Source organism: Esox lucius, chromosome 17, assembly GCF_011004845.1.
Source record: "Esox lucius isolate fEsoLuc1 chromosome 17, fEsoLuc1.pri, whole genome shotgun sequence".
Classification (NCBI taxonomy): domain Eukaryota; kingdom Metazoa; phylum Chordata; class Actinopteri; order Esociformes; family Esocidae; genus Esox; species Esox lucius.
In genome coordinates, this window is record NC_047585.1 from 45,325,648 (window position 1) to 45,397,736 (window position 72,089).

General features: G+C 42.6%; 3 protein-coding genes across 4 annotated transcripts; 1 reads left to right on the forward strand and 2 right to left on the reverse strand.

Moving 5' to 3' along the window:
• Nucleotides 1-7,793: 7,793 nt before the first annotated feature.
• cebpa (CCAAT enhancer binding protein alpha) lies at nucleotides 7,794-10,029 on the reverse strand. The gene has a single exon (XM_010904599.5). The coding sequence runs from the start codon at nucleotides 9,777-9,779 to the stop codon at nucleotides 8,847-8,849; it is 933 nt and encodes a 310-aa protein (XP_010902901.1). The 5' UTR covers nucleotides 9,780-10,029; the 3' UTR covers nucleotides 7,794-8,846.
• A 1,938-nt stretch (nucleotides 10,030-11,967) lies between these two features.
• Nucleotides 11,968-28,126, reverse strand: LOC105030625 (titin). The gene is made up of 6 exons (XM_013138024.4): nucleotides 27,688-28,126; nucleotides 17,383-25,436; nucleotides 16,991-17,287; nucleotides 14,932-15,519; nucleotides 13,694-13,996; nucleotides 11,968-12,738 (listed from the first exon to the last, which is right to left on the reverse strand). Exons 1-6 carry the CDS (start codon nucleotides 27,738-27,740, stop codon nucleotides 12,425-12,427), a joined length of 9,609 nt encoding a protein of 3,202 aa, XP_012993478.3. The 5' UTR covers nucleotides 27,741-28,126; the 3' UTR covers nucleotides 11,968-12,424.
• Nucleotides 27,057-32,281, forward strand: cebpg (CCAAT enhancer binding protein gamma). Of its 2 annotated transcripts, none has more exons than XM_010904600.3 (2): nucleotides 27,057-27,237; nucleotides 29,398-32,281. In XM_010904600.3, the coding sequence occupies exon 2, from the start codon at nucleotides 29,529-29,531 to the stop codon at nucleotides 30,081-30,083; it is 555 nt and encodes a 184-aa protein (XP_010902902.1). In that variant the 5' UTR covers nucleotides 27,057-27,237; nucleotides 29,398-29,528; the 3' UTR covers nucleotides 30,084-32,281. The 2 variants fall into 2 exon arrangements, with proteins under 2 accessions (XP_010902902.1, XP_010902903.1); XM_010904601.2 differs by having other exon boundaries at nucleotides 27,057-27,164.
• The last annotated feature ends 39,808 nt before the right edge of the window (nucleotides 32,282-72,089 follow it).

Below are 72,089 nucleotides of genomic sequence, written 5' to 3' on the forward strand. Positions count from 1 at the left end.
GTGGTGTGGGTTGTAAGGGGGGAGGGCAGGGTGGTGCTGGTTATAAGGGGGGAGGGCAGGGTGGTGTTGGTTATAAGGGGGGAGGGCAGGGTGGTGTTGGTTATAAGGGGGGAGGGCAGGGTGGTGTTGGTTATAAGGGGGGAGGGCAGGGTGGTGTTGGTTATAAGGGGGGAGGGCAGGGTGGTGTTGGTTATAAGGGGGGAGGGCAGGGTGGTGTTGGTTATAAGGGGGGAGGGCAGGGTGGTGTTGGTTATAAGGGGGGAGGGCAGGGTGGTGTTGGTTATAAGGGGGGAGGGCAGGGTGGTGTTGGTTATAAGGGGGGAGGGCAGGGTGGTGTTGGTTATAAGGGGGGAGGGCAGGGTGGTGTTGGTTATAAGGGGGGAGGGCAGGGTGTTGTGGTCAGACGATTGTCATTTGCTTTGGCATCATGTGGGTTGCCAGGTATGTGTGCACCTTTTACCTGGGGAAGCGATGGCACCAGGATGCACTGAGAGAAGACAACAAGCTGGTGGAGGGAGTGTGATGCCCTGGGCAGTGTTCTGCTGGGAAACCCTGGGTCCGGGAATTCATGTGAACGCCAATATGACATGCCACCCACCGAAATGTTGTTGCAGACCAGGTACACCCTTTCATGGTAATGGTATTCTCTGATGTCAGTGGCCTCTTTCAGCAGGATAATCTGCCCTGCCACACCGCACACATTGTTGGGGAATGGTGTGGGGAACATGATGAAGAGTTCAAGGTGTTGCCCTGGCCTCTGAATTCCCCAGATCTCAATCCGATTGAGCATCTGTGGGATCTGCTGGACCAACAAATCCGATCCATGGTGAATCCACCTCACATCTTACAGGACTTGAAGGATCTGCTGCTAATGTCTTGGTGCCGGATACCACAGCACACCTTCAGAGGTCTTGTAGAGTCCATGCCTTGACGGGTCAGGGCTGTTTTGGCAGCACAATGAGGACCCACAGCATCGTAGGCAGGTGGTAATAGTTTTTGGGCTTATCAGTGTTTTTACGCAAATATGCATAGATTTAGGGGAGGGGAGGCAGGGAGGAGAGACAGAAGAAAGACAGAGAGGAGAGACGGAGAGGAGAAACAGGGAGGAGAGACAGAAGAAGGAAAGGGTGGTGCTGAACCTTTTTAAGTGGTAAAAAAAACAGTTAAATAAGAAGGAAATAAATGACGCAGAGAAAAGAAAGGAAAATAACCACAGCTTAATAATTCATAGTGCTGAACTGCAGTTAAAGTTAGGACAAATCAATAAAAGAACAACCATACTGGTCATCAAGACACCAAAACAAACAGTTGTTTTGCTTTAAAAATCCCTTAGTCTCATGTCATGCCAACAACTGCCACCACACTAAAGACTTCAAGAACCAAGTGGAATACATACCCTGTATATTTTCAATAGATCTTTCAGTGGATTAGTTTAGTAAGGCCATTCACATGGGCTGTGTTTCAGGGCCAGCTTAGATGGACCGGTGTGTGTGTGTGTGTGTTTGTGCCTGTTTGCATGCCTGTAAAGTTCGGACTGAATTGTGAATTCTAAATAACTGTGCTTATTGCGAGGATGAGGCTGTACTGATCTGCAGTGGGGAGAACAAGTATTTGATACACTGCCGATTTTGCAGGTTTTCCCACTTACAAAGCATGTCATTTTTATCATAGGTACTCTTCAACTGTGAGTGACGGAATCTAAAACAAAAATCCAGGAAATCACGTTGTATGATTTTTAACTAATTAATTAGTATTTTATTGCATGACATATATTTGATACATCAGAAAAGCAGAATTTAATACTTGGTACAGAAACCTTTGTTTGCAATTACAGAGATCATACGTTTCCTGTAGTTCTTGACCAGGTTTGCACACACTGCAGCAGGCATTTTGGCCCACTCCTCCATACAGACCTTCTCCAGATCCTTCAGGTTTCAGGGCTGTCACTGGGCAATACGGACTTTCAGCTCCCGCCAAAGATTTTCTATTGGGTTCAGGTCTGGAGACTGGCTAGGCCACTCCAGGACCTTGAGATGCTTCTTACGGAGCCACTCCTTAGATGCCTTGGCTGTGTGTTTCGGGTCGTTGTCATGCTGGAAGACCCAGCCACGAACCATCTTCAATGCTCTTACTGAGGGAAGGAGGTTGTTGGCCAAGATCTCGCGATACATGGCCCCATCCATCCTCCCCTCAATACGGTGCAGTCGTCCTTTCCCCTTTGCAGAAAAGCATCCCCAAAGAATGATGTTTCCACCTCCATGCTTCACGTTTGGGATGGTGTTCTTGGAGTTGTACCCATCCTTCTTCTTCCTCCAAACACGGCGAGTGGAGTTTAGACCAAAAAGCTCTATTTCTGTCTCATCAGACCACATGACCTTCTCCCATTCCTCCTCTGGATCATCCAGATGGTCATTGGCAAACTTCAGACAGGCCTGGACATGCGCTGGTTTGAGCAGGGGGACCTTACGTGCGCTGCAGATTCAATCCATGACGGCGTAGCGTGTTACAAATGGTTTTCTTTGAGACTGTGGTCCCAGCTCTCTTCAGGTCATTGACCAGGTCCTGCCATGTAATTCTGGGCTGATCCCTCACCTTCCTTATCATCATTGACGCCCCACGAGGTGAGATCTTGCATGGAGCCCCAGACCGAGGGAGATTGACCGTCATCTTGAACTTCTTCCATTTTCTAATAATTGCACCAACAGTTGTTGCCTTTTCACCAAGCTGCTTGCCTATTGTCCTGTAGCCCATCTCAGCCTTGTGCTGGTCTACAATTTTATCCCTGATGTCCTTACACAGCTCTCTGGGCTTGGCCATTGTGGAGAGGTTGGAGTCTGTTTGATTGAGTGTGTGGACAGGTGTCTTTTATACAGGTAACGAGTTCAAACAGGTGAAGTTAATACAGGTAATGAGTGGAGAACAGGAGGGCTTCTTAAAGAAAAACTAACAAGTCTGTGAGAGCCAGAATTCTTACTGGTTGGTAGGTGATCAAATACTTATGTCATGCCATAAAATGCTAATTAATTATTTTAAAATCATACAATGTGATTTTCTGGATTTTTGTTTTAGATTCCATCTCTCACAGTTGACGAGTACCTACATGCTTTGTAAGTAGGAAAACCTGCAAAATCGGCAGATCAAATACTTGTTCTCCCCACTGTACATCCTGATGTAAGACTGTAATAATTGTCCACCAGACTAACAGAGAGGAAACCTGAGAAGAAGCACTGGAAACAAGCGTAGGCCCTTCTGTCTTTATAGAGCAACATACTGACAAGGGCCCATCAAGTCCAAAGCAATGAAAAGGCCTGGTCAATGTTTTATCGGAAAAGTAAATACAACAAGTAGATTGTCAAATAGAACATAGACCCGGGACACACACTTATGCATGCACACATACGTATGGGTATATACACACCTATTCACACACACTTATACACACACACACTTATACACACTTATACACACACACTTAAACCCGCACACATACGTATGGGCATATACACACCTATTTACATGCACACTCATACACACATACTCATACACACACAAACATACACACACACACACACACACTTGTACACACATGCACCTTGTGATAACACTCCCTGATCCCTGGACGATGATGGCCATGTAAAGTAATCAAGCCTCCAGCACAGTCAAGCCTCCAGTACAGTCAAGCCTCCAGTACAGTCAAGCCTCCAGGACAGTCAAGCATCCAGTACAGTCAAGCCTCCAGTACAGTCAAGCCTCCAGGACAGTCAAGCATCCAGTACAGTCAAGCATCCAGTACAGTCAAGCCTCCAGTACAGTCAAGCATCCAGTACAGTCAAGCATCCAGTACAGTCAAGCATCCAGTACAGTCAAGTATCCAGTACAGTCAAGCATCCAGTACAGTCAAGCATCCAGTACAGTCAAGCATCCAGTACAGTCAAGTATCCAGTACAGTCAAGCATCCAGTACAGTCAAGCATCCAGTACAGTCAAGCATCCAGTATAGTCAAGCCTCCAGTACAGTCAAGCCTCCAGTACAGTCAAGCATCCAGTACAGTCAAGCATCCAGTACAGTCAAGCCTCCAGTACAGTCAAGCATCCAGTATAGTCAAGCCTCCAGTACAGTCAAGCATCCAGTACAGTCAAGCCTCCAGTACAGTCAAGCATCCAGTACAGTCAAGCATCCAGTACAGTCAAGCATCCAGTACAGTCAAGTATCCAGTACAGTCAAGTATCCAGTACAGTCAAGCCTGCAGTACAGTCAAGTACTGTCTTTGCTCACCTAGATTTCAGCAGTTTTCGCCAAGATAGGCTCCTAAACATGAATGTACTGCCTATTACCTGCTCTGGTTCACGGATTAAAGTTGGAGAGTCCGTCAGTGTTGGTGACTTCGGCTCTGGAAGTTGAATGTACCCGGAGGGAATCACTCCACTACAAACAGTGCTTAAGGGTTGTGGTGTGGTTAAGGTTAGATAATGATTCCACTGTGGTTAAAATTCGGATTAAGGTTAGGATTAGGGTTAGGGGTAAGGTCAGGGGCAAGGTTTGAAGAAAGAATATTGTGCAACACTTGATGTGATTGGAACTCGCGAGCATTGGGGTCTGAATCAGTTGCATTCATGTCCAGCCACCATCCCCGACCACGCCTCCCTAAGCAAACTGAATTGAATTCAAAGCTACATGCATGTACTACTTTCAAAATGAGCATGTGTGCACTTAATACAGGGAATTGTAGGATCTTTGTACCATAAACGTTCAAGGCTCAACAGCACATATCCTATATGCATCTTCCTTGGTTTTCCCCAATTCTTTTATTAAGATCCTCTGAAGATTTCAATGAACTCCAATATTCAAAACTCCCCACAGATTTCCAGTGGTGTTCAAGTCTACTCTTTGGCTGGGCCACTGAAAGACATTCACAGAGGTGTCCGAAAGCCACTTCAGAATTGTCTTGGCTTTCTACTTCAGGTTTTAATCGTGCTGAAATATATATCTTCACCTGACTCTGAGGTCAATGGGGCTCTGGATTAAGTTTTGTTCAAGGACCTTTCTGTATTTTGCTCCCTTCATCCTTACCTCAAATCTGACCAGTCTCCCAGTCCCTGCCGCTGAGAAGCATCCCCATTGCATGAAGCTTCCACCACTATGTTTAGTTGTAGGGATGCTGTTTCCAGATAATGAGTTGTATCTCATTTTCACTAGACATACCACTTTACAATTGGGCCTAATAGTTTAATTTTGGTCTCATCAGACCAGATAATTATTTATCCCACGCTCTCAGACTCCTTCAGATGGCATGCCATTTGACTTTTACTGATCTTGAACAGCTACTTAATTTGGATGGATGGCCAGCTCTAAAAAAAATCTTGGTGGTTCTAATCTTCTTTCATGTCACAATGATGGAACCCACTGTGCCCCTGGAAACGTTCAATGTTTTAGTTTTCTTTTTTTTATCTCAAGGATGATCAAAGGACGGGATTCATCAGAGCAAAACACAAGATGTCATGGCAATTTTTATATCACTTATATCATAAATGAAGTATATAAAATAATGTTGGAAAAAGTTGGGGGTAAGATGGGAGTAAACACCTGTATGTTTGAACCAGATGGGAGCAAACACCTGTATGTTTGAACCAGTTGGGAGTAGACACCTGTATTGTTAGCTTCTGCATTATAGACAAACAATTATTATTTTTGATTAAAACATTTTTTTACTGTAATTAAGTGAGTTCTAGTATGGCTGTAATGGGTTGTAAAGGGTTTATGTCCTTGGGATGAAGCTCAGACTTGCTCTATCATGCTCTCTATGAGTGAAGGAGGTCTTTTACTGACAGTCCAACACTAAGTCAGGGAGGTTTAGGCACACAAACACATATTCTAACTTTGCCCTTGTTACCCTTTAAGGAGCCTTCATCCCCCGAGAACTCTCCGCATGAATTACAGGACAAGTGAACAGCGAAGAATATTGGCATTGCATAGACCATTGGCAGGCTTCAGATCTAGATAACTCCCAGGGCTACATGGGCCAGGTCAGGGCAGATTCCACAAGCACACACACGCACACACAAATAAAAATATGCACACACTCACACACATATACAAACACAAATACACAAAACACATACACACATTTATACAAAGACACACTCAGACACGTAAACAAAAAACCCTCCATTTAAGTAATGTACAAAGAAATGCTAGCTCTTTAGGCAAGGTTAATACAGGCAGGCCAATTCTGTAAGAAATATTTAAATCAAATAACTTTCAGAGGTTTCTGACTAGTTATGCAACCAGTTACTTTTTTTGGCTTTATTTGCCAGTGATTTATAATGACTGACAATGATGTGGGATCTTAAAAAGTTTATTTTACTTCCAAAGGTCCTCAACAAAGGTCCAACTTGGGTAGAAACTGTTGTTTCTTTGAATTAATAAAGCTTTTGTGAGTACTGTAAATACTTGCTTTTTTCAGTGTCTAAGTTATCACATATCATTCCCTTGAATAAAGATTTGGTGGAGGTGTTAAGCTATGAATCAGTTTGGGAGGAGCTAAATAATTACTGATTTCATTAGCAGATTGAAGTGCACTAAAATGAGAGGAATGTAGGTTCATGACTATGGAGAGATTAACAGGTCAATTCAGAGGCCCTTCACAGAGATGTGGGACAAAAGCATCATCACTCCCACCTCGATCTTATCTCAGTGAGTCACTGATTCTATTGGTTTCTACAACTCTCTTTTAATCAAAGTTGGGATTTAAAGACCAAATTGATTACTTTTGACTGATTGATTCATGTGATTGTGACCTGATTAATTACAGGATTCTCCCTCTCTCACACACTCTTCCATCCAAGTTAAGAGCTTAATGTAATACATTATATATTTTAGTAGTCATTTTTAGTAGACCGGCCATAGTTAGAATTGGTATGCATAATACAACGGGTGGTATATACTCACAAAAAGTTTGAGTTAACATGCAATACAACTGATTAGTCTAAAATGTTAATGATTTGACAGAACAGTCAGAATATAGAACGCTCCCGCATGCCTGATAAGCGCCATCTACCGACTATATCAAATATACAGATTAGCCTGCTGTTAAACGTAATCTTTGCAACGCAATCTTTCATAAAACCAAATTGTGTGTTGAAGGGGTAAAGTGGCAGACAGAAAAATGTGTCTGCAAACTAGTGGTATGCTAGTTTCTTATCATATCCAATCGTTTACGCAACGTGATAACCTATTTTCAATCATTAATGACAAGGTCCAAGGTGCACTGAGTGTCCCCAATGAATCGAACACGCAATGCTGTGGTCTGTGGAATGCAGTGATATGCCATAAACTATAGCCTATTCTCAGTGTGAATATGTATACATGCATATAGTTAGTGATAAACCCTTCATTATTAAACACATCAAACAAAGACAAAAATGTAATATAAGACGATGATCTTTTATTATAATTCATTTTCTTCTTTTTTTTGGCATTTGTAAGTTCATTTTACAATTGAAACATTTTTTTCTTTTAAAATAATTGTATAACATTGGCAATAGGAGTTCGTAAAAAAGAAGAAAAAAAGAAAGAAAAGAAAAAAGTGCTTTCTTTTCCTTGTAAAGTCTCTGTCTTAGCATTTGTTTATAGAATCTCACGAGTCTACAACATTCTGCAATGCTAGAGGTTTCAGTCAGAGGTGAAGTTCACTTCAAAAGGCACTGAATTATGGCATCGGCTTGTATGAAGTTTGCACAAGAACGGCCGAACAGTGACAGTCGAGTGCAGAAGCGAGCTTCAGTTTTTTCATATTTTTTTTTTTTTTTTTTTTTACAGCAGACCCAGTGAGAAAGAGGGACAAAACGATCTGCTTTGTGTGAAATGATACAGAAGGCGATGGCTGGCAACAGACACTGCATAGCTAGAGAAACCCTTTTCACATTTGTATGAATTACACATAAATACAAAGCTGTACCTTTAGTTAATAAAGCGTTGTATTTACACCGAGATGTATGTTGAGATCAGTACCCGAACCTATACGTCATTTTTTTCAAAAGACAATGTGCTTCATTTGGTCGCATTTTAACGACATACAATAGTGCATACAACTATCTGCTTGTGAAGCAGGTACCACAGTATAAGAAATTCCAGTCCTCTGCTTTGGCATGAAACTTAGTCCACTGATTTCCTACCAACCCGTGAAAGATTTCACAGCAGACAGGAGAAAGCTATATACGTTTTACTATGTACCTTGTGATATAGCCTATTCTTTCAGTCTGAATGATAATAATTGGCATTATATTCTGATCCGTGTACATATTATTGCCTTTTCAAAACAAAACAAAAAAACATATTTGGAAAGCTGTGTGCACTTTGCAGTTGTATAATATAGCTCTATAAGTAAATGCGCATTTTTTTCTTCTTTTTTAGTTTTGCAAAACAGGAAAACAAATATATCTAGATGGTAACGTTAAAACATGAAAAAACGAGCAGGCTAGTGATTATTGTGGAAATCATACCCTACTATCTTAGCTGCACTGATGTCTTTTTAAATGTATTTGTTTTGTTTTTTTGCCTTGCTAAACACACAATATTATATAATAATAATAATAATAATAATAATAATAACAACAATAATAATAATAATAAAGGCACAAAACAACTACAAGTCTGTCCACTGTTCAAACGTGGAGAAATGAGCTTATCGTTTTGTACAAAAGGCACATTTATACCTCTGATGCCCGGGCCTCTCCTTAAGAAAGTCAGAAGAATTGGTCACATGATCTGTGGCGTTTATGTGTGTATCCAGGAACAGACACCATTGTACAAGTTTTTAAAAGTCCACTGTGATCGCTTGTCCGTTTTCACTGGCAGGTAGACATAGCTTTGAAAGATCCATCGGGGAGCTGTCTGAAGATACCCCTTAATGTGTCCAGTTCTCGGGTGAGATGTTCCACTCTCTTACGTAGTCTCTCGTTGTCCGACGCCAGCTCTATCACTTTCTGCTGCGTCTCCACATTGCGCATTTTCGCCTTGTCCCTACTCTTCCTCACCGCGACGTTGTTCCGCTCACGCCTCAAACGGTACTCCGTGCTGTTCTTGTCGACGTGCTTTTTGGATTTCCCCCGGTCGCGGTCGTCTCGCCCCATCATCTTCATAGATCCAACGGAGGACAGGCTCCCTTCCCGGTGGTGCGGGCTCGGGACGGGTGTTGGTGGAGGCGTCGGGTGTCCCGGTTGAAGATGCATGGTGGTCTGCGCGCAGTGCGCAATCTGGTACTGGAGATGAGATAGGTGCTGAGGGTGGTGCTGGTGGTAGGTAGGGGGCATGTTATGGGTCATGTCCTCCTCCTCTTCTCGGGGCTCTTGCTTTATTGCAACAGGTCTGATTCTCGCGGACTGATTGTCGAAAATGGGTTCGAGTTTAGAAGAGTCCATGTAGCCAGGCATACAGCCATAGCCCTGCGGCTGGTGCGGGTGGTGCTGGTGGTGCTGGTGCGCCCCAGGGCCTGAGCTCACCCCGTGGGGATATGAGTCGTACTCACTGTTCGCCAGCTTGAGCTTGTCTTGCTTGGAGCTGTTGTGGAAAAGGTCAGCCAGGAACTCGTCGTTGAAGGCTGCAGGGTCTATGTAGGCGCTGATGTCAATAGAGTTTTCGTTCTCACAGATCTCCCCCAGGTCTGTTGCTCCAGATCCGGGAACGGAGGGGTCTTTGTAGCAATAGGCGCTTTGCTGACTCTGGGCAAGGCTGGTCATTGAGGGTCGAGAGGCGACCTCGTAGAGGTTGGGTTGCTCCATGGAGTATCTATAACCCGCCAGACATGGTGAAGGGCTCCGGGAATCCAGCTTGCTAGCAGAACCGGAGTAAGCCGCACTGGCTAGATGAATAAACAGGACAGCTATGATCAGGTGCCCACTCCAGTTAATCGCTTTCTAACTTGCCACAGTGACTCTCCCTGACAGAACTGGTTTCATAAGACAGGTTCAAAGTGCACTGTTTCAAGCAAAGCTTTGCTACTCCAAGGTGTTGAACCTCACAACTGTCAAACAATTCTCCTCTCCCCTTATATATACAGAAAGCAGGGAAGAGGGCGGAAGCGCCGCACGCTGGGTCCTATTGCGCGCCGCTACGCACCAGCAGCCTATGTTATAGGGGAACTCAATGCAAACTCACGTTTAGAAGCGGATAATATTTCTTTTGATATCGCCAAACCCGGACAAAGAAAAACTGCATTTGATACGATGATTGAAAAAATAAGACTTTACATCTGCCGGGGGATATTTATATTCTGATAACTGAATTATTTTTAAGAAAGAAAAAAAAAACTTTCACCCTCGCATTGTAAGAAATGCATTATCAAAACACAATGTCAGGGCATCTATTATTTTATTTTTATTATTGCAGGAACGCGGTTTCTATCTCATTCAGTTCTCTTTACTTCAAAGAGAACTGAATGAGATTTAATTTGCATGTTGGCTAAGTGCTGTTCCATCAACGCTTTAATGAATGCTTATCTTAAATACATTCATTAAATTAACAATACAATTGAACATGTATTTTAAATGTATTGCGTTCTTATGTGTACATTAATTAAAAGGCTAGAGGATATTACAATAATGTGCCGGGGCTCTATACTAAATTCATCTTGCTTTTCTTGGGATTTAATTTCTTACTAAAGCCGCTGTGTTCAACATCAGCTTAGTTTTTGGGGTTTGAAGTCGGTTTCTGTATAATTAATTGTTAATAACCGCTCATGTAAACAAAGCGTTGAGGTTGACTGCACAAATACGGTAATTTCGACAGAAGCATACCAGGATTGGTGGAAAAACAGTACCCTAATCAATTCAGAAAATGTACTCAATATATAATTTTTATGTAGGCCTACTGCTCAATAATTGTGTATGTCTGCAGCGGGGACAATCAAATGACGAAATAAACATGAATGGGGCCGTAAATTATCTCTCTTCCCAGGTTTAACTATTACTAAACACCTCGGAGACAGCTGATAAGTTGGCCGCAGCACGACACGCAGCGCAGAGATAGCTGCTTCCTTTCTAGAGAAACTAGGGGGGGGGGGGGGGGGGGGGTACCTGTTGCGAACTATCGGCGGACTGGATGATTACAAACGAGATGCAAGACTGACTCGTGAGTAATAGCCGTTTGAACTGATACAGAGAGTATCAGTCATTATTTAGAATAATTGTTTCTTTTAACAGACCCGGCATTTTATGGCAACATTTCGGTGTTGTGTCTCATAAACTCCTTGAATATGTATATAATTGTCTTGTTATGCGGAATTAAATATTATATTCCACAGAGTAGCACCTGTCGGACTTTTGTGGGATAATTGAATAACGTTAGTAAGGTTGTGGAGTGTGCGTATTAGCCCAGCAGAACCACACAGGCTCCAGCAGTTAGACTCCTGTCAGCGGACGAGGGGCTCCCTCTGTTGTTGCAGCAGGGAAACCCTCTATTAAACGGAGATACTGCAGATATTTCTTAGCTCTTGTTTACGGTGTTACGTAAGGCTTTCTCAATGCTCAGCACCAGTAAGCTACAAGGAGCAACCTGGACTAGAACTGTCTCTTCGCAACTGAAAAGTCGGACTCGACAGGCTACTGATTTAGTCGACAATATCTAGTCCTGATATGAGGATTTTCTAATCTATTACGTATGCCGATTGCTTTTTTTGTTCGTTTTTTCTGGAATATAGGCCTAAGCAATTATTACAGAAAAGCAAGCATATTTAAAGATACATTTCCCCCTATTTCTGTATAATATAATTGCCCGTATATACATTTAATCCTAACTCTAGCCCTGAAGCCTAAACCACCTTAACCACCCACTCAACAATACGTTTTCAAAACTGTGATGTTAACACAACATTATTTTGGACATTTCCCTGGCTCTATCAAAGTTTCCCAAAAACAAAGTAAAACAACAACTCCCCCACACACGTGCACAAAAGGTGTCCAACAAATTATATTGTTTTAATTATTCTTTAGCTTTTATTTTCAGCTCTATCAACCACACTCAAACTTTAAATCATGTAGACATGCCAAACTCAGATTGCTGACAAACAGCTTTTGCTATAATGTATGCTTTTAAAACTAAGCTTTTTCTTCTGCCCAAAAATCTTCCATTCGCCTCAGTGGGAACGCCCACATTGATGTCATTCTACCCACTTAAACACTGTGACTTTTGACACAAATCAGTTGGATGAACCAAGTTGGATGGGAAGAGTTCACTTCCAGTGCTAATCAGCATTGCAAGCATAAATCGTTTTTACCACTAAAGAAAGAACAACATTTTTCAGTAAATAAACTACATTTCACTCTCAACTTGTAGAAACAACAAACCCCTTTCATAACAAGAACGCACATCGGACATTTCAAAGTTCTAATCTTCATCGGAAGCCTCTGTATCCACACACATCAAAGTTCTAATCTTCATCGGAAGCCTCTGTATCCACACACATCACCGGTCCTGCCGTGTTGGATGGATTGCTGACGGATCCTGCCGCATTCTTTGCTCGGACTCTAAATTCATAAACCTCACACTCATTCAGGTCCTCCACAGTATAGTGTGTGTCTGAAACGTTGGTTAAGTTGGCCTTTGTCCATTTGTCTTTTTCGTCCTCTTTCATCTCAATCAGATAGCCCGTGATCTTACTGCCGCCATCATAATTAGGCTTCAGCCATTCAAGTCTGATGGAAGTCTTTCTGATGTGTGTGATCCGGACATTGGTTGGAGGCTCTGCAGCAAAAAACAAAATAGAAGTACATACTGACTTTTGGGTTTGTTTTGTTTTTCACCTCATATCCCCTAGAGCACAACAAGACTAGACAACCTTGCCCGACAGTCACCCTGGGCCATTCATGAGCCAATCTGCAAGAACCCTGGGAACAGTCATTAGGCCAGGACAGGTTCAGGTAGGAGTCTGTCTTGCGTGACATCATCAGTTCTGCTGAATATCTCTGTGTTCTTGCTAGAGTTCCTTTTTATTTATTATTATTTTTTGCTTACCATATGGTTCTGCCGAATCTGCTGATGTAAGCCTATCGCACATATAATAGCATAATGGAAACCGGAAAAGATCTCCAGAAAGTAGATTTTAGGTTTAGCAGAGATTATGTAACGAGAGCTTGTCTTTGGTTTTTGGCTGTCATAGGTGGCATGACAATGGGTGTCTGCAGGGCTCACACTTTTTGCAGCATTTCTCTTGTTGGAGCCAAACAGTTAAAGCAACAAACTAATAATTACCTCAGTTAAACTAAGTGGCCTTTCAGAAACATGAAAGTATAAGTGGTTTTGCTGCACACCCATATAATGAAGATGGTGGAGAGAATGCCAAGAGTGTGCAAAGCTGTCAAAGCAAAGGGTGGCAACTTTGTAGCATCTGCAATTGGAAGGGTATCTGATGAAAAATGTTTTGGTTGCTACATGATCCCTTATGTATTCCTTCATAGTTTTGCCAGTACAGTCTAATATATTGCTTTGCAATCTTTATTTCCCTGAGCATGTGTGCCAAATAGGATCCTTTAGTTAAAAAAAGGCAAGATATATAAACATTTGCCTTTATAATGCCTCACTGTGGTCAATTGTAATGTTCTTGCATCATTTACCCAAAGGTGGAACTGAGATATTGCGTATGATCAACATATGTAAGAACAGACAGATATACAGAATTAAACTAACAATGTTAACTTACCACACGCATCAATTGCAAGTACAGCATCTGAAGCACTACTAAGGGGACCACATCCAGCTGCGTTTTCTGCTGCCACCTTGAATTCATAGATGAGGCCGGCGTTAATGTTTTGTACTTTGAAGTGGGCAGCACGAATGACACTTTTATTAACAGTCTGCCAGAGGATGCTGTTTTTGTCCTTCATCTGAAGGTGATATCCAACTATAGGTCTTCCCCCGTTTGAGACAGGCTCCACCCAGCTGACAGTGATGCTTTCTCTGGATACAGATGTTACAACAGGTGCTGATGGAGCATCAGGGACCGCTACAGTTGAAGAAGAAAAAAGTACATTTATACAGTATATATTACAGTATTCAGCCCCAGAATTTTTTTTTGAGAACACTGCACCTTATTCTTTCCTTTACAAAAAGGTTGTAAAGGAATGTTTTGAGTGAGGAACAGAAACTTTCAATTTGCAGTGGTCTCGTAATTTTAACCCTTCTGTTCCTCACACAAAACCTTTTTTGGAAAAGAAAAAAAAGGTGCAGTGGTCTCTTAATATTTTTCCAGAGCTGTATAATCATTCATTAATACATTCATATACAGATGCATCTCATAAAATTTGAATACTGTGCATCTTGATATGCCACATCTGTGAGGTGGATGGATTATCTCCGCAAAGGATAAGTGCTCACTAACACAGATTTAGATAGATTTGTGAACAATATTTGAGAGAAATATGCCTTTTGTGTACAAAGAGAGTCTTAGATTTTTTAGTTCAGCTCATGATAAATGGGGGCAAAAACAAAAGTGTTGTGTTTATAATTTTGTTCAGTTTATAAATTAGCTGATTAGAGCGCTTCTCAGGTCGACATTTCTGTATTATATATTTTTTATTCTAATATTTTGAGATACTGGATTTTGATTTCCATTAGCTATTAGCAGTTATCATCAAGATTAAAACAAAAAGTCTTGAAATGTTTCACTTTATGTGCAATTAATCTAGAATATATCAAGGTGTCACATTTGATTTAAACTTTTCCACGATATTCTAATTTTCTTAGATGCACCTGTATATATAAATAAATGACTTTGCAAAATTACAGTTACTGTCCCATTATTCAAAGACTTGCTGGAATTCCTGGTTGGAAGATTCCCCAAATCAGGGTGGAAAAAGCAGGATATCTGTATTTCATTTTTGGACAGGCAATTTGCAAAAAAAATTAAATACGAAAACATTTTAAAAGTGAAAAACTTACAGTAGTCCAGGTCGACTCGGACAGTTGCAGAGTCAACATATTCACTGATGCCATAGCGATTTTCAGCCCGGATTCTGAACTGGTACTCCAGACCAGTTTTTAGTTTCATGATTTTAATGGTGCATTTTACAACAGAGGAGGAGACCTCAGTCCAGTCTGCACTTGTTGTTTCTCGTTTGAGTATGATGTAATTTGTGATGGGGCTTCCGCCGTCGTAATGAGGAGGGTGCCAGGTCAGACTCAAACTGTCCTCTGTCACATCAGATATTTCAACAGGACCAAGTGGGGCACTTGGTCTATCCAAGACCACAATGTTCACAAAAGACCTAGAGGCACCACTGGAATTCGAGGCACAGATGTCGTACCTCCCTGCGTCAGTAGCTGTGCTCTCATGAAGATCAATAATAAGGCCACCAGGAACTAGAAAATAGTTTAATCTTGTGGTGGACTTCAGGACAACATCATCCTTTGAAAGAGAAACCTTTGGCGCGGGTTTGCCGGTGAGTTGAATCTCACACTTCAGGTTTGATCCTGCTCTGACAGAGACTGTATTGTTAGGGAACTTATTCATGTTTATCTCAGGGGGTTCTGTTGAAGGAAATGTCAGAAGTAAAATGAAGATTAAAATCAACATATTGATACAAACATAGTTACAGTTGTGCTCATAAGTTTGCATACCCTGGCAGAAATTGTGACATTTTTGCATTGTTTTTGAAAATAGGACTGATCATTAAAAAAAAAAAAAAGCCTTTTATTTAAGGATGGTGATCATATGAAGCCTTTTATTATCGCATAGTTTTTTTGGCTCCTTTTTAATCATAATGATAACATAAATCACCCAAATGGCCCTGATCAAAAGTTGACATACCCTTGAATGTTTGGCCTCGTTACAGACACGGTAACACACACAGGTTAAAATGGCAATTAAAGGTGAAATTCCCACACCTGTGGATTTTTATTAGCAATTAGTGTCTATGTATAAATAGTCAATGAGTTTGTTAGCTCTCACGTAATGAAATTTAGATAGAAAATAAAATCAAAAGCCTTGCAAATGCCAGTCAGTACTGTTCAATCACTTATTAAGAAGTGGAAAATTCAGGGATCACTTGAAACCAAGCCAAGGTCAAGTAAACCAAGAAAGATTTCAGCCAAAACTGCCAGAAGAATTGTTCAGGACACAAAGAAAAACCCACAGGTAACCTCAGGAGAAATACTTGTTGCTCTGGATAAAGACGGTGTGGTTGTTTCAAGGAGCACAATAAGACGATACTTGAACAAAAAAGAGCTGCATGGCTGAGTTGCCAGAAAGAAGCCTTTACCGCGCCAATGCCACACAAAAGCCCAGTTACAATATGCCCGACAACAACAAGGCCTATAGTGAACAGAATACCATCCCCACTGTGAAGCATGGTGGTGGCTCACTGATGTTTTCAGGGTGTGTCAGCTCTAAAGGCACAAGGAATCTTGAGAAGATTGATGGCAAGATGAAGCATGCTATCAGAAATTACTGGCAGAGAATTTGCATTCTTCTGCATGAAAGCTGCGCATGGGACACTCTTGGACTTTTCAGCATGACAATGACCCACAAGGCACAGGGCCAAGTTGACCATCCAGTGGATAAAGCAGAAAAAGGTGAAGGTTCTGGAGTGGACATCAGTCTCCTGATCGAGCCACTCTGGGGCGATCTCAAACGTGCAGTTCATGCAAGATGACCAAAGACTTTGCATGACCTGGAGGCATTTTGCCAAGACGAGTGGGCAGCTATGCCACCTGCAAGAATTCGGGGCCTCATGGACAACTACTACAAAAGACTGTATGCTGTCATTGATGCTAAAGGGGGCCATACACAGAACTAAGGGTATGCAGACTTTTGAGCACAACTGTATGTAGTCTTTATAATTTCAGATAGACCCTTTGTTTAGAGGATTTAAGATCCAAATGCAGAACTCTGTAATAATGTATTTAATAAACTACAGTATAAAGTATGTATTGCTCTATACTAAGACATTCTCTAATTTTATTCTTATGTGAATAGAGTAGGACTGGGAAAAAAACTCACCAAGCTGTCCTTTAACAAGGACAGGGTGAGACATTTCTGTTGGGTCACTGAATCCGGCATGGTTTTCAGCACGAACTCTGAAGAAGTATTCGGTAGCTTCCTTTAGGTCATTCACCACAAAGTGGACAGTCTTTGTGACACCAACTTTCACCCATTTATCCTGACCCTTCTCAAGGGCATCAACTCGATAACAGGTGATTCTGCTACCACCGTCACACTCAGGCTTGCCCCATGCAAGCGAAACACTTTCATTGGTGGTTTCTGTGACTAAGAACTTTGTTGGTGGGCTGGGTTTTTCTGAAATGAATAAGAATAAAGGTATTTAAAAACAAATTCAGTTAAAATCTATGGTATATGTTAAATGTAAATTGTAAGTTTCAGCTCTATTTTACCTGTAATCATTGTTCCATATTTCGTCTCAGCTGGAATGCCAACTCCATACTCGTTTTCAGCAGTGACTCTAAAATAGTACACACCACCTTCATGTAAATCAGATACTTTGTAGGTCAGACGAGGGCATCTATCTGTGACTCTAGTCCAACCCTTATTGCTTACTTCACGGATATCAACGTGGTAGTTTGTGACTGCAGCACCACCTTCATTTTCTGGGGTATCCCATGTCACTGTTGCAGAAGTCTTTGTAACCTCCTTGACTGCAACACGACATGGTGGACCAGGAGAGTCAAGAACCCTAATATTCAAAGTAAAAGCGACTTTTCCAGCAACATTTTGTAAAGTCACTGTATATTTTCCGGAGTCATCTCTTGTTGCTTCTTCCACTGTGATAGATGTAAATGTATCAGTGGTATGAATACTTGCCCTCACTCTCAGGTCAGTATCTGCCTTATCCCATGTAACATTAGGTATGGGCTTGCCCTTGAATGGCACAGTTAGATTGAATGAACTTCCGGATTTTACAAGAATAGTCTTTCGCAAGTCATTGCTTATATCAAACTCTGGTTTCTCTTCTCTGTCCTCAGCTACTTGTGGATCCGAAGGAGGGCTTGGATCACTGACACCAGTCTTGTTGATTGCTTTCACTACAAATACATATTCTGCTCCAGGTCTTAATCCAACAACCGTGAATTCAGTCTTTTCTGTGTTGTAAATACCAACAGACCAGTCTTCAAAATCAGTCCTCTTATATTCGACACAGTACCCTGTTACAGTAGCTCCTCCATCAAATAATGGTTTATTCCATGACAGAGTTATAGAAGTCTTGGTTGAGTCAATAACTTTGGGTTTAGCTGGTGGGGATGGCAGGAATTGGGTATTCTCTGCTTTTGTAAGTTTACAAGGAATGCTTGGGAGACTCAAGCCTGCAGAATTGTCTGCATAGACCCGGTACTCATATTCACATCCCTCACTGAGATTGGTTGCCTTGAACCGGAGGTCATAGACTGGCTTTTTGTTCACGCGTACCCAACGCATTTCTGATTTCTCTCGTTTCTCAATAACATAGCCAGAAATGCTGCTTCCACCGTCTGTTTCCGGCCTTTTCCAGCAGATAGTCATTGTCTCACTTGTTATGTTGGAGACTTCAACGTCTGTGGGAGCTGCAGGGATGGTGAATGGATCTCTGGCCTCGATGGGCTCACTCTCAAGGGCTTCCCCCTCTCCATATTCATTCACTGCCCTCACTCTGAAAATGTATTCACTCCCCTTACGCAGACTGGCCACCTTGCACGTTGTGGCCTTCACTTGTTCATATACTAAAGTCCAGTTGACACGGCTTGTTTCACATTTCTCCACGATATAGTGTGTAACTTCTGCACCACCGTTTTCTTGAGGTGGTTCCCAGTTCAAAGTGCATTTCTCTGCTGTAAGACCAGTGACTTCCAATGGCCCAGTGGATGGTCCAGGGCGGTCAAGGATTTTACATTTTACAGACAAGGACTTTGTACCAGCAACATTCTGTAGGGATACAATGTACTGGCCAGAGTCACTTCTGATCGTGTCTCTGACTATCAATGTGGTGATGCTGTGTGTTGAAGTGATCTCTACTCTTCCCTTGGCCATTATGCTTTTATTGTCCTTTGACCATGTAATGACTGGTCGTGGGCGCCCAGAAATATTTGCCTCAATTCTTAAAATATCTCCAGCTTTGACAACAACACATTTTTTAAACTTGTCATCCACAACAATACGAGGTAAAACCACATTGTCCTTGGCGGTGACAGCACCTGTGGACAGTGAGGGCTCACTGAGGACTCCAGCAGAGTTCTTTGCAATTACATGGAAGTCATATTGTACATCTTCAGTGAGATCCATAATTTCAAAACATGTTTCCAGGAGATTGTTGAAATTACACTTCAGCCAACAGCCATCAGGAAGCTCCCTGCATTCAACAATATAACCGGTCACCTTGGCTCCACCGTCATTCTCTGGCTTGGACCAAGAAAGGGAAACGGAAGATCTTGTGATGTCTGTGACTGTCAGGTTAACAGGAGGATCACATGGGTCTCTCGCAGCAACAGGCTCAGTGACGTTGCTGTAGGCTCCAATGCCAGCGAGATTCTCTGCAGAAATACGGAATTCATATAGCAAGCTTTCCTCAATCCGAGTGAGTTTGAATTCTGTTTCAGTTATTGGAAGCCTGTTGATCTTTGTCCAGCAAATACTGCTATGGTTTTTCATTTCCAGGTAATAACCGATGATTGGACTTCCACCATCACTGGCTGGTTCCTTCCATGCAAGCATCATGAAGGACTTTGCAGCCTTGGCAACATGGAGTGCAGTCGGAGGACCAGGAGTCTTAAAGGGGTACTGTGCAACAACCAAATCAGACTCAACTGCATGGCTCTTGCCATAGCGATTTTCAGCTACAATACGGAATTGATATTCAGTGCCTTGTGTCAAGCGGGGAACTTTAAATGATGTCCTGGCAACTGTGGCTGAAACAGTCTTCCACGTTGCACTGGTAGTATCCCTCTTCTCTACAACATAGTTGCTGATTTGACATCCTCCATCGTGAAGTGGGGGTTCCCAAGACAGGGAAATAGAGTCAGCACTCACTTCATCTATCCTAATTGCACCTATTGGGCCTGGTCTATCCAAGATGACAACAGCTATTATTGCTGATGTCTTGCCAACAGCATTGGTTAAACTAATTTCGTAGTTCCCTGAATCATCCGTGGTTGTGTTTCTTATAGTAAGTTTTGATGAATTGTTGGATGTTAAAATATTTACCCTTGTATCGTTCAATTCAGTGCCATATTTTTTCCATGAAGCCTCTGGTTGCGGTCTGCTTTTAAATGGAACATTAATCGTAAGAACATCTCCTGCCTTAATAATAAAATTTTTGGAAATTAAATCTATGATAGGTTTCACTGTATCATCCTTTACAACGACAGCCTCTGCCCATAATTTAGAATCAGTCATCTTTATTCCATCTTTGGTCTCAGCTGGAATACCAACTCCATAGTCATTTTCACCAATGACTCTAAAATAGTACACTGCTCCCTCTTGTAAGTCAGATACTTTGTAGGTCAGGCGAGGGCATCTATCTGTCAGCCTGGTCCATCCCTTGTTGTTCACCTCACGGATATCAACGTGGTAGTTTGTGACTGCAGCACCACCTTCATTTTCTGGGGTATCCCATGTCACTGTTGCAGAAGTCTTCATAACATCCTTGACCGAAACACAACACGGTGGACCAGGAGAGTCAAGAACCCTGACATTTAATGTAAAAGCGACTTTTCCAGCAACATTTTGTAAAGTCACTGTATATTTTCCAGAGTCATCTCTTGTTGCTTCTTCCACTGTGATAGATGTAAATGTATCAGTAGTATAAATACTTGCCCTCACTCTCAGGTCAGTATCTGCCTTATCCCATGTAACATTAGGTATGGGCTTGCCCTTGAATGGCACAGTTAGATTGAATGAACTTCCAGATTTTACAAGAATAGTCTTTCGCAAGTCATTGCTTATATTAAACTCTGGTTTCTCTTCTCTGTCCTCAGCTACTTGTGGATCCGAAGGAGGGCTTGGCTCACTGACACCAATCTTGTTGATTGCTTTTACTACAAATACATATTCTGCTCCAGGTCTTAGTCCAACAACCGTGAATTCAGTCTTTTCTGTGTTGTAAATACCAACAGACCAGTCCTCAAAATCAGTCCTCTTATATTCGACACAGTACCCTGTTACAGTAGCTCCTCCATCAAATAATGGTTTATTCCATGACAGAGTTACAGAAGTCTTGGTTGAGTCAATAATTTTGGGTTTAGCTGGTGGGGATGGCAGGAATTGGGGATCTACTGCTTTTGTAAGATTACAAGGAATGCTTGGGAGACTCAAGCCTGCAGAATTTTCTGCGTAGACTCTGTACTCATATTCACATCCCTCACTGAGATTGGTTGCCTTGAACCGGAGGTCATAGACTGGCTTTTTGTTCACGCGTACCCAACGCATTTCTGATTTCTCTCGTTTCTCAATAACATAGCCAGAAATGCTGCTTCCACCGTCTGTTTCCGGCCTTTTCCAGCAGATAGTCATTGCTTCACTTGTTATGTTGGAAACCTCAACATCTGTGGGAGCTGCAGGGACAGTGAATGGATCTCTGGCCTCGATGGGCTCACTCTCAAGGGCTTCCCCTTCTCCATATTCATTCACTGCCCTCACTCTGAAAATGTATTCACTCCCTTTACGCAGACTGGCCACCTTGCACGTTGTGGCCTTCAAGTTTTCATATACTAAAGTCCAGTTGACACGGCTTGTTTCACATTTCTCCACGATATAGTGTGCAATTTCTGCACCACTGTTTTCTTGAGGTGGTTCCCAGTTCAAAGTGCATTTCTCTGCTGTAAGACCAGTGACTTCCAATGGCCCAGTGGATGGTCCAGGGCGGTCAAGGATTTTACATTTTACAGACAAGGACTTTGTACCAGCAACATTCTGTAGGGATACAATGTACTGGCCAGAGTCACTTCTGATCGTGTCTCTGACTATCAATGTGGTGATGCTGTGTGTTGAAGTGATCTCTACTCTTCCCTTGGCCATAATGCCATCATTGTCCTTTGACCATGTAATGACTGGTCTTGGGCACCCAGAAATGTCTGCATCAATTCTTAAAGTATCTCCAGCTTTGACAACAACACATTTTTTAAACTTGTCATCCACAACAATACGAGGTAAAACCACATTGTCCTTGACGGTAACAGCACCTGTGGACAGTGAGGGCTCACTGAGGACTCCAGCAGAGTTCTTTGCAATTACATGGAAGTCATATTGTACATCTTCAGTGAGATCCATAATTTCAAAACATGTTTCCAGGAGATTGTTGAAATTACACTTCAGCCAACAGCCATCAGGAAGCTCCCTGCATTCAACAATATAACCGGTCACCTTGGCTCCACCGTCATTCTCTGGCTTGGACCAAGAAAGGGAAACGGAAGATCTTGTGATGTCTGTGACTGTCAGGTTAACAGGAGGATCACATGGGTCTCTCGCAGCAACAGGCTCAGTGACGTTGCTGTAGGCTCCAATGCCAGCGAGATTCTCGGCAGAAACACGGAATTCATAAAGTAACTTTTCCTCAATGCGAGTGACTTTGAAATCGGTTGCTGAAATAATTTGTCTATTGATCTTTGTCCAGCGAATACCGCTATAGTCCTTCATCTCCAGATGATAACCGATGACTGGACTTCCACCATCACTGACTGGTTCCTTCCATGCAACCATCATGAAGGACTTTGTGGCCTTGGCAACATGGAGTGCAGTTGGAGGACCAGGAGTCTTAAAGGGGTACTGTGCAACAACCAAATCAGACTCAACTGCATGGCTCTTGCCATAGCGGTTTTCAGCTGCAATACGGAATTGATATTCAGTGCCTTGTGTCAAGCGGGGAACTTTAAATGATGTCCTGGCAACTGTGGCTGAAACAGTCTTCCACGTTGCACTGGTAGTATCCCTCTTCTCTACAACATAGTTGCTGATTTGACATCCTCCACCGTTAAGTGGGGGTTCCCAAGACAGGGAAATGTAGTCAGCACTCACTTCATCTATCCTGATTGCACCTATTGGGCCTGGTTTATCCAAGATGACAACAGCTATTATTGCTGATGTCTTGCCAACAGCATTGGTTACACAAATCTCGTAGTTGCCTGAATCCTCCATGGCTGTGTTTCTTATAGTGAGTTTTGATGAACTTTTGGATGTTAGAATATTTACCCTAGTTTTCTCCTTCAATTCAATCCCATCTTTCGTCCATGTAGCCTCGGGTTCTGGTCTGCCTCTGAATGGAACATCAATCTTCAAATCATCTCCTGCCTTCACACTGAAAGTACTGGAAATTAAATCTATGATAGGTTTCATTGTAACATCCTTCACTACAACATACTCTGCCAGTACATTGGGTTCACTCTTGCCTGTTTCATTGACTGCACTAATCCTAAACGAGTACTCATCTTCCATTGAGAGTCCATCAATAGTTGCTTGCAATCCCCTTATCTCATTGCATACAGTCCAGCTATCTTTTCTCTTGGTTTGCATTTCCACTATGTAGCATTTGATCCTGCTACCACCATCATCGTCAGGCTTTTCCCATGAGAGACTCACACTGTTACGTGTAACATCTACTACCGTAACTTTACGAGGAGGCAAGGGGGCTTGGCACACCTTGACAGGATCTTGGGTTTCTGCTGGTAAACCCACACCAAGCTCATTTACAGCTAAAACACGGAAATAGTAAAGTCCCCCCTCTATAAGGTTATCAATCCTCATTCTGTTCTTTACACAGTCATCTGAAACAGTGGTAAAGACCCGTCTTTGAGCCTCTCGCTTTTCCACAATGTAATGTGTGATCTTAACTCCTCCAACAATGAGGGGGGGCTTCCAGCATAGTGAAACAGAATTTCTTGTGATGTCGTTGACTTCCAAGCTCTCGGGTGCACTTGGGGAGTCCAAAACTCTGACGTTAATGAATGCTGACTTGGTGCCGCTGATGTTTTCGAGAGTCAACAAATACTTGCCAGTGTCAAATCGGTTTACACTGTTGATGACGAGGACAGTGTAGGAGCTTGTGACCTCAATCTCTGCATGCTCACTAAGAGGACCATCCACCTTTGACCACTTGACTTCAGGTTCAGGTCTTCCTCTGATTGTGACAAACAAGCGAAGTGTTGCACAGGCTCGAACTGAGACCACTTTTCTAAGATCTGAATCAAGTTCAATCTCAGGGGCCTCGAGTCTTTCCGATGTAACCACGTTGCCTGGGATGTCCGATGGCTCCCCGGCTCCTTCAGCGTTAATTGCACGGATGCGGAAATTGTATTGTTCATTTTCCTTCAGTTTTTTTACAGTGAAGTGTGTTTCTTCAACACCTGTCGGGGGTGTGCAGGTTTTCCACTCTTCTTCTGCTGCTTCTTTCACCTCAACAGCATATCCTGTAATGGGCGCCCCACAGTCATGAATGGGTTTTGTCCATGCGAGGGATACGGATGTGGTGGAGTGATCTGTCACCCTAGGGTTGTAGGGAGGACCTGGAGGGTATATGGGATCACATGCTTTGATGTATCCCGTTGGTTCACTTGGCACTCCCACACCAGCAGAGTTCTCAGCAGATACTCTGAACTCATAGGAGTGTCCCTCGGTAAGTCCAGTGCATCTGAATCTGGTGTCAGTAAGTCTTCTCTTGTTACACTTTGTCCATCTAATGCCTTCTTTATCACGTTTCTCCATGATATATCCATCAATTTCTGAGCCACCATCATCTTCCGGACGTTTCCATGTCAGGACCATCGAGTCACTCGTTATTGCACTTGCCTCAGGTTTTGATGGACAGCTGGGCGGCTTGAAAGGACAGCACGCCGTAACCGGTTCTGACTCAAGAGGTTCCCCCATGCCAAACTTATTCACCGCCTTAACTCTGAAGACATATTCTGTACCAGGCACAAGTTTAGTCACTTTGTAGCTGACTGCTTGGATCTCAGGTTCAACTACAGTCCATGACACTCGGTTGGTTACCCTCTTCTCAAGGATATAATGCAACACACTGGCCCCGCCGTCATGCAGTGGATGACTCCAGTGAAGCGTGACTTTCTCTGCAGTCACGCCAGTTATCCTCACTGGACCGTCAGGTGGACCTGGTCTGTCAAGAACCTTGACATTGACCGGCATATCTTTCTTACCGGCAACATTGCTTAGACTAAGGACAAACTGACCACTGTCAACTCTGATGCAGTCTTTAACTGTTAGAACTGTGTGTTCAAATGTTTTTACAACCTCCATTCTTGGGGTGGTCATGTCAATTTCTTTTCCATCTTTCAACCACTTGACTCTGGGCAGTGGTGTCCCGAAAATCTCTGCATCGATAACAAATGTTTCACCAGCTCGGACAACAACCCCATCCTTAAACTTCGGATCTATCGATGCTGTTGGTGCCTCGATTTCCATGCTGGCCCTTATCATGGATGATATAAATGAAGTACTAGATGCAAGAGGATGACTGGATGTGTGTTAGAGAGAAAGACAGAGAGAGAGGGAAATAAGAGTGGCGATATGAAAATCAGATGCAATACATGAATATAACCTATTGCTTTTCTACAATGAGTCGCATATCTGTAAAATGTATTCAGTAGAGTTCTGGTGTTTCAAGTGTAGCCCTTGCCTATTTATTAAGTCAAGGGTTGGCAAGGCCTTGTGTCACTTAGTGGTTATTCCATGACAACTACATGTATAAATCTAAAGAAACATTTGTAGTTTTTTTATCCTTTTAACTTTCCAGTTTACCACCACCCCCCACTTTTGTCTCAGGTAAAACGTAATTTTGTATTTTATTTTGTATTTTGTTTATTATTATATTGTTATCCATTTATTTAATTACATTTGTTTTACTGTAACAATTATAGAGAATTAAGAGTAGGCTTATATTAGGATAGACCATCCAGTAGCCCCTACGAGGAAGTGTGCAATGAGGCAGCCTCCTTTAGCGAAGTGGAATCCCTTAAGATGCCATCTTTTTTTGGAGCATGCACAATTTCACACAAAATGATGCATAGGCGTGCATAAGGATTTGTTTTTTGTTTGGATCTAATTTCAATATGTGACACAAATCATTTCTGAATTTTAATGCTAAATTTTCGATCATGTCTATTTCTTCTAATAAACGATAGGAGGAATTTTTTTATTAGAATTTGACACTTATTAATTAACAGTGGACCATTAATTGTATCGCTCAGCTCATGAGTGTGTTCCGAAGTTGATGAATTTTTTAACCCACTAGCCACTCTCTGGAATTCACCCTGGGCGTTTCTTCAGCCACAAGTAAACATGGGCGGCAACCTAAGCAAGTATGTAGTGGATAGAGGGCGGTTCAGGATTCGCAGGGAGGCAGCATCATTTAACACTCGCTCGAAGGGACCACCGGAGGACCTGATGAGCCCCTGCACCCTTTATAATCTTCACTCCCAAAGTTTAGGAACACTTGTGCATAATAGCAGAGGCGCACGTAAACGGCCAAATGGAGGGCAGAGGGTAGAAGGGAGGGGTCCATTTTGGATTTAGCAACCTTTCACTGTGCCACTCAGGAGACATATTCCAATGTCTAACCAGTCATAACAGCCACATTCTTCCTTCACACACTCATAAGAAACAAACACTTTGTTTATATAATGCAGTGTGTAACGAAGAGGCAACATTCTAATGCAACCCACAAGAAAAGAATAGCCTATAACACAAATGTATTTGGACGTTTTGTATGCATTTTTTTCTTGCTACATATGAATACCTTGTTTTGCCTAATTTAATGTGGATCGAGATTACATAAAATATGGGGTGAGTGTCTTTAAACGCCTTATGAGTTATTTACATGCATGACAGTTACATGACATCAAGTACAATTTTGAGTAATGTTTTTAAATAATCTAACTAGTGGTAAAAAATGTAAACACTAGGAATTTCCACCACATTGAATAGGTCATTAACAGTAAGTCCTTCATTGGGGGATCACAAAGAGGTATTTTCATATTACACAAACAACGACGGGATGTTGCACCGTTCTCCGATTGGTTGTTCGACTTGTCATTTAAACGGTTTATTGCATCACCTTTCCTCCGAAACCCGCGTTCATTGGCTTGACTGATACATTTCCCTACATGGTCAAACAGATTTCGCAATACCTCTAGCAGCTCTTCTTGTTCTAAACAAAAACAGAGTCAACCAACGAACTTATATGGTCAGTGAAAACGGATATTGCTCTAACTCCTTGTACTTTTATAGGTGATTGAAAGCAACTAAAATAGAACGAGGTAAGTCGTTGATTTAGTATGTTTTCAAGTCGTTTTCTGTCGAAAAGAAGGCTATGTGGCTAGGCTAAATGGAATCCACAAGCTATTCGGTTGTGCTAAGTTACACAACAACAGTGACCAGGCATGCACGATGGTTAAACCAAAGCTTGGTTGTATTCCTCAAACTACTGTTCAATCAAATGTGTTTAAAGATGTGTATGTATTAGCGTTCGAAGTGTTGTTTAGACGTTATCTACTGTAACTTGCAACATATATTTGGGAAATGGATGTTAACTAGCCTGCTAATGTTAGCTAGTAAGCGAAGCTCCACGCCTCCTCTGACCTATTGCCTAATCACTTTAGTTTTGTATTTTGTTATACAACGTATTGTTAGTGTTATGTAAAACTTTGTGTTAGTGTTTAGTGAACTAACCAGTACATATTTGATCTTAAATCGGCCGTTTCGCTTACCACTGCATGACTACGGAGTTCCCCTCGCCAGTGGCACAAAGAGTATCTGCCATGTATGGAGGGAGCTATGCGATGATGCAATCGCTGGCAACATTGTAACGCTAGCAGCTGAACAGACTGAGGGAGATAGATGTTGCCACATATACACCGTCGACTAGTTACTTTGGAATTCAGTGTGACCCTATCAGAAAAGGATATTCCCTATCCCTAAAGGAAAATACCAGACACGTGACGATAACGTATGCCTGTTTGGGAGCTAATATTAAATTAAATGCACGTTTAGGGGGTGTGACGGCCACATGCGCACCTTGTAATAAACACTGATTTGTTTACGTATACATTCCTTCGTGTAACTTATGTTCTGTATTGTACATCAAATAGATTTTTTGTGTGCGCTTAACCGCCAAGCCTGTCATTTTGAAATTAACTGTTTTGTTGTGTTCTTAAGCTAGGCACTTAACCCTAAGAGCTTGCATAAGAGGCTCTGAATAAGAGCATCTGATAAATGACCAGCGTTACTGTGGTCTTGTTGATGTAGGTGATCTATCCATGCGGTTGATTTTTCACCGTGCAGGATTCCAGACCAAAAACGTCGGCATCCGTCACCCATTTTCTATCGGTTGCTAGGTTGTCCGTTACTTTTTATTTTTGAGTAGCATTTGTGTTTGAAAGAAAAATATGCCTTTCACCGTGATTCATTTAAATAGTTGGCTAATGTGCATTTGAGCAACAACATTAAAAAAAGAACATGACAGTGCTGGTCCATCTTTGGCCGTCAGCTGCTGTGTGAGCGCGCTCCCTCTCCGCTGTCAGCTGCTGTGTGAGTGCACTCTCTCTCTACTGCACACGGGCGAGAAAGCGTCATGCCATGTAATAAGCGTATATACTGCTCCGGAAAAAAAATATGGGACCACTGCACCTTTTTCTTTCCTTTCCAAAAAAGTCGAAAGGAAAGTTTTGAGTGAGGAACAGAAGGGTTCAAATTAAGAGACCACTGCAAATTGAACGCTTCTGTTCCTCACTCAAAACCTTCCTTTTCAACTTTTTTGGAAAGGAAAGAAAAAGGTGCAGTGGTCTTTTTTTTTTTTTTTTTTTACCTTTACTCAAAATGCAGAAAAAAGTTTTGAAAGTGACTAGCTTACTGTTTTTTTTTTATAGTTATATATTTTTTTTTTACACATCATGGCTTTTTGTTTATAATTTATGTATCTGCTCACAATTTTCATATTATCACTTCACAACCAAAGTAGATTGTAGAATATGGTGTTAATACACCTGCAAAGCTGTGTTGCTCATGAAATATCCGGTATATATCTAGTGCTGAATACTGTCGAGCATTACGTTTACTGATCAATCTATTATGTCCGTTTAGAGTTTACATTATAGTTTAATATTTTGAGATCCACTTTCATTGAATAGGCTGTTATAAAGTTTGTCATCAAAACTTTGCATCCAGTTCACTGATATCAGTGATCCATTCAGTGGATGTCTTAGATTATATCACTTATAATTTATTGTAGGCTACTAGCGCTATAAAAAAAAAAAAAGATCCCTAGTGTTCATCTTAGCTAGCCTACTGTCTGTGAAGTGGCTACATCTTTTGAGAGCAGTTCAGAGGCAGATGTTTAATTCCAAAGAGCAATGTGTGACACTGCTGTATAATTTCACCCTACACTGTTAATGTAGACCAATGCATCTTGTCCCCCTCAGACCCCTTTGCCCCAGTGGAGAGAAGCCCAGTTCAGTTCACCCCCAACCCATTCCTCCTGAGGGCCACCCAAACCAGTACGCCGGTCATAGCGGTCGCACAGTGGGACTGGTGGTCATTGGATCCAACCCAAATGAGCAGGCCGTCGCAGCAGAAGCCCAGCACAGACCAGAACGGGGTGACCGTCAGTGTGATCCAGAGCCAGGCCCAGGTCCATGCCCACACGGCCGGGACAGCATCAGCAGCTTCGCTATCCGGGCCAGGAGGAGGGTTGGATCAGGTGCAGCTAGTCCCTGTGACCGCTGCGCGGGGAGCCCGAGGACCGGGAGGCAAGGCCACCGCGCCCAGCAAGATGAAGAAGACGTCGGGGGACAAGGACAGTGACGAGTACCGCCAGCGGCGGGAGCGCAACAACCTGGCGGTGAAGAAGAGCAGGATGCGCTCCAAGCAGAAGGCCCAGGACACGCAGCAGCGCGTCAATGAGCTGAAGGAGGAGAATGAGAGGCTGGAGGCCAAGATCAAGCTCCTCAGCAAGGAGCTCTCTGTCCTCAAGGACCTCTTCCTGGAGCACGCCCACAACCTGGCCGATAACGTCCAACCGCCTGGCGCCGAGGGGGCCAGCCCCGCCCAGAATAACAACAACAACATCATCAACAACAATGGGGCGTGCAACAACAACAGCCAATGAGGGGTGACTGGGGATGCCTCCATTCTGAGGGCTTCCAAAATTGCACTCTGTTCCCTCCACAGAGTCCCATGGGCACTGGTTGTGTTTACCACACCAGAAAGGGAACAGGGTGCTACTTTGGAACTCGCCCAGTGTGATAACTGATGATAGCTCGCCACTGCTTCTTAACCGTATGGGGGTTCCTTCCTCTTGCTGTCACTTTTCCTCACGGAGGTGAGGTGACCTCTACTGTCAGAGATTTCACTGTTGTCTTGGTGCGTTCAGATTTGTTCACATGAGATTTTTGAGTTTGAGGTCAGAGAAGCCCCCTCTCCCTTGATCATTTGTTTGCATTTCTGAGACCTATTGTGTTGATTCACAACAGTAGTTCTGTTTATATGATATGTAAAACAAAAAAAATATTTTAAATTTTTTATTTGAGCTTTTGTTGAAAACTGTTGAACTAGCCAAATATGTGGTTGGGATTTAGAATTGTAATTACATTCACTACATTCAAATTAATCAGAATGAGGTATGTTTGCTCCATTTTGTTTGTGGTCTGTTGGTGTCAGTTATGCACACTTTGTTAATGTTTGTCTCCCAGTTTTACAACTTCTCTAATTAGCTCTTTCGAGTAGAAGCCGAGTATAGAAATAGAATTTTACGGGTGTAATCCTAATTTAAGATTAGCACGCTTTAGGCAGATTATTCTTTATGGACTTCAATGGGAGCTCTGTGTTATAGCTAAAGTTATGCACACAGATCTTAAGTCAGACATGGACCCTGAACTACACTCTTGTACTTATTTACCCAGAGTTCCACACTGGCCTCAGAATAGCAAGTTTGGCTCAGTTTACACAGGCACCCCAATTGTGATCTTTTATCTGCTTTATTGGACCAATTTGATCAGGTTGTTGGCCAATAAGTGGACAGATATCCAAATCGGGGTTCATGTGTAAACGCCACCTCGAAAGGCCAGACGGTCTGCATTCCCAGTGGCACCCTATTCCTTAACGGAGTGCACTACTAACACCAGCCATGTAGACTTTGGTCAGAAGCAGTGCACAGGGAGTAGCTTGCCGTTTGGAGATAAAGGCTTCCTCCGAAAGCCAGAGGGAGGTTTTGCCCGTGCTAAGGAGTGCCCAGACTAGACACCCTAGACTATCGCGCTCTTGTATGGGATTAAACTCCAGACTTTTCAGATGGCGTCACAAGCCACTGCTAAATCGAAGTTAAGCCTCTCTCCTAACCAAGCCTAAAACCTAGAGAGACGGATTGAAGGGCTCATTGTGCTGCCGTTCTGTCTGTCTGGGCGTTGTTGGACGCTAAATTAACTCCTAATGAGCCCGGCTAGCTACGGCAGAGCCTGGCATGTCGGCTCCGGTCGGCAGAGGTGTCCGACCCGAGTCAGCCAGCACGCGGGTATCAGAATGTACATAAAGACATCCAGACAGTGATTGTGTTGTTGTGAGTCAGACTTGGTAATTATCCAGCTTCACAGGGATAATGATGATTTTTACCATAGGATTAGATTGTCTTCTCTGAAACAAAACTCTATGTAATGACGACAATGTGTGTGTTTAGGCCAGGGGAGTTGGCTTGTTTTCTGTTGATTGTTTGTGATAATAATGTGAATCCCAAATGGCCCCCTGTTCTCCGTTTAGAGCCTTGCTCTTGGCCAGGTCTCTGGTCACCAGGATTGCGCTGGAGTAGTGTCATTTGGGATCCACACTGACTTCTGTACCTCAGGCTATCAGTATAACCACACCAAACAGGGCCTTTTCTTTCTCTATGAGTGTGTGACCTCTGAAGCGTCTTTTCACAAGTTTTTAAAAATATATATTGTTCTTAATTTTTCTACGACTTGGATTCAAAAAGCAGCATGATAGAAAAATTGTTTGCATGGGGAAGCACTGTTGAAATATGTTATTTTGCACTACGAAAGAGAACAATAGCAAACTTGGCATATTGAAACTATTCTCTTTAGCATGCTCACTGTTGTGGACAGAAAATTACACAACATTTAAAATTATCGCTTAGTTCAGTAGAGACATGTTTTCATTACTAGTTAAAAGAGGAATTTGATAATATTTCCATTAATATTTGCTTTGGTATGAATGTTGCTGGGCAGCATTTTCTCTTTTAGTTGTGACTTGCTTGTTTTTATAAGATTATATTTGGGTAACGTGCATTGTAAATAAAATTGAGTACAAACTTTATACCATGTGAGTCCTCAATGTTTGATTAAAATATTAAACACACAGTCCTACTTACTAAATCTGAGTTTTATTTGCAATATTATGTTTTCATGAAACACAAGGGATTGGTTTGCTTTAAAGGTTGACTGTGACAGATAAGGTAGATCTTTGTGATAAAAGATGGCAGCGGACCTAGAAGTCAGCATATTGAAATGTGTTCCTTCAAACTAGCACAGCAGGTTCAGTAGCCAATGTTCTAGTTTCTGGCTTGATTAATATTTTACCAGCAGTAGGCTATAGCCCGGTTCCAAACCAAACAATAACCCAGCATGAAATTGATGAGCAATCAGAAAAGGACAACTCTGTGACATCAGTCGATAAGAATGACAATACAGATGGAACAAAATGCCCAGCGGGACCATCGCGCGCGCGTGTGCACGGGCTTGGACTGAAACCTTCATGATCCAAGGGGCTCTTGCCCAGTAGTGCACTGTCTTAAAGGGTGCCATTCGGGACACCGCCAGGTCTGATCTAGTCGCGGTGAGTCAGTGTTCAGTCAGAATGAGTCACTGTTCCAACCTGTGCTCGGTAAACAAACGCTCTGTGTGGAGAGACCGGGCCTGGCTTTGTTCAGCAAGGCCTTTGATTAGCGCGGCCTTCATTCCGTCACTAGGTGAGCGCGGAGCCAAGTTCTAATTCGGTCTGCTTGCTCTGAAGCCCGAGTCAACGAACAGCTTATTTAAGGCCTCGGTAAACACAGGGAGGGAACCGGGTGGAGCTAGCGTGTGTGAGGCAGGACAATGGTACCACTTCAAGGTTTAGTCAGTGTTTCCCGTGGACCAATGACGTCTAAGGTGAAGTCATGTGAGATGTCCCTGGCTGTGCCATCAGGCTGTGTTTGGGGTTCATTGGTGTCTTTCAAAGTTGAGCCTTCTATATCACGGCAAGAAATTCAAACAAAAAGTCTCATTTATCAGACGTTTGAACTACTTTATATGCACCAGGAGTCTCATTTATGAATCGCACCTGCACTCATAATCACTTCTGTGCAAAATATGGGATTTATCAATGTGAATGTTGGCATTATGAATTCGTTGTCTTTCCCTGGTGAATTAATTCAACATTCCTTAACAGGCTACGGTATTCCATGTAATTTGACTGTGTCAGTAAGGTTGGGATAATAATAGTGCAAATACTGTAGACATGTACAACCACTGATGAATTATTATAATGAACTGAGATAACAGGACATGACATGGGAGGCTGATCCTCTCGTGGAAGATTACCAGACACTGAATTCCAGAGAGGACCTATGTACAGGAAGTATAGTGGCTGAGCAGACATTGATTTTGCAGAAATAAACACACAAAAAAACACACATATACATCATCAAGCCAAATTCCAATGTGTTTGTGGGAAGGATCATGTTGACAACAGTAACGTCCATTATAGCGCTAACCTAAGATCCACAAAGGAATTTTGCAGGAATTGAAAACATGAGAGGGAGAACTGAGTACAGATCAGCATAAAAATGATTCCCACTCCATCCCATTACAACAGCCCAGGCACGGTTCCTCGGGGGGCAAAAAGGGGCATTGCACCCTCAGGTATGCAGATTGTGCTCCCTCAGTTACGTTTCCCCATGTACATAGCCCATGTATATGAGTTTGGCCCGGTCCCATCGTCACAGCCAACATGTTGCGATCATCATAGACCAACGAGTTTCGATCGCCTTTACAAGCTTATATAGCTCCGGACAAAATTAAGGGACCACAGCACCTTGTTCTTTCCTTTCCAAAAAAGTCGAAAAGGAAGGTTTTGAGTGAGGAACAGAAGGGTTCAAATTAAGAGACCGCTGCAAATTGAGCGCTTCTGTTCTTCACTCAAAACATTCATTTTCAACTCATTTATACAAAATGCCCCCTCAGTCATGCCATCTGGCGCCGGCCCTGCAACAGCCTGAGTTGTATCGCTGAAACCAGAAGCAGCTGTTCATGGCCACGCCCATGTAGATTTCTTCAGCAGAACTTTTGCGATCATCAGTACGGAAGGCCTTTGACCGTGGAATAAAGGTCAACTCAGGCATTTTTATCAGTAATATATCCAGATTCCAGCACTAGTAGTTGTGACAGCGAGTTGAACGTTCTTCTCCTCCCTCGTGTCACGTGCCGAAGGCGGGGCTAGAAAGTCAGATTGTTTCAAGAGTTCAAGAATCAGGGGGATTATTGGTCTTTATTAGGCAGGTAACTAATGCTTTGAGTGTCTGTGTAACTAACCCCATACAGGTTCCAACACTGGACTGGGGATCTGGGGATGTATTCATGAAGAGTGTCAGCCAAAGAGCTGATCTAGAATCAGTTTAAGCTTTTAGGTTCACAAACTGTTGACCCCAAGGCACATTTTAAAGTATTTTGTATCATATCCTCTATTAAAAACACAATCTTAATTTCCTTTAATTTTAAGGACTTGGGATAGAATCTTCACATCATCAGTGCCAATTTTCTCAATGCTTTATTCATAATAAAAGATGCTTAATCATTAATCAAATGATCACTCACAAAATAAAAGTATTTTTTAGGAAGTCGTTGCAGTGTTTACTCACGAGTTATCATGAAAACATTTTAATGCAAAAAGCAATAATATACATAATTGCATAATTTTAAATGATAATAATCCCAATAGTACTATTGTAATCTAATTAATAATAATATCATTATTGACAGTAGTCATTGACCTGAGATCTATACTACGTACCTGTTATTATTTAATTGTAACATGTGCTCCATCTGTACACAGCCCCACCTATACGTAGCCCCACCTATACGTAGCTCCACCTATATGAAGCCCCACCTATACGTAGCTCCACTTATATGCAGCCCCACCTATACGTAGCTCCACCTATATGAAGCCCCACCTATATACGTAGCCCCACCTATACGTAGCTCCACCTATACGTAGCTCCACCTATATGAAGCCCCACCTATACGTAGCTCCACCTATACGCAGCCCCACCTATACGTAGCTCCACCTATACGCAGCCCCACCTATACGTAGCCCCACCTATACGTAGCTCCACCTATATGAAGCCCCACCTATACGTAGCTCCACCTATATGAAGCCCCACCTATACGTAGCTCCACCTATACGCAGCCCCACCTATACGTAGCCCCACCTATATGTAGCTCCACCTATTTGGCGCAATTACTGTTGGCGCAATTATTAGAAAATGGAAGAAGTTCAAGATGACAGTCAATTTCCCTCGGTCTGGGGCTCCATGCAAGATCTCACCTCGTGGGGCATCAATGATCATGAGGAAGATGATGGATCAGCCCAGAACTACACGGCAGGACCTGGTCAATGACCTGAAGAGAGCAGGGAACACAGTCTCAAAGAAAACCATTAGTAACACACTACACCGTCATGGATTAAAATACTGCAGCGCATGCAAGGTCCCCCTGCTCAAGTCAGCAAATGTCCAGGCCCATCTGTAGTATGCCAATGACCATCTGGATGATCCAGAGGAGGAATGGGAGAAGGTCATGTGGTCTGATGAGACAAAAATAGAGCTTTTTGGTCTAAACTCTACTCGCCGTGTTTGGAGGAAGAAGAAGGATGAGTACAACCCCAAGAACACCATCCCAAATGTGAAGCATGGAGGTGGAAACATCATTCTTTGGGGAACCACTGCACCGTATTGAGGGGAGGATGGATGGGGCCATGTATCGCGAGATCTTGGCCAACAACCATCTTCCCTCAGTAAGAGCATTGAAGATGGGTCATGGCTGGGTCTTCCAGCATGACAACGACCCGAAACACACAGCCAGGGCAACTAAGGAGTGGCTCCGTAAGAAGCATCTCAAGGTCCTGGAGTGGCCTAACCAGTCTCCAGACCTGAACCCAATAGAAAATGGGTTTGGAGGGAGCTGAAAGTCCGTATTGCCCAGCGACAGCCCCGAAACCTGAAGGATCTGGAGAAGGTCTGTATGGAGGAGTGGGCCAAAATCCCTGCTGCAGTGTGTGCAAACCTGGTCAAGAACTACAGGAAACGTATGATCTCTGTAATTGCAAACAAAGGTTCCTGTGCCAAATATTAAGTTCTGCTTTTCTGATTTATCAAATACTTATGTCATGCAATAAAATGCAAATTAATAACTTAAAAATCATACAATGTGATTTTCTGGATTTTTGTTTTAGATTCCATCTCTCACAGTTGAAGTGTACCTATGATAAAAATGACAGACTTCTACATGCTTTGTAAAGTGTGAAAACCTGCAAAATCAGCAGTGTATCAAATACTTGTTCTCCCCACTGTATATTGAAAATATTCACACTTAATCTACCCTGAAATTAGCCTATGCTTCCCCAATCACCTACAGTATTTGCCTACTACATAGCTGAAGCACCTTGAGTTCAGACCCACCCTCTGTTCTATCGACGTCCCATTTTATCAGGGCCCGTTAGTGTCTAGTCAACAGCAGGGCCCTACATTAGGAATAGGATGTCATTTGTGGACATTGCCCAGGATACAGAATATAAAGGAAAGTTCCAGAGATAGGAACTGGTAGCTTGGAACCTGTAGCATTAGTCACTCTTGTTAACCATTCAATCACACTTAACTCTCAGCACTGAAATTAAAGGAGCAATTGGTAATTAATGGGTATTAAGTTTTAGTAGCTTGACAGTTTTACCTTGGGGGGGAGGGCTGAGTGCACTATGTAAGGCATAAGGTGCCACTCTCCCCCTGCCCTTTCTCCTCCTTCACTCCCTTTATCCCCTTCCCCTCCATTACCCCCCCCCCCTCCTTCTTCCTTGTTTCCCATGTGCATCATCAACTAGCAGATCCTTCACTGACTGTTGGTCATGACTTCAGTGTTCGACCCGGGTGTTTGACTTTGGTTGGATCTAATGGTCAAGGAGGTTGGGCAAGTAGAGATAATCAGATCACTACATAAAAGCAAGTTTATTTATATAGCACAATGTCATGGGTTGCGGGAACCAGGCGCAGCCAGAGGTAGTCGTTGTTGCCCCTTTTAATCAAACGAACACTGAGCACAAACAAAACACAACGAAAGAAAAGGACGACGACAACGACGACAATGACAATGACAATGACTGACAATGACAATGACAATGACAATGACGACGACAATGACAATGACGATGACGATGACGATGACGATGACGACGACGACGACAACGACAACGACAACGACAATACAAAAGCAGCAACCAGTGTCATGGGGTATCTTATGCAAAGACAAAACCAAAATGAACCACACTGGGTGTGGCCGCACAGAGAACATAAATAGGGTCCCCAATTGGAGGCAACGATCTACACCTGCCTCCAATTGGGGAGACCAAAAGGATCAGAGGTGACTAGAGGTGCCACCTTCTGTCCTGTCCTGACTATGGCCCCAGCCCAGTGCAGAGATGGCTAGAGGCATAGCCAGGACTTGACACACAATTCATACACAGAAGCAATTCAATGTGCTTTACAAAGAAAAATTAAGCAAATACAAAAATACAATAGCATAAAAACAAATACTCAAATGAAAATATCAAAACAACATCATAATAATAAAACATAAAATAAGAAAGTAGAAATAGAATAAAAATGGGATAAAAACATAGGAAGCTATAAAAGCTGTAAGGCTAAACAGTGTGGTTAAGTTTAAGTGCTCAGTCATAGGCATGTGAAAAGAGAATTGTTTTTAACCTGGATTTAAAAATGTATACATTTGAGGCACGTCTAAGATTGGGTCCTAAACCATTCAGAGATTTATTAACTAAAAGCACCACATTGAAATCTATTCTGTAACTGACTGGAAGCTAATGCAAAGATTTAAGAACCACAGTGGTCCTGGTTAACATTTTAGCGGCAGCATTCTGAATGAGCTGCAGTTATATTACAGTCTTTTTGGGTCCAGTTAAGAGGCCATTACAGTAGTCAACCCTACTAGAGATAAAAGCATGGATGAGGTTCTCTTGGTCTTTTTGGGACACCAAGCCTTTGATTCTGGCTATATTTTTTAGATGATAGAATGCTGTTTTGGTGACCGCTTTGTTATGACGGTTAAATGTGAGGTCTGAGTCCATCAGAGCACCAATATTACGCACTTGATCCCTGGTTTTAAGGGCCCGAGAATCCAGCTCTTTACTAATACTTGTTCTTTTATTTTTTGTTGCCAAACAAATGCAGTCAAGTAACATTTGTCACCGTGGCATGGGTCTTCTGTCCAATGGCAGAGCCTCTGTTGACATTGAAGCAGCATGAAGTTGGTCTGTAATGCTCAGTTGGCTGTGTAAATTCCAAGTGTCACCAGGTGTGTGCAGTGGGTCATGTTTCACAGGTTCCTCCATTTCCCCAGAGCTCTACAAACTGCCTAGAAGCCAGGAGGGGCTCCTTGTCTCCCACGCTGGCCTGGTATTCCATAATAAAGATAAATGTTTGTTGAGTTTGGTGTGTCCTAGCCTCTGTAGCTGGACCGCACCGGTAAAACAAAGGTTGTGGTCGGTCTGTGTAGTGGCCAAATCACTGCATGCCCCGCCTCTCGGGTCATTCCAGGCAAACTTTAATACACGGCTAATAAAGTTCCTGTCGTGACTTTGGATAATAGGAGTATCTGCAGAAGCATCTGACTTCGGAGACTATAGTCACAGAATAGCATCAGAAGGAACACTGTCTCATGTATCTGACACTTTTCTTTGGTTAATTGCATATAAGGTTTGTTGTGGAAATCACTAAATCACTTACTGGATTATACTTAGAATAAGCAAAATGATTCCATTGTACTATGGAATAACAAAATGTCTACCACAGGTTTTGTTTATTGGGGCTGGCTGAGTGACAGAGTTACTGGCTGTTTGACTGACTGACTGACTGGCTGTGACTGACTGGCAGGCTGCAGATGTGCCCCAGAGCAGCCCTCTCCTGGCCAGTGTGTGAGAGGGTGAGTGTTGGAGGGTGGGTGAGAGAGTGAGAGAGGGAGTGAAAGACGTGTGGCTGGCTGAATAGCTAGTGTGGTAACAGCCCTGTTTGCCATGGGATCCCAATGTTTGTCCTTGGGCTGGTGACTGTTTGATCTTGAGTCAAGTTGGCTAGGTCTCCTGGCAGCGCCGATGGGTCCCTGGATACACCACACATAGAAATAGAATGAGTAGAACTTTTACTAACTCCTCGTGAAATGGCTTTCAAAGGCCCCCAATGTTCCACATAGACATCCACCAACAAAGCAACTCCACTGTCTCTAAGACATCGTCCTGAATGGGCACCGGAGCCCTTCTCCTGGGCTGTAATCTTCTTCTGAAGCCCTTGCCACTTCTCCTGAAGCCCTTCTCCTGGGGCACTTCTCTGGTCACTTTGGCAGAAGATGTCCACTGGCAAGGTGATAAGTGGCCATTTGGGACACACTTTAAGATACGCTGAGTTTCATCCACTGCTGTGTGGAAGAAGTGTGTACGGGAGATAAGATGACGTCACTTCTAATAAAATACACCCCTCTCATTTCCAGTCAGCTATGGAGTTGTCTTGTTTGCCAAGAGTACTGTGTTTAAAATAGGTGCAGGTCTATCTGATAGTTCACAGTACTCATTTGACACTAGATAAGATGTCTGCCACGATGACGTGTGATAGATGAATGGCAACGTCCACCTGATGTTCCCTGTTGTTAAAAATTGATAAGGTGTCCGCTTTGGCTTGAATACATATGATAGATGAATGACTGTCAAATCAGCATTTGACGATTCAGTTGCGCGGCCAATTAAAACAAAGAGGCATCAGGCACTCAGACGTCCAACAGCGTACTGACGGTTAATGAGTGACAGGTCTGTGAGATCGCAGCCTGGTTGGAAACTGGGACGATGTGGAGCATTTCTGACAAGGTCGGGGGGGGGGGGGGGGTCAATGGAACCATGTCATAAACCATTAACTAACATGTCATAAATGCGAACTGTGAAAATAAATGTGAATTTCTAATTTGTATGCACACACACCCAGTATTTAAAATGAGCAGACCTTTCAGAAATTTTAATCTATTTTGCATGTATTTTCCTTGAGTAGAATGTCTGTCAATCCAAAGGGCGTCATATTATTATTATTCTGAAAAAGGCCAATGGGGCTCTGATCAAAAGTAATGCTCATTGTAGTGCTATGTAGGGCTGTGTCCTGCTATGTAGGGCTGTGTCCTGCTATGTAGGGCTGTGTCCTGCTATGTAGGGCTGTATAGTGCATTGCAGGGATTTGTAGGACTACAGTGAATTCTGAAATTATTCAGACCCCTGTACATTTTTGACATTGTGTAACATTACAGTCTTTTTTATCCTCCCACTTAGAGTTTGCCAAAAGGCCCCAAAAACACCCTCATTTTCAGGATGTCATGTGCCTTTTACTGGGGAGTGGCTTCTGTCTGGCCTGATCATGGCCTGATTGGTGTTACAGTAAATCTTTAGGAAGAGGATAGGAACTATGATACAATAGGTTTGATTCACTACTCTTTTTAAAGCTAGGCTTGCTTTCTGCCTGAGCAACATGTTGTGGAGCATGTCTTAGAAGCTGTCGTGCTATACATATGTTCGCTATAGAAACTATAGAATGACTAGCAGCTAGGTTTCTAGGTATTGTCATTTCTTCAGGACAACCTGACACATCAAAAACAACAAGTCACTAAACATGATTGACTTGTAAATGTTTACATAATTCTTTATTTAACCGTTATTTAATGGTGGGAGTCCAACTAATAGTCTTTTTGGCATCTTACAACTACAACAACTACAACATTCCAAATAGGAAAAAGACCAAATAATAGAATGACAAAAACAAATGAAAGGACACAATTCAGCTGTTGAGTACCACAGTGATCTGATGAAGACGGTCATGCTGAGGGGTTGCTGAGGCATATACAGTGGGTAGATTTCTCAGATTGAAGAGTTGCGATTCACTTTGAGTAATTAGAGACAGTAAAACCCTGAGACAGTTAACAGAGTCAGACGGTGATATGCTGGAACACTGTGGTCTGTGTGAGTGTTGGACCTGTCTCCGAGGAATGTGAGGCAGTTGGATGATGTTTACTACAAGCATCTCTCCAACAGTCCAACTGTCTAGCATTTCATGCTGAGGTAATTACCGTACCATCTGAGGACACCTCTGCTAATCCTTCAACTATACATACCGAACAGCCCCCGACTTTCTGTGTATTCACTATATGGTGCCCTCTATTTGACCATAGCTTTATGGGTGTAGTGCACTCCGCAGTTTATAGATTGCAATTTGGGAAGCAACCTATTATCTTGTGCTTCTCTTCTGCAGTTATCTAAAGCCTTTTAACTAAACTAAACTCTGTGGGATAAACAGGCTGCAGACCACTGGGCAACATGCTATCAGCACATCTGACAGAATTCATACAGGAGTCAACAACAAAATTGGAATCTGAAGTATTTAGCCAAGAGGAATGCTTTGTGTAACATGTTTCACAGATATTACACAGTTGCATTTGATCTTTCACTTTTTTATCACTGGATGACACGCCATAGCTCTTTTTAAAGCCATTTAAGGAACCATGGAAATAAAAATAAAAATCTCCTCTTCTCAGCATCGGCTATCCTTAAAGCCTCACCCATAGATTTATGGAAAGCCGGCAACACTAGATAGCTCTAGGACTCAACTGCATACAAAATGTGAAGTACATAATTACAGCTTTTTGGGGGTTTTCTTTGTCACTTGCACAGAAATGTTTACAGTATTTTTTCTCATTTCAGTGAACAAGGTGATGATAATGAGGTCACCTAACTGCTTTAGTCAGGATTGATATCATTCAAAACAACATTCATGTCAAGATAAATGTTTCTCTCTGCCTTTGTTGCAAAAGTGAAACATCAACTAGCTAACAAGCTAGCTAACATGGATAATTTTCAAGCTAGCTAGAAAATGGATGTTTGCCAATCAGTGACTGTGCAGTTAGATGACAAGCCAGCAATCTATTGTATGTTAACTTAGCGTGATGAAAAGAAATAGAGGAAATTTGAGCAAAAATTAATTTAAAGGAAAGTGTTTCATTATCTTAAGAAAAATGTGTCTTGTTTTGAATGTTGTATGTGTCTACGTGCAGCACACGCCAGGCCCAACCGTCTGTAAGCTATAGGCAGCATGTGTATGCTTTAGCCATCCGTGGGCCACACTAATGCTTTTCTACACAGCTCTTGGTGCATCCGTATCAGCAAAATGGTGCCTGGGTGTATACATTAAGTTGACCTCATCCATGGTGGAAAGAAGCAAAAAAAAGTAAGGTAACATGGTAAAGAACATTCATTACCCCATGACACTTCATTAGGTGTCTATCCTAGGAAACAAGATTCTCAGTTCTGCACGTATCTTCCAATATTTTGTTGATGGGACATGGACACAAAAAAACAATCTGCAGTTTTTTGGTGTTGTGGAAAATTTAATAAATCACAATGCCTAAAGCAACATGAAGAAGATGGGTTCCCAGCTGAACAGCCAAGTTCCATGTGACGGTATCAACCCAACCATGAATCAGATGTGGGATTTCCCACCCAGTAATGTAATTCACTCTGACAACCAGGGAGATGTAGTTAGCTGCGGGATGTCAATCATCCAGGCCCGGATTGCTTTCAGACACTGGGAGAATCAACAGCTTTCTTCCAGATTGATCTGAAGCGTAGCCTTAAACAGACCAAACCTCCCAGGCGTTAGGCTGAGAATTATCCACATTTGGAGAATAATTAGTTTTTTAACAAAAAAAAGTCAGATCTTGGCCAAAGAAGCCCAGCATGTTTAAATCTATTGAGCTGACATGGGTTCTGTAAATTAGGGCTGTGCAATACATTAAAATGTGATCACAGTGGCATTATTGATGTGTAACATTCAAATATCTAGCTTTCCCTATTTTCCCCATTTGTTGACATTCCTTCAATACATAAAGAAACAGAATTACTTTGTATCTCCTTCAAACTAAATGTGTTACACTCTGTTCATTCAAAATGCCCATAAAGGGCTAACCAATCCTAAGCTGGTTCTAGTCCAATGCATGGCAGGCACCTGTTAACCAATCCCAAGCTTGCTCTCGCCCTCTGCATGGCAGGCATCGGTTAACCAATCCCAAGCTGGCTCTGGTCCTCTGCATGGCAGGCACCTGTTAACCAATCCCAAGCTGGCTCTGGTCCTCTGCATGGCAGGGATCTGTTAACCAATCCCAAGCTGGCTCTGGTCCTCTGCATGGCAGGGATCTGTTAACCAATCCCAAGCTTGCTCTGGTCCTCTGCATGGCAGGCACCTGTTAACTAATCCCAAGTTGGCTCTCGTCTTCTGCATGGTACCCAAAAGTGACTCATGATGTAACTTATGGCTCTTTTCCACTGCATGGTACCAACTCAACTGCGTCAACTCTATTCGCCTCGCCTCGATTCTACCAGGGGAGCTGTTCCATAGCTATGTACCAACTCAACTCAGCTCTACAGGCCTCGTCTCGGGTGGTTTCCCACTGCAGATAGTACCTTGTACCCATCCATAGTAACATCACAGGAAAACTGCCATGAATCCACCTTCAACGCGACACACACAGGAACAACAATGGAGGATATTGTGCAACTACACTCGATACCGGCGAAAAGCCGGCATTTGCCAGTTGTAGCTAGGAAGCGTGTGTGAGCAGTAACTTGTCTTACATTGCAGGCTGCAAAAATAGTTAGAAAGCTTGGTAGGTGGCTTCTGATTGACTTGACGTTAAAAATAACTTGTTTTTAATCTTGGTGCTGAGCTAGTGTCTAACAGCTTAGGCATTACTAAAGTTAGAACAAAACCTGAATATGTACAGTAGATCTATATTTGTTGGAACATTCAAATCACACCATTGAAATCATGGAACACACTTTTAGGCCTCCTCTTTAGAATAAGACCATCCCCTAGGTTGTGTGATGGATGATATTTGAGAGGGGATACTACTTTTACCAGTGCAAATGTATGGCAGGTAGCCTATAGGAAAAAGACGAGGTCCTTCTGTCCAAGTGATTATGCTACCCACAAACACCTGTTGTTTTTGTATCTCATTGGGGTTCTGGTGGGGATAACAAGTTGATTTCAACGCCAGTGCGAAGGTCCAAACTGAGAGGAGATTTGGGAAAATACGATCGCTTAAATTACGAGTCTGGTCCTATGCACTGGCACTGGAATTAACCCATTTCAATCCAAGGACTCCTGGGACAGACCCAAAAAGGCGTGCCGTTCTCGTCTCATAAAACCATTCTCTGAGACTGGATGGCTAACAGCAGAACAGCTGGTTTTGTTTTGCTTTGCTGCACGCTGGGTTTATGCCGGTTTATGCAAGATGTCCGTGTCGCAGTGAGTGACGAGTCACTCTTGTCACTCTTGTCCAATCATAAGTCTTCGTGGGTTTTCACGTACATTTTTGGTATCGCCTCAGGTCGCTTGGAACCTCGTCAAAGCAGGGACTAAAATAAGTATCTGGTACCAGGTACTGTCCTAACTTTGGGCCGTGGAAAAGCAGAAAAGGTGGGACAAGTAGAGCTGAGCTGGTACCATGGAAAAAAGCCAATATTGGATCTCTATATGGCCCCAAGGCCCCACCAATAATGAATTCCCTCTGGTCAGTTGTGGTGCCAAATAGACACACTGAAAAGGCTCTCTGTATAATGCAAACATTTCAAGCTAGCAATCAGCACAAAGATGTTTGCCTCTGTTACATGTCGCAAGTTTTAAAGGCCCTTTGATGTTTAGCTACAATGTTTTTGTTCAGATATGATATTCTCGACCTGGGTTTCACCCAAGTGAAAATTGTGAAACCTAATCACAATTGCAATACCCCCCCACCACACACAAATACTCACCCTATCTAAAGAGCAAATCTCTCAACAATAATCCAAATGGACAGAAGCGGAGTTAATAACCTCTTATGCATGGGCAGAAGATGAGTTAATAACCTCTCGTGCATGGAGAGAAGATGAGTTAATAACCTCTCACGCATGGAGAGAAGATGGGTTAATACCCTCTCTTGCATGGAAAGAAAATTAATTAATAACCTTGCATGCATGGAGAGAAGATAACCTAATAATCTCTCATACATGGAGAGAAGATCTGTTAATAACCTCTCATGCATGGAAAGAAGAAGAGTTAATACCCTCTCATGCATGGAGAGAATATGACCTAATAACCTCTCATGCATGGAAAGAAGATGAGTAAATAACCTCTCATGCATGGAAAGAAGATGAGTAAATAACCTCTCATGCATGGAAAGAAGGGTTTGGGGGGAATTGCATGGGTGTTGTGGGACATTTTGTCGTCAGCGCCCCCAGTTAACATTTGGGAAAATATCCAGATCATTGTTAGCACTCTTCGCCTCTCACATTAACTACATTTTGACTGGCTAGCTCGTCTTTGCTGGTAACTGTGGCAACATGAGCATCTACATTCCACTCAGCCGTGAGCAACAGAAGGACAGCCAAGAGAACGGACCACTCACATGGGTCAGTGCTCATGGTCCCTAGGCAAACACCGTAATACAACACAGCCTCTCACTTCAACATAACGCCCACGGACTGCTTGAGTCCCAAACGAAGCACTGTGCACTTTAAAGCACGTTTAGGTTTGACCTGGGTTGGCTGCGGGGCATTTGAGAACTAGTCAGAAAGGTTATTTGTGCTGGGTCAAGCCAAGAACTGGTTTTATAATATAGCCGAGGGCAGTCGTCATGCTGAAATCATCAGCATTGAGATTGATGATGAGATTATCTTATTTGCATATATTTCAAGTTTGTGTCACATGATTTGTGGTAAGCCCTGTGGAAGTTATTTTCTTTCATCCGCGCAGATGTTCAGATTGATCACTTGACAGATCCTGGCTGGAGAGATCAATGAGGGGTCAAGCTCTTGGACGCTGTTGGACTTGTCAAATTTAAAAGAGAGAAAGCGTCCAGCTTTTCTTGTGGATGAACTTAGTTGAAATCGCTGGAGCGAGTCCATCATGCCTCCACAATTTGCTTGAGGCGTATAAATAACCACATTCGCACATTTACAGTGGTCTCATATGTACACTATGAAGCAGAGAAGTGTACTTTTTTGAGGGGATTTGCTTATATACTTACCAACTGTTTCAGTGAAAGCATAATCCAAATCCCGGTAATAACTTCATGTCTTTTATTTGTTGGATTTAGAGCAAGTTGAAAGCAGGTCTTTTGGGTCTTGGAGACCCTCCTAAGTCAGAGTCAAGCACTACACTCAGCAAGATGCAAGCCTTTCAAACCTCTCTTAAAAGCAGTGTAAAGTTTCATAGCAAACCCCATGGTCCAGATCACAAACTTCAGCCATCATTAGCAAAATTAATGGAAAACGACCATACTGTAATATGCCCAATTTGACCAATTGCTTAATCTGTGTTGTACTGAGAGTTGGGTGGAGTTTATCAGGACTAACATTTTTGTTAATGCATGTAAGTATGTTTACTCTGCAAATGTTGCTTGAAATTAGCTGAATTTAAGGAGGTTTGTTCAGTAAAATTACTAAATTATCTTTGTCTTTGGAAGGCAACACTCTTTGTTGGGTCAGCTATATGGTCAAATGTTGAGCAAACTCACAGTCCTATACCAGTTGGTTTCCTTATAATTGTACATTGACTCAACAAACTCACCTCAAATTGACAAAATAACGAAACACACCTATAGTTTTCACATTGCTATATTAATTTTTCATATTGTTTGTTTCAATACCTGTATTGATGTATGCACATTCATTGGTTAATGATTCAATGCTGCACAAATATAGGAAATATATAGTTAAATGTATATATTTTAAACAGATGCAATCAGTTTATGGGTTCATGAGTTAGGTCTACATTTCAATCTTCGCCAACCAAGCAGAGGTCTGTACTAGAGGTGGTGATGGCTAAACTTCCCAATTGTTGGATATATTCACTGTTTGCTCGGTACCAAAATGAAATACACGTAACCTTCCCGGGCCATTAGCGAGATTTAAAACAGCATCGTATGCTAACTAGCCCTGGTAGGAATGTGGTATTTGCTCATCAAAATGGCATGACGTTTGAGTCAATGTGCACTTTTTAAGCAACCTCTACGGTCTGGTCCGCGTGCCACGGCGTCACGTCGCCTATTTTCCGACGCTCCACCTCCCTGGTGTACAAACCCCCGGCTGCAGACGCACCTGTTCCCCATCACTAATCAGCCGTGCACATTTGTGTTCACCACTGCACCTCACAGCTTATTGTTTGTATTGCCTACGACCGGGAGGTGCAGATATTACGCTTTTTGAACACAGTAAAGAGAGGCTTTTGATGTTTATTCCTTGTTTATGGTTTTCCTTCCCTTTTGCCTCACCTTTTCACGCAGTCGCAGCACATCACACAACCAACTACAGTTGGACTGTCATTATACTGCAGTCGTCTTGACCCTTTCTAAAGTCCTACTGCAGTCATTTACATTTGACTGAGAATTTATATCTTGTGAAATACATACATATACATATGTTACTTTTTGAATATATTTGCGTTTACCAGCAATTCGTTTTCCCTACTGACTCCCTGAACTGGCTTTCCTGGCTAGTGACAGAGAAAATAAAAATAGAATAGTTGGTAGACAGAAAGGAGTGGAAGGGAGGGATGGAGAGATGGAGAGAGATAGAGAGAGGAGAGAGATGGAGAGAGGAGAGGCACATGAAGGGCTTTGCCACAGACAGAGCCGTTTCCCACACTGAGGATAACAGGGATCCCAGAGGGCAGGCTGTATGAACTCAGGCAACAACGCTGAGAGACTCAGACAGACCCAGCCTGCAGCTCACTAGCAAATCCTCTCTTCTGAGTGCCGGGCTCTTGCTCTTCAAAGAAGAGAGGATGAATCAGAGGATCTGTGAGTGTGTGTGAATGGTGTCAGTGAAACAGAGGATCTGTGAGGGATTGTGAATGGAGTCACCAAAACAGAGGATCTGTGAGAGTGTGTGAATGGAGTCACCAAAACAGAGGATCTGTGAGAGTGTGTGAATGGAGTCACCAAAACAGAGGATCTGTGAGAGTGTGTGAATGGAGATACCAAAACAGAGGATCTGTGAGAGTGTGTGAATGGAGTCACCAAAACAGAGGATCTGTGAGAGTGTGTGAATGGAGATACCAAAACAGAGGATCTGTGAGAGTGTGTGAATGGAGTCACCAAAACAGAGGATCTGTGAGAGTGTGTGAATGGAGATACCAAAACAGAGGATCTGTGAGAGTGTGTGAATGGAGTCACCAAAACAGAGGATCTGTGAGAGTGTGTGAATGGAGTCACAGCTGTCAGCAGGAGTGTAAGGCTTCCTGTGAATGTCTGGACGTTGTTCAGTGGTTCTTCTGTGAATTATTGCTGTTCATGTGCCCCCTTCTCTCTCTCTATTCCTTCACTCTCTATCAGCCCCCCTCCAGCCAAAAGTGGCTCTGGAGTGTCTCATCTAATCTTTCCAGGCCTCCTCCTCATCTCTCCCTCTCTCTGTCCATCCTCTCCATGGACATGCTGTCAAGGCCCCAAAGTTCCACTCCACTCATAATGAAGTCACAAATTACGCCCTACTCCCTCCAGGCACTGGTGAACAGGACCACACTATGGACTATGGTGTCATTTAGGACACATGCTGTTTCTTCAGGATAAAGTTTCCAACCTCCTACTGTTGAATGTGAATGGGAAATTAGAAACAGCATCTTCACTGGCAGGTACACTGTGTTTGTAATAAATTGCTTCCAGGCTGTTTAAAGGATTGATTAGCAATTGTTAGCCAGCCAGAATGTAACAATAACAGAAACATTTTCTTTTGGCTCAAAACTCCTTTCCGAGAAGATTGATGCTGTGCGAGTCTTGGCAGGTGTTGGGTTATTATTAGAATGTGAGAAACTGCAAGGAATTATAATAGTTAAGAGAGGGCTAGATGTTAGACAATATACGAGAATGGCAAATATTTAATTCACTACTTAAACTCATACAGTGTGGAGAACATGCACAGTAAAGTAATGGATAACCAAACATCTGTAGCTAATATTTTGCAGTGATATATGGCTCATGAATTTTGCTGAAATGTGGTCCATATTGTGGTGGCATATGATTGATTTGGTGGTGATACGATTCATACTGTGAAGATATGTGGTTCATTTTGTGGTGATGCGGTGAAGATACACACAGTTGTATTTTTGTATTTTAAAAGTGTGTGACCGTTCTTATCAATAACGTCATCAGGCTTTTGTTTTGTCATCTTTAATGTTTTGTGTGGACCCCAGAAAGAGTGTCTTTGAAAAAAAGCTCACAGAGATCCAAATGAAGAACAACAAAGAAACAGTTATTCAAGCCTCTGGTGAGGTTCTCCTGCTGTGTTCGTCAAGCACCAAGACTGAAGTAGGAAGTCAGCCAGGTTCCTCAGATGACACAGCGAAGGACTGGGGATGATGGAGGGATAGAGGGATGAGGTTGGAAAGAGAGAGGGAGAGGGGGTAGATGAAGCAGATGCTGAATGTCACTGCCATCATCCCTCAGCCTCACTCCTCTTCTCCCCTGTCCTCTCCTTCAGCCTCACTCCTCTTCTCCCCTGTCCTCTCCTTCAGCCTCACTCCTCTTCTCCCCTGTCCTCTCCTTCAGCCTCACTCCTCTTCTCCCCTGTCCTCTCCTTCAGCCTCACTCCTTTTCTCCCCTGTCCTCTCCTTCAGTCTCACTCCTTTTCCCCCCTGTCCTCTCCTTCGGCTTCACTCCTCTTCTCCCCTGTCCTCTCCTTCAGCCTCACTCCTCTTCTCCCCTGTCCTCTCCTTCAGCCTCACTCCTCTTCTCCCCTGTCCTCTCCTTCAGCCTCACTCCTTTTCCCCCCTGTCCTCTCCTTCGGCTTCACTCCTCTTCTCCCCTGTCCTCTCCTTCAGCCTCACTCCTTTCCCCCCCTGTCCTCTCCTTCAGCCTCACTCCTCTTCTCCCCTGTCCTCTCCTTCAGCCTAACTCCTCTTCTCTCCTGTCCTCTCCTTCAGCCTCACTCCTCTTCTCCCCTGTCCTCTCCTTCATTCTCACTCCTCTTATCTCCTGTCCTCTCCTTCAGCCTCACTCCTCTTCTCTCCTGTCCTCTCTTTCAGCCTCACTCCTCTTCTCTCCTGTCCTCTCCTTCAGCCTCATTCCTCTTCTCCCCTGTCCTCTCTCACATCTCCTCCTCTTCGCCCCTGTCCTCTCTCATGTCTCCTTCTCTTCTCCTCTGTCCTCTCTCACATCTCCTCCTTCTGTCTTGTCCTCCTTTTCTCCCCCTTTCACTCTGGCCTGTTTCTTATACATTTATCTAGGTGTCCTAAAGTGGCGTGGTCATGGTGTGAAATGTTTCAGCCGCTGGCTTCTGCCTAGATTTATTAGGTGCCAAGAGACAGAGAAAAGAGGGAAAAACAGAAAGAGAGACAGAGGGGAAAAGGGCGTGAGAGAGAATGAAAGAGAGTGAAAGAGGGAGATAGAATCAGGGGAGAGGGAGAGAGAGGGAGAGACAGAGAATGGCAGAGAAAGTGAGAGAGAAGACTGCCCCGATCAGTTCCTCATGCAGATTCCTCATTTTGAAGTCTGTGAAGTCTGTGAAAGATGTGGAACCTGGATTGGCTGTGAAGGCTGGGATGCGTGTGGAGGCTGTGAAAGGTGGAAAGATTGTAAAAGCTGTGGAGCCTGTGAAGTATGTGAAGTATGTGAAGTATGTGAAGTCTGTGAAGACTGTGAAGTCTGTGAAGTCTGTGAAGTCTGTGAAGGGTGTGGTGCATGGGGAGGCTGTGATGGGCGTGGAGCATGTTTAGCAAACCATAAACTTTTGGCAGCACCAGGGAGGCCTCGACGCCTGCTGGGAGGACAGGAGGAAAGATAGAGACAGGAATGATTTTGGGGGATGACACCAGAAGCTCTCCTCTCCAGGTTTTTCATTAATCCTGGTTGGATTCTACCTTTTTGCATTACAAATGGATATAATATATCTTACTTATTCCTGAAAGTACAGCTTATTTTTGGTCAGGACATTAACAGCTGGTGTCAAATTACGGATCGCCTGTTTTGTTGTCAAAAAAGAGACCCAGTAGTCGTGGTTTTGCGGTGCAATGCACACACATCAATATCCATTTAAAAGTAAGCTGGATAAAATTGGTGCAATAATGGGACAATGAAAGACCATTTAAGCCAGAAAAAAGTTCTAAAAACCATATCAACTTCAGGGGTTTCTACTACTATTATAATTATATTTCAGATGCTCAACAAAGGTAGGTCTTTAAAAACAAATCATAAAATTGTCAGCGGAGGCTTTTTCTGCAATTGGGTTTTCAGGTAAAAAAATAAAAAGATTTACTGGGCTGAGCAGGAAATGCCCTCCGGTGGGGGTGGGTCAGCCAAGATTCCAGAAGTGGCAGAACAAGGAGCTGGCATTAAGATGTAGGGTTTCAGCATTGTCTGCAGCTAGGGAGCGCAGTTCCCCTTGCGGCTCCATTGGCAACCTTAAACTAGAAGCCAGGTAAGCTCTCAGAGGACCGGGTTGGTATCAATACCATGATGTTTGTGGAGAACTACATGGCATTTCCCAGGGTCAAACGCTCCGGGATGGGGACGCTATGGAGTTGTCTATCACCATGCAAAGGTCTTGAAGGGAACAGTCCTTCCTCCAGTAAAAGAGCAGCTGGGTCTTGTTGAGGTTGAGCTTGAGCTGGTATAACAACATGCAAGCAGAGATGTGTCCACCTGGGTGTCGGAAGGAGAATAATAGTTGACCATTATCTGCCCAATTAGGACAAGAGAGATCACGCAGGGATCATGTTGGGATCATGTTGAGGTCTTGTTGGGATCATGTTGAGGTCGTGTTGGGATCATGTTGAGGTCATGTTGGGATAATGTTGGGATCATGTAGGGATAACGTAGGGATCATGTTGGGATCAAATTGGGATCTTGTTGAGATCATGTAGGGATCATGTAGAGATCATGCAGGGATTTGACAAAACATCTTGGTGTATAAAGAGAAGAGGAGTGGGTCTACAGCCGGTCCCTGGGGGACATCAGTAGCGAGCACAGGTGCAGACACAGGTCCTCTCCAGGGCATCTAAAAGCAGCTGGCCAGAGGCTGCAGAGCAGGAGACGCTTCGTGAGGGTGGAGAGGAGGATACAATGGTGGTTCAGTGTGGAAGACAGCCAATAGATTTAGGAGGATGAGAGCTGAGTAAGGAACATTCCTGGGATAATGAATATCACCTTCTCAGGGCCAAAAGTGGAGAGCCTGAAGGGCAACATAATCTGAGGTGAACTTGTTTGACAGCTGATCGACAGTTCCACATGCTGCCAAATGCCAAGAATTATACATGGCTTGTGCTGGCAGGGGACACTAGATTAAAAGGGTTGCTGCCATGGGGTGGGGAGTGTCTGTGAATACTACTATAAGACCAATAAAAAGCCGTAGAAAACACATTTAGTTTACAAAACTACAATTGTGCAAAATGATATCAGAAAAGGGTCATAATGATGATAATGTTAATGAACCTTTCCTAACTATGCAGACAAACTGCCAAACTTTTATGCAGCAGTACTGCCACTTTTAGTGGCTGTCAAAAGTATTTACCACTTTTCCATTGTTTATTGCCAGAACATCTTAAATCAGGACTTTGAGCGACAGAAAAAATCCATAATATCAAAGTGAGAAAAAAAAAATCAGCATTTGTTTCTAAATTAATTCTAAGTATATTTAATATTTCACTAAAATTATTGATTGCGTAAGTATTCACCCCCTTTGCTATGACATGAAGGGGTACATGTAATGCAACAAATTGGCTGTAGAAGTCAAGTCATAAGTTGAATGGAGTCCACCTGTGCACTGTCAATGTTTTTCATATGATTTCAGGTTAAATTCACTCTCTGGGAGGTCTCACAGTTGGTTGAAACAAACTCTAAAAAAAAAAGTATCATGAAGACGAAGGCCATCCTCAAAAACTGAGTATCCAGGCGAGAAGGACAGTAGTCAGGGAGGCCACCAAGAGGCATTTGGGAACTTTGAAGTAGCCACAATCTTCCACTGCAGGGTTGGGAGACACTGTGCATACTGGAACAATAGCCTGGGTGCTTCACCTTAATGAGAGTGACAAAAAGAAAGAAACTCACGTCAAATCTCCACTACAGTTTGCCAGAAGGCATGTGAGGGACTCGGAAACAAATATTATATGGCCTGACAAGACCAAAATTGAGATTTTGGCCCTAAAACTTATGTTTGGCACAAGCCTAACATGATCATCCTGAGAACAACATTCCTTCTGTGAACCATGGTAGTGGCAGCATCATGTTATGGGGATGCTTCTCTGCATCAGGGTCTGGAAAGCTTAAGCAGATACTTTGCTAGTACAATGAACTCCTGAAAGAAATCTTGCTGAAGTCTAAAAGAGACCTAGGACTTGGGAGAATTTTCATCTTCCAGCAGTCTTAGAATGGCAAAGCCTGCACATCAATCCAATTAAGAATATGTGGAAAGAGTTGAGAACTGCTGTTCACCAAGGGTCCCCATTCAACTTCACAGAGCTTGAGCAATTTTGCAGAATAATGGGCAAAAGTAGCTGTGTTCAGATGTGCAAAGCTCCAGGAGACATATCCAAATAGACACATGTGAGTAACTGCTGCCAGAGGTGCCTCTTCCAAATATTGGGTGGTGAATATTTATGCAATCAATTGTGTTCAATTTTGTATTTGTAATTAATTCCATACAATTTGTAGAGTTTTACTTTGACATTATAAATGTTTGTGTGTTGATCAGTAGCAACAACTACTGATGTTTATTTCGTGTAACACAATACATGTGGAAGTGTCCAAGGGGTGGTTGCTTTTTGAGAGCCACTGTAATTAGAATGCTAATAGCTTCTGCTAAAAGATCTGTGGGGGCTTTAGTACCATACTAACTGATGACCCCTCCCCAGTGCCAATTCAGGCACTGAATACTAAAACAATAACAATTTGCTTCTTAAACCTCATTTATCTGTCAATGGCTCTTACTAGCCAGAACAACAAAATGACAATTTTAGACAACTATATCCTTATATTTACATAAGAAAGTAGCATTCATCTAGCTAAATATACGTAAGGAGGCACACAGAATGGCACCTGGTCACCATCATGAATGGATGATACATCCTGACCTTATATTAAAAAACAGTCCACTGTCCCAGGTGACCATTATTAACATTAGGACAATATGATCACAATGCAATACGTTTTTGTTATGTATGAATGTTTATTTCTATTTATTCATATATAATAGTATACAGTATAGTGTTTCTTAGAACAAGTTTCTTAGAACAAGACTTTCAGCCCATTTATTTAAACATTGTTGTCAGGGGGCCTAAGGCTTGTACAGTGTTATGCATGCCACTGTATTCACTAACTATCTTGCTGTATATATTATGTATCTTGGATGGTTTAGGCCCATTCTTTACCAAATATTTACTACTCTGGACAGCAAAGTCCGGTTCTTGGCGTTCAGGTTGCTTTATCACAGGGATTTCTGGAAAAAAGGTAATTTAAGTTACCAGAATTTTGCAACCTCATGGGAGGATATTAATCTGGCTCACAAAAGGGGTGAGAGATTTCACAGAAGGGGTGAGAGCCTTCACAGAAGGGGTGAGAGGCTTCACAGCTGGCTTTCCTTTGTGTGTTTATTTGTGATTTTATTTATTTGTTGCTTAGTGAGTCACAAATAGATGTCTGTGACCTGAACAATGAAAGTCTGGTCATTGTTGTGACAAAATGCAGGATACTTGGCAGGCTGTATTCAGATTCAATGACTATCTCTCTGCCCGAATGCTGGAGCCAAACGCTTTGAAATCACCACAGAGGAATTTGCTTGAGTCTTCTTTTCTGATGTGTTATTTTTTTCCCTGAGTGAATTGACACAGGTGTTTTGTGAATAGTAGAAATTAAACTACATTATAATGCACATCGATCTCTTATCACCTCTTTCTTTCTGGTCGCAGATTTACACTGACTTATTGACTTATTGTATCCTGTCCTCTCAGTTATTTACTGTTATTTATTCAGTTATGAACTGTTACAACCTGGGTCCTGATCCCCCTGAGATCCAATAGCCATGCTTTATGGAGAGACATGAGGTCAAGTACCACAAGGATATCAATGTGGCCTGATGGAAGAACTCCTAACCAGAATTATTATATATTCCATAGCAGGTATAGAGCTGTACATGGATGAAGTTATAGACTTCTACAGGGATGAGAGTATAGACCTGAACATGGATGAAGGTATAGAGTGGTGGAGGGTGGTCCTCAGAGGGTTCAGGGAGGAGAGAGGGGTGAGGGAGGGCCCGGGTGGTCCTCAGGGAAGAGAGAGGGGTGAGGTAGGGCCCGGCTGGAGGGTGGTCCTCAGGGAGGAGAGAGGGGTGAGGTAGGGCCCGGCTGGAGGGTGCTCCTCAGGGAGGAGAGAGGGGTGAGGTAGGGCCCGGCTGGAGGGTGGTCCTCAGGGAGGAGAGAGGGGTGAGGTAGGGCCCGGCTGGAGGGTGGTCCTCAGGGAGGAGAGAGGGGTGAGGTAGGGCCCGGCTGGAGGGTGGTCCTCAGGGAGGAGAGAGGGGTGAGGTAGGGCCCGGCTGGAGGGTGGTCCTCAGGGAGGAGAGAGGGGTGAGGTAGGGCCCGGCTGGAGGGTGGTCCTCAGGGAGGAGAGAGGGGTGCCTCATTGTGTTGCCTTATCTGAACTATTTAGTGATCCTCAGTAGTGTTGGCCCAGCCAGCTGCCGTACTCACTCACCTCTGACGCCACAGCTCCATGCATCCTGGTTTTATGAGTGGCCACATGAATGAAGGATTATAGGAATGAATATCCCCATACTTTATGCTAAATCACCAAAACCATTAGGGGCCTTTGTTTTTTTTTTTTTTTGAGGCAAACAATGAAAAATCACAATCGGGGAGAATGTTTTCCAGATGTCAACCAAACCGTCACACTGCCCTGCCAAATTCTTAGAGGAGGTTTATTTTAAACAAACGCATCTTGCTGTGATCGAGCAATAGAGAGGTTCTTTTAGAAAGGACTCATCAGTCATTTTTATGTCTCCCATGTTTTCAGCTCTGCCCATCTTTTATGGACACACTCTGTGACGACAAACTCTCTGTATGGACCAACTATGTGAGGACGCAGTCTGTGAAGACAAACACTATATGAGGACACAATCTGTGAAGACAAACACTATAAGGACACAGTCTGTGAAAACAAACACTCTATGAGGACACAATCTGTGAAGACAAACACTCTATGAGGACACAATCTGTGAGGACACAAGTGGATGCATGCACACTGGCACACATTTTTTTATTTTAAACAAACGCATCTTGCTGTGATCGAGCAATAGAGAGGTTCTTTTAGAAAGGACTCATCAGTCATTTTTATGTCTCCCATGTTTTCAGCTCTGCCCATCTTTTATGGACACACTCTGTGACGACAAACTCTCTGTATGGACCAACTATGTGAGGACGCAGTCTGTGAAGACAAACACTCTATAAGGACACAGTCTGTGAAGACAAACACTCTATAAGGACACAGTCTGTGAAGACAAACACTCAATGGGGACACAGTCTGTGAAGACAAAAACTATATGAGGACACAGTCTGTGAAGACAAAAACTATATGAGGACACAATCTGTGAAGACCAACACTCTATGAGGACACAGTCTGTGAAGACAAAAACTATATGAGGACACAGTCTGTGAAGACCAACACTCTATGCGGACACAGTCTGTGAAAACAAACACTCTATGAGGACACAATCTGTGAAGACAAACACTCTATGAGGACACAATCTGTGAAGACAAAAACTATATGAGGACACAGTCTGTGAAGACAAAACTATATGAGGACACAATCTGTGAAGACAAAAACTATATGAGGACACAATCTGTGAAGACCAACACTCTATGAGGACACAGTCAGTGAAGACAAAAACTATATGAGGACACAGTCTGTGAAAACAAACACTCTATGAGGACACAATCTGTGAAGACAAACACTCTATGAGGACACAATCTGTGAGGACTCAAGTGGATGCATGCACACTGGCACACATTTTCCAACATAATGACTTGCACTTTATCGGGAATAGGGTGAAGTTTGCTGACAAATGAGGAGCTAAATGGCTAAAAGACAAAAATGTCTGCAGTATGTGGGAAAGCGATATCTCAAATGGATCCGTGAGACAAATGCATCTGCTGGGCATGAAGAGGTCTGTCAATATTATGGGCTCTCGATCATAAAGACACACACACACTAACAACCACACACACACACACACACACACAGGTTGGGCGATGTGCCCATCAAGCTTTGATGAAGAGCTCTTTAAAGCCTTCAAATATTATTCATGTCTTTGCATGATATAAATCAGACATTTATGACACAGAGAACCTCGCCTGCCAGTAACAGCCCGGTACTCCCCTGGCCCGACCATGTCTCCCACTGGTACTGCCCCAACAACAGGCCCAACCCAGGCTGGCTTAATGCAATAACCCCTCAACTTCTCCTCTCCTGTAGAAAGTGCCCCAAATAACCACCTATTCCTGATCGGCCCTGGTCAGAAGTAGTGTACTACATTGAATTCAGATTTACTACCTGTGTTCCTCCATCGTTCTACCTGCCAAGAGCTGAACATGGTGTAGAATCAATGTACACATACGGGAAGTGGAGGAAGTGCTGCTGGATTCTTTGGGGTGGGAGATTTGAGCTATTTTTTGTAGACGATTAGAAGAAACTTTTTGATCAGATCTTGTTAATGCAAACAAAAAAAAAACATTGGGTGAGAATATGCCTTCTTTTCTGTTTGTGATGTCACACGATTGGCCTTCTGACACCTCCCAAAGTAAGGGGAATTTTACCCAGATATGATTGTAGGTTGAACTATCCCTTTAATAGTATACAGATGGTCAGATGCCCAGTGGCAAGGTAACTGCCCCTTGCTTGGGCATTTTTTTTGTCACAGGGGTTCAATACTAATGTATGCAACATTCAAATAGTAAACATTTTCTCACAAATATTTTCCAACATGAACCAGATGTTTTCGGGCAGATGAGCATGGGCATGGCATCTGCTGGACGCCAGTGGTAATACGTGCGTAGAAACAAACGCATTCCCCACTCTGGGTACTGGTAACCCGTGTGTTGTTTAGCATCTCCGGTCGTTTCCCTCCATAACTTACAAAGATATATTGAGTGTTTTATAATAAAATATCAAACTGACAACGTTGTTGATCCCTGTCAGTTGACCATGTTGACCCGGTCAGTTGACCACATTGTTGACCCCTGTCAGTTGACCATGCTGACCCCTGTCAGTTGCCAAAGTTGTTGACCATTATCAGTTTACCATGTTGACCCCTCTCAGTTGACCATATCGTTGATCTCTGTCAGTTGACCATATTGTTGATCCCTGTCAGTTGACAACATTGTTGACCCTTGTCAGTTGACTATATTTTAGATCCCTGTCAGTTGACCGCAATGTTGACCCGTGTGAGGTCAATGTGTTCATTTGTCCTCAGAAGCCTTCCATCCCAGCCCTAAGTATAGACTGCACCCCTATTAGAAGTCATGACAGCAGCCATGATGTTTCAACACATGGCCCAAAAACATGCCCACACTTAACAAATCAGCGCCACTCCAACGCCCCCCACCAGTAAAAGCTGGCAGCTTCCAGAATCTTCCGGGAGCTTCCAACAGGGCCCCACCGCAACACTCCTGCCATGGCCAAAAGTAGCAGCAAGATAGATGAGCCAGATAAGGTTGCAAGAAGGCAGTGAAAGAAGATGGCCAGGAGATGGAGGTGAAGGAAGATGGCCAGGAGATGGAGGTAATGGAAGATGGCCCGGAGATGGAGGTAATGGAAGATGGCCAGGAGATGGAGGTGAAGGAAGATGGCCAGGAGATGGAGGTGATGGAAGATGGCCAGGAGATGGAGGTAATGGAAGATCGCCAGGAGATGGAGGGTGTGGAGCCCTTCAAGAGTATGACCCCCAGCACCCATTCCTCCCAAACCTTCATCGGGAGACTGCCCCAGAGTTAACTGCTTCCCCAAAATAGAGGTTTGACATATGGTTTTGATTTCTCCTCCTCCGCTCCCCTTGTACTTCTCCTTTGGTTAACAAAATGCCCCCCAGGGCCCTGAACACACCCTCTGGGCCCGTTCCCTGGGTCTGTCGCTGTTCCCCATGTCAAGGACCCCTCAAACACACATGCAGTTACACACACAAACGTGCACACACACACACACACACACACACACACACATGCACACACACAGGTACTTACTGGTCCTTGCTTGTCCAAGCTGGCCAAACCTGTGTATCCCTTGCATTAATTAACTTGTGTTTGTGGTCATCCAGTGAAGATGATCTGATCACTTACTGATTGAGTTTTGTAGCATCTATACATGGTAATATCATGTGTCTGTGTTAGGACCAGATTCCCTGGTCTCTCCTGTAGGCTCCAACCTGCCTGGGACCTCCCCTTCTGACACAAACTATATAATTTGACAGAAAACAGCAGCTTCATGCATCTGTTGTACATCTGTACTTTATTGCTAGCGACTTATTTGGAACATGCTTCAAGAGTCACGGAATAGAATGCATTACAATGGAAAATAATTGCATTATGGAATCAGATTCTTGTGTAGTATAGGCCAAAATAGCACCAAAGTGAAAATATGGGAGAATGGCTGTTTCCGTTTCCTCCAAATCCCTCGTAAGCGATGAAACAGTAACAAAACTCTTCTCATGGGTCGATAGACTGAGGTACCAGCGTAATGTATACTGATACTAAGTGTATTGGGAAAAACTGTGTGAAGTTACGGCAGAATAATGCTTAAGTCTTTTGCAACATATGTGTATGCCAAATTTCCACTTTAATAACATTTCCATAGGCAAGCCAATTTATTACATAACTGTAATTGTCATCCGCCATAGCATCTTTATTGGATGATTCACATTACAAAAAAGTACCTCCAGACAACAAAGACCAGCATGATCGATTGTTGTCATGGAAGCTCTTATACAATATAGATTATTCTGTTCCCACACTTACTTCTACTGTCCTTGGCCTTTCTGTACAATGCGTTCACATGTTGCATTGTATGTTGTCATTGGACATGAGAATGTAAGATCTTGTTTTCTATCATTCAGGAACTTTTCTCTTCATGAATGTGATTACAGTGCCAGAAGGCAGTTTCTCATGAAAGACCATGATATTTTCATTTTGGGCGGGAACTCTAGGTAGCCTAACCAGGAGGTGGGATTTTTTTTGTGAGGAAGTTGGCTAAATATATATATATATATACACACACTTATGTTAGGATCTGTTTCCCCTATAGAATATTCAAATACCAGATGCATCTTTGACTTGATGATCAGGAAGATCCAATTGTGATCAGTATACGCCTGTCAACAAATGTGAGCACAGTCAAAATGTTTGACAAGGTCAGGACAACAGATGAATGTGGACAAGGTCAGGATAACAGATGAATCTGGACACGGTGAATGACAATGTACAATGATACTTTTCTAATCTGGTAAAATAGTCTCATGGTTTTCTTACAAAAGGTTAAAACATGGTGCTTTCTCTCTCCTTGTATATTGTATACGTGGTAGAATGAAGAATCCACATGGTAATAGTCTTTAACATTAAGACAGACGCTGGGTCCCATGAGGACTGTATTTGAATCAAATATAGTCATAGCCTATAAAAGAGGGTAAAACAGCCAAATCTTATAAGACCTATGTTAAATGCTGAATTGAGTCTGGGTAAATAATGAAGGGTTCTCTTTGTTTGAGTTGCTAATGAAAACTGGGATGGCCCCAACAAATGTTTATAGCCTATGGGGTAAGTTTGTGTTCAGAATGGTCTCACATGTTGCAATTTATTCAACATGAGCGTTTTCAGTTTTGGGATAACATTAAATGACTGCAAAAAATAATTTCCTCTCTCTAAATGTTGAAATGTATGAAGTCCTAACTCTGTAAAAAAATTAATAAAATCAAGTTAAATAAAAAATAGAAATACACAAAATTATTGCATCTCATCAATACCATACTCACGTTCAAGAAGGACCTGATCAATCCTTCACAAACGTTTGGTGATGTTTGATGAAATCCTATTACAATTCGTGACTATTGAATATGTGATTAGGCCTGTAACATTAATCCCATTTGGTCTCAAGTAGAAATAAACGAATATAGCCTAAATAGCTTTAGGAATTAACTATCGTTGCATATTCAGGGGAAAATATTTGTGTAATGTAACATAACATTAAAAAGGGACGTTTTGCTGTCTTTGGACAGTAAATATGATTGAACGTTCTAGTCATGCACATGACGTCAACCTCCGCTCTTGTCAAGTTTGAACCTGGCTGAACTCAATGGCAAGAATATTTTCCACTAACAAGGTTTCCTGCTTGCTCTACTAATCTTTAGGTTTAATTTGACTAATAATGTGACTGATGAATATGATGTTTAACATATTTAACAATTATGTGTTTTGTTTGTATCGTCCTCTCCACTCTATTTATTGGGATTAATGAACACCAATGGATCTGAATGACCGCGAGTTGTTTGGTGTTTGCCTCTTGTCTTCTTTTTTCCTCCCTCCTCTGTTACCCTCCTCTGTTGCCCTCCTCTGTTGCCCTCCTCTGTTGCCCTCCTCTGTCTACTCTGTAGGTGTGACATTGATAAAAGAGAAATGTCTCCAGCTCCTTCTGATGTCTCTGGAAGACTCGCCTTAGTCTACACAGCTTCGTTGGAGGTTCTCCAGGGACTATTTCTACAACCTCCCTGCTTCGTCCTCCAACCATTCTGCGATGAAGACTTCTCAACACGCATTCACACCATATTACATGAATACATTCCTTGTCATTCATGTGCTGTGACTATATTAAAAACCTTTCCTATCAAGATCAGAGATACTAATAAAGTTTATTCTACTCCTGTTAGTCCACTGATACAGGATCATATGTTCTTGTTTCCTAGATGTTTGTTCTGTGGTTTAGTTTAATTTGGTGGCCTTATTTCAACTTATGGTGTCATGGTAACCCTTGACAAAAGTTGTATACTATCTACATTTCATTGATGAATTGGATATAGCGTCTTATTGGCTTAAAATCATGCCACATGATTATTCTACAAAACATGCCACCTTCAATAATCTTGGGTTGCGGCCTAGTTGTAGCTTTTAAGTTTAGAAGCCTGTCGTTTTCCCTATCTTTAACAATCTCGAAAAATGTAAGAACAACATCTCATTTCTTTACATAGTAGTGATTGCAGATCTTTGCTATTAGAAGTTCATGATGTCTTCAAATCCTGTATTTTAAATTCATTTTCTTTGCTTTACACTCCTTATTGTCTAAATAATAATTGATCTAAAATCACCTCTTGGAAAACACACTTAAATATGAATGCTTACCATGTGTGTCCTTTTGGACACAAAAGGGGGACTGAAGGAACCGATAAATGTCAATTCTATGTCTATTTACACATGCAATTATTCTTCATTCTTTATTATAGACATGTATACCTATGTACTTGATCTCTGTTCTAGTAGGCTGTCATTGGAAGGTTTATGGGTAACAGATGTTTCTGTAAGGAGCGAATGCAGAGACAAAAGGGTTGCTTTTAATAGCCTATCTTGCATGATCCTTGAGATAACATCCCTGTGTCATAAGAACAGACCCAGGGATTGATAAGGGCTCTGTTCTACAGGACTGGTTTTGTTTTCCTTAGGTCAGTTGACCAACCTCACTACTTGAGTTTTAGGATATAACCAGAGCTCTCTTTGAAGAAGCTCTCTTGCATTTAAATTTTTTCTTGTCAGCCTCTTCAAACACTGGAGTACTTTAATCTTTGATACTTTATACATTACATCCATTGGTTACATTAATTCATTGAATATTAGGAATTAATCTAAAAAGGGTCCAAATCCAGTTCCACCGAAGGTCAGGAAAATAGATGAATGTGGACAAGGTCAGGACAACAGGTGAATGTGGACACGGCCAGGATAACAGGTGAATGTGGACACGGCCAGGACCACAGGTGAATGTGGACAAGGTCAGGATAACAGATTAATGTGGACAAGGTCAGGACAACAGGTGAATGTGGACGAGGTCAGGAAAACAGGTGAATGTGGACGAGGTCAGGACAACAGATGAATGAGGATGAGGTCAGGACACCAGATAGAGAATGTGCTCTTGAGTACGTGAGTATACGTTGTGGGGAGTGTTGAGATTTTAACCTTACCGTTGAACAGTGAGGAATTCTTATCTGCATTCCAAATCACATCCGTTTGGCTATATTACTCCCTATGGGCCCTACTCAGTTGTAGTGTACTGTATAGGACACAGGGCCTCATTTGAGACATATCTTCTTCTCGCCCAGTTGGACCTCTGCTATTTATGTCAGGGAGATCATCTGATTGCCAGATTCATATTTTGGCAGCATAATTTTTTCCACCTCTCCCTTTCACTAGATAAACACAATCAGGAGTTGTGGAATGCTGTTTCATTTGTCAAACCCCTTTCTGAACAACTGAACAGGTTGAGTATGCAACCAAATGTCACCCTATTCCCTACATAGAAAACGGTTTCTGAACAGGCCCAAAGAGGTACAGTAAGCAGGGAATATGGTGCAATTCAGGACAGACACCCAGGATGGGCCAGTGATCCTCTAGAGGAAACTGGAATCTTTTTGACTAAGTTTATTGACCATGCAGTGTTTTATGTTCTGGGTCTTTGGTTAATAAATCAATGCAGGACAAGCAATGCCTGATAAGATTCATTCTAGTGGATACCACAGATTTCTCAGATGTTTTACACATTTTCAGTAAGATCACACCAAAGACAAACAGGACTTGCAACGTTATTCCACTTCCCCTTATATCATGACAGACTGGAACATGCAATGTTAGTCCACTTCCCCTTATATCATGACAGACTGGAACATGCAACTTTATTCCACTTCCCCTTATATCATGACAGACTGGAACATGCAACTTTATTCCACTTCCCCTTATTTCATGACAGACTGGAACATGCAATGTTAGTCAACTTCCCCCTATCTAAAGACAGACTGAAATGTGCAGGTCATGTGGCACCATCCAATGAGTTTGTATGCCTTTGCTTGTACGTTAGCAGAGAAGGTGTTTCCATACTTCAGAAGTCATCTTGCTGCTGCCTTCAGCAGTTAAATCAATAAAGACAAAAGAGCCAGTTCCAGTGGCAGTTCCACCGTGGGGCTCATCCATGTCTTCCAGGCCATTTGTGATTGCTTGGTGGGCAAAGGCAGGAACAACCAGGTGGCCTGGTGGCTGCGACCGCAAGAGTTGCCAGGTCCGGTAGTCCTAAGTGTGGTCCAAGGACTCAAGTCCCCCTAAGATCCAACAGGCCACCTTGTCTGAAGTTTGAGAAAATTAGTAGGAGCATCCCTTGGATCCAACAGGATACCTCATCACAGAATTCAAACCCGACCCTAGTCCCCCTGGCACAAAAACTATTGCATAGTTAAACTATAGACTGAACCACTGGAGATCTAGACCGACACTGTGACCATAACTTTGGACAGGTCCAAACAGGAAGGAAATAGTGCCACCACTTTGCCAAGCACCAAAAAAACAAATTGGCACCAACCGCAAACCACCCTGAGACAAGGCCGATAATAGCCCACAGAGTTCACACCCATCACATGACAATTAGGCATGTGTTACATGTGCCATGTTTTTTTCCTGCCTTCCTTGTGTGTATGTGGTTGAGTGGTGTTGCTCTGTTGGTGTGAGAGACCGCAGAGTTGCTGCTGACAAGCAGGGGCTCCTCTTGCCTGGAGTCCTGGCAGCTGGGGTTGATTGAGGTCCTAATTGACCCCGGTATATAAAATGTTTGCCTTGTGAGCTCAGGGGGGCTTTTTGTTTGATTCTCTTTTGGAGGATTTGGGTTGTGGGTTGTTCTGTTCTGCTCTGCATTCCAGCCGGTCCTCCTTTGTATACCACCGTACCTGGGTCCTGGAGAAGCGAAAGACAGGTCTGTCCATGGGTCTCCATTCGGACGTAGATAACCCTCTGTTTTACACCCTAGGTTAGCTAGGCGTGAGTCACCCCTGTATTTTGGGTAACAGGTAGGTAAGCTGGTTAGAGATTAGATTGGGTTAGGAAGGTTTAGGTGAGTAGTTTTTTTTCTCTTTCTTCATTACTTGGACCCCGTTCCCAGAATTCCCTTCTCCTACCTTCCCTATTGTGTCTTGGTTTGATTTTCTATTTGATTTGTTTTTATATGGGTGTGTTGTGGATTATTTTGGTTTTGTAACTAAATTGCCCCAGGGAGGGGCTAACCTTAAGTTCTGGTTGTCGTGTCTTATTATTTCATTAGTTGCACCCCACACCTCTGCCCGGTCCATATCTGTTTTTCATATGTGCGCATACATGGGCACTTACGTCTCTGCCCCAGACGAGAAACATCCGAGGTGGGAACGTAACACACGTCATGGGCTAAAAGCCAGCCAACTTTTCTGGCAGAATGTTGCTTTTAAGTTAGCTTTGCAACGTTTTAGCTCTCTTCAAAAAAGTTGGAAATGTAGGCTGATCTAGCTCTGTACTGTCTATTTGGCTAGTCTAAACGTATGCAACTTGTCGAAGGCTCAAGCCTACCTGTTCCTGCCTCTATTTATTTTCCCACCTTTAATCTGAACAATATTGATGTGGCCCCAAAATGTTACCTACTCTTATATTCTTCATCTGGCAGCCAGAAGAGAACTGGTCACCCTTCCGAGTCCGGTTCCTCTCTAGGTTTCTTCCTAGGCTCCGACTCTACTATGGAATTTTTCCTGGTCATTGTTACATTGTCTTGTTGTTGTTTGCTCTTTGGGGTTTTAGGCTGTGTGTCTGTATAGGTGTTTTGTAAAAGCTGCAGATGTAAAAAGGCCCTCATAAAATACATTTAGTTGACTGGCAGCACTCTTAAACCAAAACAGATTATTGAGTGGAAATTACCAAGCTTCAATTTAGAGCTATTGAAAACAATGACATTAAATATCAGGGCATATTTTGGGGCCTAGCTCTATCATAATACAGCTGCCTAAAACTCAACATTATTCTTTATGTACACAAACCCTCAAATGAAAGCTGAATCTATACTGTGTAATAATAATTGTTTAATTGTTAACATGTAATAATTGTTTGCTTTCAAAATCCAAATGTTTATATTATGTTTTATATTATTTGTAAGTTCAGAATTTTTGCTTATTGTCCCAATACGTACAGTTTGCACTGCATTCTTTTGAAAGCATCTACAATTTTAGTGGGTTTTCTTTGTATCAAGACCATCAAATATATGCTTTGTGATATTTGGTTTAATTTTCTCTCTTCAAATTTGGAAAGACTGTCGCAGCTATAATTGCTGCACATGACGTCTTCTCTCTTTAAGGTAATTATTTCCATCAAATCAATCTTCATCCCTGACAGTATTCTGAGCTCATACTATGTACCAAGTTGTGCCTTCTTGATGTGTCGAGGGAAGATCTCAGTTTTTATGTGATTGTCCGTATTTGCAGAACTTGGAAGGGAAACAACGTCTCTGACCCGTCTATCAACACATTCATGCATGTGCCCCAGTGTCTCAGTTTTGCAACCCTTTAATCCCAATGATTCAGTTTTGCAACATTTACAAAACTACCTCTAGCTCCGTCTCAGACTTTTTTGTACATAATCACTGCATCTTAGAGTAGACAGATTTTAATTGTTTTATATCATGTGCTTTCATGGGTGTCTTACAAAATTTGCTTGTATAGAGAAGCAGTATGTTGTCAGTGGAATGGGTTCCAATGTTTAATAGAGGACCGGTCTGGTGTCAGTGGATCGAGTTATAATATTTAATAGCAGACCAGTCTGGTGTGAGTGGACCAGGTTCTAATATTTAATAGAGTGTGTGTGTATGTGTGTATGTGTTCAGGGGGCTGTAGATGGATCAGTATCTAGACAGACATGAGTTAAGTGGGATCAGAGGTCATAGGTGAGTGGAAGTGCATCAGGGGTCATAGGTGAGTGAAGGGGGATCAGGGGTCATAGGTGAGTGGAGGAGGATCAGGGGTCATAGGTGAGTGGCTGGATGTCAGAATTATAGTTGAGTGGAGGGAGATCAGGAGTTTTGTGTGGCTGCCTGTTTGTATATTTGTTTGTATTTGTGAAGTAAGAGTAAGAAAGCACTTTCTTGGTAACATTATTTCTTTAGTATTTTAATACCAGTTAGACAGACAGGCAGACAGGCAGGCAGATAGACAGACAGACAGACTGACAGGCAGACAGACAGACAGGCAGACAAGCAGACAGGCAGACAGACAGGCAACCAGACCGACAGGCAGACAGACAGGCAGACAGACAGACAGGCAGATAGGCAGACAGGCAGACAGACAGGCAGACAGACAGACAGGCAGACAGACAGGCATATAGACAGACAGGCAGACAGACGGGCAGATGAGATGGCAGGTAATGATAAGACCAAAAACAGAACCCTTAGGTCATTCTACGATCTTAGTCCTTATTACGTCAATTTAGTCCTAATCCCAAACATGCTCTTAGACAGCACTCGACACCCTCACACATATAAATCTGATCTGGTTGGATGAATCGCACTGTTCAAAGGTAGCTGGAGGATAATCAGACTAGGAATTATTTCAAGCCAAGATAAACTAGTTATTGAGTGGCTTGGAAATTTGACAGCAGAGAATGACTTGGATGAATGTTTAATAAAGTCCAGAGTCCTATACATAACCAGAGTTTATAGAACAATGACAAGACATATCCAAAAAGGCCTTAGTTTAAGGCCCAGCTATGACATACAGACAGATTTAGAACTTGGATTTTTAGTCACCTGCAAATAATATACATTGTGAAGAAACTGCCACAGCCATTTTAACGCACGCCAAACTAAACATTTTATTAATGATTGCTACAAGCAAACTACATTTGGATTTTTTAAGACAAATGTATTGTATTTATTTTTGTGCAGCAATCAATCAATTACTCAATGCCAAAACCAGAAATGTACTCTGGGGATAAGGAATTGCTGTGACTTCAGTTTTTGAATCATAATAACTCTGTATAACTGAGTTGAAAATATCATTTAGCTGACACTGTAATCCAGAGCAATTTACAGTAGGGAGTGCATACATTTCTGACCTGGTCTTAGATGCCAGCTTGGTTCATGGAGTCTCTAGGTGTGATTGGCTACTATCATGACATTGTTTGGTCTGATTGGCTTGTTTCACAGAGTTACTTGATCTAATTGACTGGGTTCATTGAATTGCTTGCTCTGATTGGCTTGGTGAAGGCGTTAGATCAGGTGATCAGAGGATGAATCAAAGTGCAGAGTTGAATGCAGGTTATCCGACTGTCTGGTCATGTGACTCCTAATAGAAATCAGTGCTGTGATAGTGGTCCTCGGCATCAGGAGAGCGGTGGAATATAGTTATGTCATACCATTACTTCTTCCAGTCTGCATCCATACCTTGTGTTTGGGATGTTTATTAATTATTTCCTTGTCACGTTATCTTAGCCCACTTTGCAACAGTTTAAAAGACAAGTAGTGCTGGTGATGGGCTTCTTATTTTCACCACGGGGTGCAGATCTCAGCACCCTGAGAAGAGGATGTGATTACAGTGTTGTGGGCTCTTCTCCTGGTGCTGACAGGTATTTTATGTGACGCGGGACATTCAGTCCACCCTGTTGTAAAACGTGTCTGGGCGTGATGGTTAACATGGTTGTAAAAGTTAGAGGGAGAGTGTTTGGATGTCTGAATATATACACACTACACTACTATTACTACTACTACTACTACTACAGTACCACTACTACCACTACACTACTACAACTACTACTACCCCTACTAACACTACTACAACTTCTACTACTACTACCACTACTACTAATACAACTACACTACTATAACTACTACCAATACTAATACTAATACTACCACTGCTAATATTACTACAACTACCACTACACTACTACAACTATTACTACCACTACTACTACTGCTACTATTACTACTAATAATACTGCTACCACTAATATGTCTACTACTAATACTACCACTACAATACTACAGCAACATCTACTACTACTACCACTACTACTACTACTACTACTGCTACTACACATATTTCTACTAATACTCTGTAGATGTTCCTGACAGGATTATACTCTTGTGGTCATTAAGCAGGGCCTTCTCAAAGCCGTCGGACCCCTGTCTCTCCTTTAATTCAGAACCTATTGCCTGGTAACACTGACATTCCCTCCCTCCCCCATTTCTCCCCGCTCCATATATCTCCCCGCTGGTCTATTGGAAGGCTTGATGTTGACCCTTGTCCTGCATTAGCCTATAAAGCTGTGTAATCTTGACCTCTCCCCTAGATTGGACACGTTAAATATGGTGTGACATGGCTCACAAGTCAACAAACCTAACACAAGTCTTTTCACTGAGCTATCTCTGGTGATTTAATGTCTTGTTCAGCTCCAGGTAGTGATTCAGTGCCAGTGTGGCTGTACCTGCTGCCTGCTGAGTGATGCACAGTATCTGGCTAAGCAAACATATAAAATCTGCATACAGTTCTGAGTAATGCTCTATATGCTGAAAGGAGTTTAGCGGCAAAGCAAGCAGAGGGCATGACATTTTATTTATTGATTTATTATTATTATTATTATTATTTTTTACAAACTTATACAGAGATTTAATTTTTTTGCAGTGACCTTGGAGCAATTATGGTTAACTGGCTTTCCTAAGGAGGGATCAACTGATGTGGTACCTTGCCAGGTCTGGGATTAAATCTAGCAACCTTTTGCTCTGGCCATTAGGCTCTACCTGCTGCCAGTTAGGTAGCTCAGTAACGCCACGGGCCATTTGAATGGCTCAGTGCCCAGGGTTGGTGAGCATGAATACTGGGCCTACCGTCGCAGCCGTGAGACGGACTTTGCCCTCTTCCCTCTCTGTGTTTGAACAGGCCTCCATGGTGCTGCCATATTGTGAGTCAGGTGGTTGTACACCTCTTAGATACCAGCTGGCCTGAATGACCTCTGCAGGTAAAGCTGAGTGGACACTGACACAGCTATCACACTCTCTTGTTCCTGCAACCTGTGACTACCAGCTATCATTCATTCTGTTTTGTCCTCTCTTACTAGCTACTACAGGGCTCAGTCTTTATCTCCTACCTGTAAGCCATAGCTAGTCTACTACAGGGCTCAGTCTTTATCTCCTACCTGTAAGCCATAGCTAGTCTACTACAGGGCTCAGTCTTGACAATCCCATGTTAATCAGAATTAATTGGCTCAGTGTGAAACAAACCTGTAGGGAACTCAAAGTCTATTAAAGGCCTCCACATTGTTGAATTCCACTTTCAAACAATAAATTTTATTTGCCCTAGTCACCCTGTATGTGGTTTCCATTCACTAAGATCCCCATTTTCCGTGATATGCTGGGTCAAATTGGCACACATCTTCTGTACTTGATATGTGCAGAGTCAGCGTGTCTGAGCCAAACTCCTCTCTGGCAAATCAAGTCATTTCACAATAAACTATAAAGAGCTATTAAAATAGAAGTGGATAAATAAAGCTTGAGTGTCATATCAGGAGATCGGGTTTCGAGGACTAATAGTCGTCAAGGGTGATATTTAGCAATAGGCAATGATCCCCTGTTAGATAGTAGAGAAGGAGGACTGGGGAGGGAGGAGGTGGAGGAGAGGACCTCACTCTCAGGGTGCAGGCTAAAGACGTGGTGTGACTTCTTGCTACTTTCTAGCCAGCATGTGGTGAGATAGGACTGTTGCATTCTGGGAAGTGCACCCTCAGACCCACTGAGTCTGAACACTTAGTTTTCAGGATGAGCGTTTTCTCAACCTTTTCCCCACCGCCCGGGTCAGCTTGCCACCAGACTATCACATGTCTATTTACACCTATTCTAAGGTGTTCTTCAGTAGCTGGACCGTATCTCACCTCATTCCACTTTGACTGTGCTGAGACAACCTTTCATCAGGCCCACAACAGTCAGAGGCACCTCTCAAATGTGATGATGCAACAATGCGACCATATGCCCAAGGGCCAACTCCTTAAGGTGTTGAGTAATGGTTAATTCAAGGTGTTGAGTAATGGCTTATCTAAGGTGTTCAGTAAGGTGTTGCGTTTTGACTTATTTAATTGTGTTGAGTTTTGGCATAATTAAGATGTTGAGTATAGGCTTAGTTAAGGTGTTGAGGTTTAGCTTATTTAAAGTGTTGCTTATAGGCTCATTTAGGTGTTGATTATTGGTTTATTTAAGGTGCTGAGTATAGGGTTAGTTAAGGTGTTGAGTTTTAGCTTATTTAAAGTGTTGCATATAGGCTCATTTAGGTGTTGATTATTTGTTTATTTAAGGTGTTGAGTATAGGCATATTGAGGGTGTTGGGTTTTGGCTCATGTAATGTATTGAGTATTGGCTAAATAAAGGTGTTGTTCATTCATTTCTTTAAAGTGTTGAGTTCAGGCTGGTTTAAGGTATTGAGAATTGGTTTATTTAAAGTTTTCAATTTTGGCTTAAGGTATAGATAATTGGGTTTTTTAAGTAACTCAGAACCTCACCTTTTCTCAACCTTTATCCCATGAGACTCACTGAAGCCATAGTAGAAGTTACAGTACATAGACCTGAATAGGGGCCAATATAATTTACATTTAGTTGCAGGATACAAGCTCAATTCCACTTCACACCACTTCTCAAGGGCTCTTCCACAACCCCTTGAAGATGTAAACACATTGGATAAGTACAGCTGTTTGAAAGTATTGATGACA

Bases quoted from the DNA above. Each gene is read 5' to 3' on its own strand.
- cebpa (XM_010904599.5), bottom strand. From the start codon at position 9,779: ATGGAGCAACCCAACCTCTACGAGGTCGCCTCTCGACCCTCAATGACC.
- LOC105030625 (XM_013138024.4), bottom strand. From the start codon at position 27,740: ATGGCAGATACTCTTTGTGCCACTGGCGAGGGGAACTCCGTAGTCATG. The intron at 25,437-27,687 runs GTAAGCGAAACG...ACACACATCCAG, and splicing joins AACTCCGTAGTCATGCAGTG to TCATCCTCTTGCATCTAGTA. The intron at 12,739-13,693 runs GTAAGTTAACAT...TTTTTGCTGCAG, and splicing joins ACTTGCAATTGATGCGTGTG to AGCCTCCAACCAATGTCCGG.
- cebpg (XM_010904600.3), top strand. From the start codon at position 29,529: ATGAGCAGGCCGTCGCAGCAGAAGCCCAGCACAGACCAGAACGGGGTG.